Raw genomic sequence first — 72089 nt, forward strand, 5'->3', positions numbered from 1 at the left:
CATCAAACTTGTTTGATACATACCATTTGTCTAATTAGCATTCGCAAAGGCCGAAATTCGCAGAATTTTGATCTTTGCGAATGCTAATTAGCTTGATACATATGGCCCCAAGTGAGGCCTGTCTTGCAACATGGTGCATCTTTTGCATCACTGCTGCATCGGTTTCATGTGGTACGTTTTTTTTACACCATGACATGTCTGCCTAAAAGCATCAATTTGTAATTTTGTCGCCTCATAGCAAATCTTTTGCACCGCCGCTGCATCATAAAAGTGACGCACAGTGGCGCAAAAGAGGCATACACCTATCATAAATCTGTCCCTAGCATTTTAAATGATTAATCCAGGATGACGATAAGGTGTGGCCTATCCAGAGGTTTGTTTAAGGTGAGGCCTACTCAGGATTGCAGATTAAAGTTACGCTTGATGAAGAATACAGAAGAGATAATACATGTAAAGGCCTACCAATGAAGTAAGTGATTTGCACTTTATTTCGCCAGTCATCATAAATGTATCCCTAAGCTTCTTATCTTGTTACAGATGAACCACCATATGTACCATCAAACTATTTTGCATTTCCTAAATAGCGAATTTTAAGGAATAAATAGCAATTCTTTACCATTCCTAATTTGCAATGAGCAATTTGCTAATTGCAAGTTACCCATTCATTTCCATGGGCTAGGAGCCTCATAGGAATGAAGGTGCAATTTGCGATTAGCAATTTGCTCATCACAAATTAGGAATTTTTTCAAGGGTGCAGGGGTGTCTCAAGAACACCCTGCTGCACCCCTGTAAAAGAAATTTGGGGGCATATGGCACACATACATGCCCTAAGGGCATGTGTTGGCGTCATATGGGACCTTTTGTTTTTTTGAAAAAAAGCTTTTTGAAAAGAATTCACAAATTACCACCAATTTACCACAATAGTTTCCAAATCCTTAATGTCATTTTTTACATATTTTTTGTTTGATACATTGCATTTAAGTAATCGCAAAATTTGCAAATCCTTCAGTGCAATCGCAAAATAAGGAATAGCAAATTGTGCTATTCCTTATTTTGCATCAAACTTGTTTGATACATACCATTTGTCTAATTAGCATTCGCAAAGGCCGAAATTCGCAGAATTTTGATCTTTGCGAATGCTAATTAGCTTGATACATATGGCCCCAAGTGAGGCCTGTCTTGCAACATGGTGCATCTTTGGCATCACTGCTGCATCGGTTTCATGTGGTACGTTTTTTTTACACCATGACATGTCTGCCTAAAAGCATTGATTTGTAATTTTGTCGCCTCATAGCAAATCTTTTGCACCGCCGCTGCATCATAAAAGTGACGCACAGTGGCGCAAAAGAGGCATACACCTATCATAAATCTGTCCCTAGCATTTTAAATGATTAATCCAGGATGACGATAAGGTGTGGCCTATCCAGAGGTTTGTTTAAGGTGAGGCCTACTCAGGATTGCAGATTAAAGTTACGCTTGATGAAGAATACAGAAGAGATAATACATGTAAAGGCCTACCAATGAAGTAAGTGATTTGCACTTTATTTCGCCAGTCATCATAAATGTATCCCTAAGCTTCTTATCTTGTTACAGATGAACCACCATATGTACCATCAAACTATTTTGCATTTCCTAAATAGCGAATTTTAAGGAATAAATAGCAATTCTTTACCATTCCTAATTTGCAATGAGCAATTTGCTAATTGCAAATTACCCATTCATTTCCATGGGCTAGGAGCCTCATAGGAATGAAGGTGCAATTTGCGATTAGCAATTAGCTCATCACAAAATAGGAATTTTTTCAAGGGTGCAGGGGTATCTCAAGAACACCCTGCTGCACCCCTGAAAAAGAAATTTGGGGGCACATGGTGCACATACATGCCCTAATGGCATGTATGGGCGTCATATGGCACCTTTTGTTTTTTGGAAAAAAATGCTTTTTGAAAAGAATTCGCAAATTACCACCAACTAGAAGTTGGTGGTAGTTTCCAAATCCTTAATGTCATTTTTTACATATTTTTTGTTTGATACATTGCATTTAAGGAATCGCAAAATTTGCAAATCCTTCAGTGCAATCGCAAAATAAGGAATAGCAAATTTTGAATTAAGGACATTTTAAGTCATTTCCACATGTGCAGTGTTTTCAAATTATGATTTGAAAATCGTTTTTGGGGAAAAATAATGGTTTGCAAATTTATGACAAGGACATAATGGTGTATGCTTCTCTATAAGGCATTTCAGTGTCTCTGATGTCATTTTCCCCATATTACATTATAAGACCTTTCCCCATGGAGCACATTCCTTGTAAATATGCTCCCACCTGTGCATGGTGAATTTAGATTTTGACTGTTTGAGTCACATAGCCATGTTAAAAGTGACCCAAAAAAATTGCAAACGCTTTAAAAAAACACATTCATGTGTCTTAAGGACATTTTAAGTCATTTCCCCATGGACAGTGTTTTGTAAGTGGCGCAAAAGAGGCATACACCTATCATAAATCTGTCCCTAGCATTTTAAATGATTAATTCAGGATGACGATAAGATGTGGCCTATCCAGAGGTTTGTTTAAGGTGAGGCCTACTCAGGATTGCAGATTAAAGTTACGCTTGATGAAGAATACAGAGGACATAATACATGTAAAGCTCTACCAATGAAGTAAGTGATGTCCACTTCATTGCGCCAGTCATCATAAATCTATCCCTAAGCTTCTTATCTTGTTAGACATCAACCGCCATATGTATCATATAACTATTTTGCATTTCCAAAATAGCGAATTTTAAGGAATAAATAGCGATTCTTTACCATTCCAAATTTGCAATGAGCAAATTGCTAATTGCAAATTACCCATTCATTTCCATGCGCCAGGATGCCCATATGAAAGAAGGTGCAATTTGCAATTAGCAATTAGCTCATCGCAAATTAGGAATTTTTCCAAAGGTGTAGGGGTGTCTCAATAACACCCTGCTGCACCCCTGAAAAAGAAATTTGGGGGCATATGGCGCACATAAATTTTAACAACATTCCTTTACCTCAAAAACGATTTTCAATTCATAATTTGAAAACACTGCCCACAGGGAAATTACTTAAAATGTCCTTAAGACACATGAAAGTGTTTTTTTATTGCCTTTCCAGCATGGTTGGGTCACTTTTAACATGGCTATGTAACACAAACATTTAAAATCTAAATCATTTAAAATCTAAATTTGCCATGCACAGGTGGGAGCATATTTACAAGCAATTTGCGCCACAGAGAAAGGTCTTACATTAAAATGGGAAAAATAACATCAGGGACAGTCAATTGCCTTATAAAGAAGCATACACCATTATGTCCTTGTCATAAATTTAAAAACAATTCCTTTTCCCCAAAAACGATTTTCAAATCATAATTTCAAAACACTGCACATGGGAAAATTACTTAAAATGTCCTTAAGACACATAAAAGCGTTTTTTAATTGCCTTTGCAGCATGTTTGTATCACTTTTAACATGGCTATGTAACACAAACATTAAAAATCTAAATTTTCCTTGCACAGGTGGGAGCATATTTACAAGCAATTTGCGCCACATAATTCATAATTTTCTCCTTAAAGCACACTATTCTCTATCTAAATTAAAGAAATATTTTCTCACCTTAGCAAATACTTTGAGTTTGAAAACAGTCTCAGAAACACACCAATTTGTCTTCAGCAGAGCAAAAGGTATGCACTCCAGAGTCTGCAGCTATCAAAAGCACAGAAATGCTGTAATTCTTCACACATATCTCTCATGTCACCCAATCAAAACTCTTCCCTCACTTTTTTTCAAATGAAAACCCTTCCCCCCTCTGCCCTTTCTGCCTTTTCTGCATGGCAACCACCTCTTGGAAGACTTCTGGTGTTTGCAAGTTCACACAACAATGTTGCAATTGAACTCTGAACTCTCAGTGCACCTGCATATCCAGTGCATTCTTTCATTTAATGATTTTTTATTGACCATTCAAAATACATCTTTCAAATAACTCATCCGTGCACCCTAACTTTCTGTTTTCAGCAATCAAAATCCACCAATCACTGTTACTGCTTCATGAACACAGAAACTCCACAGTTTTTTTCATTTTAAACTCTCATTTTTTCAACTGCCATTTCATTGCCACACTTCATCTGACTGCAGGAGAACCTTCTCTCACCATGTTTTCTGTCTCGATTGTTGGACATAGTTATATTCACTGGGCTCAAAGGTACACTGAAAACAGGAATTTACCTAACCTCAATTTACAAGATGTGGAAATTAAGTGGTTTGGCCACAGAGGATTAAAATGTCACCAATTGATACCATTGGTGAAAACCTTTATGCATTTGCCCAAACCTGACCTGTTAATTGTGCACTGTGGAGGTAATGACTTGGGCACTTTGACTGGTGTAGGTCTGGAAATGCTTTTAAAGGACACCTTTGAGCAATTGATGGCACTTTTTCCTCAGACTGCCTTGGTATATTCAAATATATGCCAAAGACAGAAATGGAGGTGGTCAAACCAATTTTGTCCACAAATTGAGAAGTCGAGGAAGCATGTAAACAAATCTGTTTCAGCTTACATGAGAGACCATGGAATGGGCTCCCTGTACAACAATAACTTGCGTTACTACATGCAAGATATCTACAGAGGAGATGGAGTTCACTTCTCAGATGAGGGCAACAGAATTTTCACTCTGAATTTAAGAATGTGCATTGGTACCTACTTATAAGTACCTAAATGTACCATAAACCCAAAAGCTCTTCTCAGAGCTACCCTACATCTGATCACTCACAATTATTATTTTACTCTAACATTTTTCACTAATTTTCAACAAAGTACGCTCCCTGGGGCGCTACCCGGTACGCTAACCGGGAGCTAACCTCGCGAAATTTTTTAAAAAAATGTGTTTTTTTCGCACATATGGGCCTCCTCAGCCACCCTCACAAAACCTAGGGGGTCAAGATAAGTCTACCGTGCCCCCTTCTACCCATTCTGAACATTATTTGCCCTCCATCTTGTATCTTAATTCGACCGAAACACAAAATGGTGGACTCCCGTTACGCTTAAGGTTCGCGAACCGGGGCGCTCAACGGTTCGCGTACCGGGTCGCTCCCTGGGAAGCGCACCATCAAAAAAGGTGGGAAAGTAGTTCACAGAAAAGCCACTGGAGACAATTTCACCAAATATAGACTAGCTCATACTACATACCAATCCCTACCATTTTCACAAATTTGATTGGAATTCCATTTAGCCATTTAGCCTGTAGACCTCTCTAAATACCGTGAGGTAAATTACTTCACAAAACACATCTGAAGTGTTGGAATTGACAACCAATTAAAATGTTACTTTCATTTTCTACTTTTTTTACCTGACATTTGATTGGTTATATACCTGAATATATATAAAGGAAGAGAAGAAAACACAGCCATTTTGACTACTACTTCTTGCTGTACATTTCAATAGGATTTTCACTAATTCCTTCAACTTCTATCTAAAGGTAAGTTTTTATTTTTAAAACTGAAGTATATTGTGCACTATAAATTAATATGGTAAACTTTTTCTGATAGTTATATACTATCCCTCTGTAGTAGTTATAGATTTAGATGGACTTCTCTGTTATAGTTATGGATGGAGTTAGGCTTCTCTTGTATAATTATGAATTTACTTACGTTAAATCACATACACTTTTTTATATTCCTACTTCCACTCTGATACTATACACTGCCCAAAATTAATCCCAACAGTGCCCTATCTCTACTAATATATATTTTTTTAATCTAAATTTCAGGCAAAATGGAAGGCGAACAGAAAGTTGAATTTCAAATTGTCCTGCAAGAGAGCAGCCAAGAAATCAATGATGAAAATGATATTGAATTTTTCGATGAAACTTTAGACAAAGAACTACTGCAATGTGTACAAGCAGTAGATAACCTCCTTGAAAATGAGGACATTTTACACCCTCAGAGACTACAATGTATATTCAATGATAATTATGAAATTTCTGACAATGAAATGTTAGAAAGTTTAATAAATTATGAAACACAATCACAATAAAAAAAAATGCTTAAAAAATAAAGAAAATAAAAAATAATCAACAAAACCAACAATCAATTAACATACAGCATTTGAAAAGTCTATCATTCATTTTTCATTGCAGTACGCTGCCCAGAACGCTTCCCGGTTCGCGGACCGGGCGCTCCCCACGCAAAAAAAACAAAAATTTTTTTTTGTTTTTTTTGCCCCGCGGGGCCCTTTTAAAACCTCCACATTAAACCTAGGGGGTCAGGGAGGATCTAGTATGCCCCCTTATGGTTATTTCCCCCTTTGTTTTGGCCTCCTCTTGTCTCTCAATCCTACCGAGAGACAAGATGGCGGCCGCTCCGGACTGTTTAGAATGTTGACAGACACCGGAGAGCCAATCAGCTTAGCTACGCGAAGTTCCGGTACGCTTAAGGTCCGCGGACCGGAGCGCTGCCCGGAGCGCGCTTACAGATATATATCTTTTTTTAAACGTTAATTTCTCAAAATCCACTGGAGCACATATATTGAGACCTAGAAAAGGCACATCGGGCTACCAGTCCCTACAATTTTCCCAAGTTTCATGCAAATCCATTCAGCCGTTCGGGCTAAAAGTGAGGCCAACCGCCCTATGGAAAACTCAATGTTAAAAACACGTTTTGGGACCCCCCTTTTTTCTCGGCCCCCCCTGGACGAACCCCCCCCCAAATTTCCAGGGGCTGCTCAGAAACAAAATGTTCCATTTTCCAGAAAATTTCAGCCAATTCCGTCCACAAACGCCAAAGTTATTAGACATAGAATTTTCAAAAATCCCATAGGGAAAAAATCCTAACTATATATACCTACTGGCGACCGCCAGTAGGTAATATATATATATATATATATTATATATATTATATATATTATATATATTATATATATTATATATATTATATATATTACCTACTGGCAGTCGCCAGTAGGTATATATAGTTAGGATTTTTTCTCTATGGGATTTTTGAAAATTCTATGTCTAATAACTTTGGCGTTTGTGGACGGAATTGGCTGAAATTTTCAGGAAAATGGAACATTTTGTTTCTGAGCAGCCCCTGAAAATTTGGGGGGGGTTCGTCAAGGGGGGGCCGAGAAAAAAGGGGGTCCCAAAACGCGTTTTTCCCATGTTGATTTCCATAGGGCGGTTGGACTCACTGTTAGCTCGAACGGCTGAATGGATTTGCACGAAACTTGGCAAAATTGTAGGGACTGGTAGCCCGATGTGCCTTTGCTAGGTCTCAATATATGTGCTCCAGTGGATTTTGAGAAATTAACGTTCAAAAAAAGATATATATCTGTGACAGCGCTCCGGGCAGTTCTCCGCTTCGCGTACTTTTCGCGTTACGGAGCTTTGCGAAGCGAAGCTGATTGGTTCTCCGGCGTCTGTAAACATTCCAAACAGTCCGTAGCAGCCGCCATCTTGTCTCTCGGTAGGATCGAGAGACAAGAGGAGGCCAAAGCGAAGGGGCAAATGACCATAAGGGGGCATAGTAGATCCTCCCTGACCCCCTAGGTTTGATGTGGAGGTTTTAAAAGGGCCCCGCGGGGCAAAAAAAAAAAAATCGAACGGGTGAATGGATTTGCATGAAACTTGGCAAAATTGTAGGGACCGGTAGCCCGATGTGCCTTTGCTGGGTCTCAATATATGTGCTGCAGTGGATTTTGAGAAATTAACGTTCAAAAAAAGATATATATCTGTGACAGCGTCCCGGGTAGCGCTCCGTTTCGCGTACTTTTCGCGTTACGGAGCTTTGCGAAGCGAAGCAGATTGGCTCTCCGGTGTCTGTAAACATTCCAAACAGTACGGAGCGGCCGCCATCTTGTCTCTCGGTAGGATCGAGAGACAAGAGGAGGCCAAAGCGAAGGGGCAAATGACCATAAGGGGGCATAGTAGATCCTCCCTGACCCCATAGGTTTGATGTGGAGGCTTTAAAAGGGCTCCGCGGGGCAAACAAAAAAAAAATTGGTTTTTTTGGTGGGGTGCGCCCGGTTAGCGTAACGGGAAGCGGACTGGGGAGCGTACTACAAGGAAACAAGAATGATTGAATTTTAACTTATTGTATGTTTATAGACTTTTTTTAATTTTTTTTTCTGCTGAGTGACGTCTCGGCCTATCTCCACGGGATGCAGTCCCTACCATCTCGGCGTTTAAGCCCAGGGGGACCGGTAGTGTGAGAGAGATAACGTCTGTTAACGTTCGATTCGAAGGAAATCAGGAAGTGTTGAAAAACATTGTCTGCGCCATCTTGCCTTTTTTCAAATGCCACACTTTTGTCGTGCACGGCAGCCATTTTAGATGCCTTGACCAGGCCCACTCTCTGCACGCTGTCGATCCTTAGCATGGCTCCCCACCCTCGCAAGCATCTCCCCCAGGCACTGGTCACCCCCGCTCTCTGTCTTATGCATGGGCAATAAACCTCCCCCCATCTGCGCTGCTCTTCCCTGAGAATCACACTCTGTGCCCGCCCGACACCTCCCTTTCGCCCTATTCACTACCGCACCCTCTGACACTCCTCTTCCTCTGTGTCCGATTGTCCAGGCCGGTCCCAGGCTATCAGGTAGCCCTGCAGATGTACTTTATGGCCCCAGCTGTAAAGAATCACCCCTCTTCAAAGGAGTTACAGTAGATCAAGGCACCCACCCGATGAGATCCGTCACACCACACGCGTTCCTACTATCTGAAAACCATCCTGTATTGTGATTGGGGAGGGGACCGAGCCTGAAGCGGAAGATTCCAGGGATGCCTCTTTGTACATCAAAGTTTTTACAATTATGTGTCACATTAAAAATATATAGCACTCCAACAAAGTAGTAGGATTATAAAACTTTAATAACTTATAAATATAAACAACGCAACAAAAATAGTAAAAACATTTAAACATTTTTAGGAAAAAAGAAGGAACAATGGTCAGTAGTGGTCGGTTGTGCGAATAGTCCCAAGGCAGCACAACGTCCTGAGTTCTGGACGGCACCCAGGTGATGTTGCCTCGGTGCCGCACTGGTTTTGGGTATCCTACAATGCTGCTCCGAATAACGGTGTGGGGCGTCCCGGGGGGTGGCTCGTCAGTAGCGGTCTGTTGTGCGAATAGTCCCAAGGCAGCAGAACGCGCTGAGATGTGGATGGCACCCAGGTGATGTCAAGTAAGTTGCCGCACTGGTTTTGGTATCCCACAATGCTGCTCCGAATAACGGTGTGGGGCGCCCCGGGGGGGGGGGTGAGGCGGCGTGAACGGGCCTCCGCAGGTGGAGGCTCGTCTGCTGTAGTGGGGCGCCCCTTTACCGTTTCAGTTGCGATTCCGCCCGCTTTTGGTACACTGTGTCAAAATCCGCCATTCAGCTGAGTTGCGCCCACTCTTGCGGTGCAGCGATAGGCGGCTGCCACAGGAGTCTCAAAATGGCGGCAGGCTCTTTCCTTTTTGGGCCTGGTCCACTGAAATGGCCCTGGGACACCTTGGAAATCGGACGCTTGTCTGCTAGGTCTTGGACCCCATTCTCGAAAGCGTCCCCTCAGCCTTGAGGATTCTACAAAAGTCTTGGGGGCCCCCGACTCTTGCAGGCTTCCGGTGGGGAGCGGCTGCCATGATTGCTCGCGGAATGACCACTACGGAGCCACGAGATGGTGGTGCTCTCATGCTGACGCCAGCTTCAGTCTGAAACATCCAGAAACAAGGTGGGGCTTTCATCGTTTGGGAAAAAAAAAAGTTTTCATCCAATGAAAAGTGTTATTTTTAGGTCATATGATCAAGCCTTCCATCATTAGGAAACCAAAAGTAAAATGAACCAATGAAAAGTTTTATAAACAAGTCACATGACCTGTTATGCGGCATAGGGTATAAAAAGCGTAGAAAATCCGTTGGCACGTGAGGCGGCGTCAGTTGCGGACCGATGTGCGAATAGGCCGAAGGCAGCACAACGCGCCAAGATCCGGATGGCACCGAGGTGGTGTCTAGCAAGTTGCCGCACTGGTGTGGCCATCCTACAATGCTGAAAGTCGGCGTGGGGCGCCCCGTTGGCCTGTGAGTTCGCGTCAGTAGCGGACCGATGTGCGAATAGGCCGAAGGCAGCACAACGCGCCAAGATCCGGATGGCACCGAGGTGGTGTCTAGCAAGTTGCCGCACTGGTGTGGCCATCCTACAATGCTGAAAGTCAGCGTGGGGCGCCTCGTTGGCCTGTGAGATGGCGTCAGTAGCGGACCAATGTGCGAATAGGCCGAAGGCAGCACAACGCGCCAAGATCCGGATGGCACCGAGGTGGTGTCTAGCAAGTTGCAGCACTGGTGTGGCCATCCTACAATGCTGAAAGTCGGCGTGGGGCGCCCCGTTGGCCTGTGAGTTCGCGTCAGTAGCGGACCGATGTGCGAATAGGCCGAAGGCAGCACAACGCGCCAAGATCCGGATGGCACCGAGGTGGTGTCTAGCAAGTTGCCGCACTGGTGTGGCCATCCTACAATGCTGAAAGTCGGCGTGGGGCGCCCCGTTGGCCTGTGAGATGGCGTCAGTAGCGGACCGATGTGCGAATAGGCCGAAGGCAGCACAACGCGCCAAGATCCGGATGGCACCGAGGTGGTGTCTAGCAAGTTGCCGCACTGGTGTGGCCATCCTACAATGCTGAAAGTCGGCGTGGGGCGCCCCGTTGGCCTGTGAGATGGCGTCAGTAGCGGACCGATGTGCGAATAGGGCCAAAGGCAGCGCAACGCGCCAAGATCCGGATGGCAACGAGGTGGTGTCTAGCAAGTTGCCGCACTGGTGTGGCCATCCTACAATGCTGCGCCGAAAGTCGGCGTGGGGCGCTCCGTTGGCCTGTGAGTACGCGTCAGTCAGTGGGGGTTGTTTGAGGATCTGACTGCATTGGAAAGCAATGTGATGCTGTGCGTCGCCCCCAAGATGAAGGTTCCTCGGCTGCAGTGGGGCGCCCCTTGGTGTTTCACTCGCTATGCAGCTGAGTTGCGTGCGCACTTGCGGCGAATAGGCCGAAGGCAGCACAACAATATTTTCTGAATAGAAGACACCACAAGGCGCTGAGATTCGGTTGGCACTGAGGTGGTGTCTATCAAGTTGCCGCACTGGTGTGGCCATCCTACAATCCTGCTCCGAATAACGGCGTGGGGTGCCCGAAGGGGGGGGGGAGGCGGCGTGAACGGGCCTTCCCAGGTGGAGGCTCGTCTGCTGTAGTGGGGCGCCCCTTTACCGTTTCAGTTGCCATTCAGCTGAGTTTCGGCCGCTCTTGATGCTACAGCGACAGGCGGCTGCAACAGGACTCTCAAAATGGCGGCCTGTTCTTTGGATTTGGGCCTGGTCCACTAAAATGGCCCTGGGACACCTTAGAACTCGGACGCTCGAATTTTTTTTCCTTTCCTCTACATGCAAAAAAGGTAAATGCCCGGTACGTTACCTGCCTCATCTGCCACGATGTACTCTCCAGAGAAACCGAAAAAAAATATAGTTATGGTAACTATACCATGCATCGTCATATGGAGAGGTGGCACCGATTAATTATAGTGCTGCACAAAAGAGAGATTTGGAGGAGAACCCCCGACCTGCCAGTACATTCACCAAAGAAGTGACACTGACAGCATCAGAGGCAAGGGAAACGGTCCCAAATATTTAGAAGAACTTTGGAAAGATTAAAATGACATGTTTAGATTGTGGCAAATTAATTTCATGTGGACAGATGAGTGTTACTCTAATAAATACAGCATATGAACATCATCATAGTCGATGGTTGGTAGAGACATTTTGACTATATCCTGGACCTGCCCGTCCTCGCCCAAAATGGCGCCGGAATAAATGGGACTCGTAACTCCTTGTTGTGTACTGGTTGCTGAACCTTGAAATCACGAGATACGTATGCAGTTTTGAAGCACATGGCGGGCGGGGACGAGAATTGATTGAATATTTCGACATCCCTATTGATATTAAGTTCTGATGTGTTATTGATTACTGTACTATTGAAAGTTCGAATTAACGTCACCCATGGTACTTGCCCGCAAATGTATATCTAGATAATTTTATTGTAACTGGCTCTGTCGTATTTTAATTATAAAATGTACGTCCACCGATTCCGCAACTGTTAGACACCTTAGTTCTTGCCACCTAATGGCCCGCCCGTTACGTTCCTCTACAGTGTAAATGTCTACTCATCATATATGATTACAGTTTGCTCCGTGGCCGGCCCACGTGGTTATAGGCCCGTATTTGTATACTGACATTTTCACAATAAAGGTTTTTAAAAGAAAACATGGTAGTAGTATTTACATTGGTAAAGTTTTTAATAATAGTCACTGTTTTAGAATCAGTAAAAGGCAAGTGAAATAAAGCAGTCCAATTACATGAAGGGTAAAAGGTATAATACGCAGGAACGCAGTAAAGATAAATGGTCAAGGGCTGTTGTGTTTCTACTTCTGCAACATAAAGTGATCGATAAGAATCTGATATTCAGGCGTATCGGCGACTAAGACAGCAGGCCGAGCCTCTTTTGCTCAACGGCTCCGTCATGGGACGAAGAAACGCCCTTTTTCTCGAAAAAGGAATATATTTTACCCGCAGGACAGTTGTAAATTTTCCGGGAAAGTACATTAGCCTGGAACATTATAACATATGTTTAAGAAAAAATAATGTTCGAAAGTAATAAAAAGCGTAATTTTTAGGTCATATGACCAAGCCTTTCATCATTAGAATAAGAAAAGTAAAATGAACCAATGAAAAGTTTTATTAACAAGTCACATGACCTGTTATGCTTACGTTACGCGCTGCGCGCCGCGCCCCAGATCGCTTCCGGGAAGCTGCGCTTCGCGCACCGGAGCACTTCCGGATGCGCTAACGCGGCGCGTCATATGGCGCATTACGCGACAACGCAGGTCCAGAATATAGTCAAAATGTCTCCACCAACCAGCGGTCGGAACACAACCCCTTTCAGCAGGCTAAATAGTTCTGTTAAATGACAACAGAAGGGACGGGCAACAAGAACCATCAGTCAAAGAGGGGAGGGCAAGTTCTTCTCTACCGGGTCACGTTGGGGCGCTACCGGAACTGATCGAATTGGTAGTCTACAGTGTTTCTGGATGTTTCAGACTGAAGCTGGCGTTAGCATGAGAGCACCACCATTTCGTAGCTCCGTCGTGGCCATTCCACGAGCAATCATGCTAGCCACTCCCCACCAGAAGCCTGCGGGAGTCGGGGGCCCCCAAGACTTTTGTAGAATCTTCAAGGCTGAGGGGACGCTTTCGAGAATGGAGCCCAAGCTCTAGCAGACAAGCGTCCGAGTTCCAAGGTGTTGCAGGCCCATTTTAGTGGACCACGCCCAAATCTGAAGAGCCGGCCGCCATTTTGAGAGTCCTGTGGCAGCCGCCTATCGCTGCACCGCAAGAGCGGGAACAACTCAAGTACATGGTGAGCGAGACGCTGTAGTCAAAAGAGCAGGCGGTAAACAGCTGAATAGCGGAAGAGGCACAGTGTAGCAAAAGCGGGCGGAATGGCAACTGAAACGGTAAAGGGGCGCCCCACTACAGCGTGTCTTTAGGTGAAACGGATTGTGGGACAAGGTCAAGAATGGAAGAGTCACCAAAAGGCAAAAAGTTCCGCTTGACCCCGGGAGCCGGCCACCTATGTCGGGGGCGATCTCAGGCCACACCAGGGCAACACGACTTGCGGAGGGGGCCGGAGCCAAGTGCCCCCTCCGAGTCCGCGCCATGACACCATCCCTCGGGGGCCTCCGTCAAGCGGTTCAGGGTGGCACCGCATCACATTGTTTTCAAATGCAGTCACGTCCTCAAACAGCCCCCACTTACATTGAGAATAGTGAAGCTGTAGCAAGTGCAAATAGGCTTCAGACAGTGTTACAAGCACTCCTCAAAACTTTGAATTATCAGAGTGCATGAGTTTCATGTTCGATCGATTGAGCTAGCCGGATCGGGCAACAAAAAGTATAAAATAGTTATGTAAATAGTTATTTAATAAAATGTTTTAACCTGTTACTTTGCTGGTGTGTTGTATATATTTATAATATTTGCATAGAGTTTATCGTTATTTTGGGCGGGGTGGGTGGCGGAGCCGAGCTGTCTTGCAGCCATCATGGTGTGGAGCTCAGTTCATCTCACTAGTTTCGTATTTCTCATGAGGGGTTGTTCCTAATGTTTCTATTTTAGCGAGGTCAAAAAGAGATCCCATTAGTGGCCTACTGATTTTGCTCGATTCCTTTTGTTTTTTAACACGATTTTTCACTATCTGCAAAGACTAAACAGAGTATTGCGACTCTGTGCTTGTTTGTAAATAGAGAATGAACCAAAGAGAAACAATTCTAAAACAGTAAATGCTTGGATAACAATCAATCAAATGGAGAGAGAAGCAGGCACGACGGATTACAACGGGGGCAAAGGCCTGCGTTAACTACCCTTCACTATCTGCAAAGAGAGAGTACTCCTAATAGAAATGAGGGGGAGGGGGGGCAGCATTCAAAGCAGATCAGTGTGCATAAACACGAAAATGTTTTTACTTACCACGTACTTGACATTCGACAGCTTATGATATTTGCTATTAAAAAACCATTGAAATTCACTGGAAAAAACCATAGGTTATAGACCATATATAGTTAGGAATTAGCATTTACAAAACCTTGAAAATTCACTGAAAAAACCATAGGTTATAGACCATATATAGTTTGGGATTAGCATTTAAAAAACCTTATTTTACTCACACAAAACCATTGAAATTCCATATATAGTTAGTTGCACTAACTATATATCGCGCACCCGCAATCCACTGCCGATGATGTCACATATTACATCATTCATGACATGGTCAGTGACATCACTGATGACATCACTGATGACATCTCAAATGACATCACTGATGACATCACTGATGACATCTCAAATGACATCACTGATAACATCTCAAATGACATCACTGATGACATCTCAAATGACATCACTGATGACATCTCATTTGACATCAATGACCACATCACTGATGATATCATTCATGTGACAATACAATGCATCTCCTCACACTTTAATATAACCTCTGTTACACCCAGTGTTAAATACAGAGTATAATTTTTGAAACCATTGACACACCAATACTAGTTACTACATACGCACTCAGTGATTCCTATGTTTACACACACATTCACTCATTTACCCATACAATCCTTCATACATACAATCACTCATCTTTACAACACTATCATATGCACTCATACACCTATACAGACTCTCACACTCTGTCACTCATCCATGGAGTTACTCACACACCTAGTCAGTCCTGTAAAGAATCAATCACACTTCCATTTTCTAATCTATACAGTTAAACATAGAGCACCTTACATTTTGAAACATATACTAACACATTCTTACTCTCTTATACAATCATTGATACAAGTACACATTGATCTGCACAGAGTCACACACCTCCCAGCCAGCCACACACACACTCAGTCTCCCATACAAATACTTGGGCAATCAATCAATAACCCATATAGTTACTCATATAGCTACTGATCAACACATGCAGCAGTTTACAGAACAACAGACATAATGATGCACAAATTAAGACAGTTTAGTCACTAACCCGTGCACTCAGTGAGACACATTTAATCACTCACTCATACAGTCAGTCACGCAGCTACTAAATCCTTCATCCAGACACTTCTACATCTACTCATTTTTCAATATGTAAAACATATTTAAACTTTACAGAAACACACAGTCACTGGATGATGTCATCAGTGATGTCATTTGAGATGTCATCAGTGATGTCATCAGTGATGTCACTGACCATGTCATGAATGATGTAATATGGGACATCATCAGCAGTGGATTGCGGGTGCGCGATATATAGTTAGTGCAACTAACTATATATGGAATTTCAATGGTTTTGTGTGAGTAAAATAGGGTTTTTTAAATGCTAATCCCTAACTATATATGGTCTATAACCTATGTTTTTTTCAGTGAATTTTCAAGGTTTTGTAAATGCTAATTCCTAACTATATATGGTCTTTAACCTATGGTTTTTTCAGTGAATATTATATATATATATATATATATATATATATATATATATATATATATATATATATATATATATATATATATATATATATATATATATATATATATATTCACTGAAAAAACCATAGGTTTCCCACCAGCTATAGTTAGCTGGAAGTTTTACTCGCATAAAACCATTGAAATTCCCACGTTATAGTTAGTTGGACTCACTATAACTTGCGCGTGCAGTGCACTGCTGATGACGTCACATATTACATCACTCATGACATGGTCAGTGACATCACTCATGACATCACTGATGACACCATCCTTGTGACAGAGTGACAGACCTCCTTTCACTGTAATGTAACCCTGGAAACACATATTCAAAAATAGAAACTAAAATTTTCAAAAAATGGAGATACCCATACCAGTTACAACAACCAATTCAGTAATTCCACCATCTATATACACATCCACTCATTCACCAACAGTTCTATGTAGTCACTCATACATATACTCACTCATCATATGTAGTGATACACCTATACATCCTGTTACACACCGACAGTCATCCAAAAGATACTGTCACACATACTCACACATGCAAATAAACTATTAAACATCCATTTATTTGCATATACAGTTATACACACACTACCACTTTACTTTTGAGGAAACTTACACATACTTACTCTTTTAAACAATCACTTATAGAAACACATACTAATTTAAACAAGAACTCTTACCATCCCTCACTCTCACATATACTCACTTATATACATCAATATTCACATATACTAGATTAAAACATATGTAGTTACTGATAAAAACACTAGTGAGACCGTCATTCACTCACTAACACACACATATACACACTCATCCACCCATACAGTCCTGCAAATATGCTGTCTTCAAAACACATACAAAGAGAGAGTCAGTCATTCATGCATCTATGTGCTAAGTAATACCCCCACCAAACCATAGAAACACTCATACTGATACTAAGAAAAACATCTAATAACCCATATACATACACATGTAGCTACTCACCAACCCATGCAGCCACTTATACACAAAGTGAAACACTAATACATATATTTAAATATTTAAACATTACTCACTAATATTTATTTTTCAGAAAGACACACATTCACTGGATGGTGTCATCAGTGATGTCATGAGTGATGTCACTGACCATGTCATGAGTGATGTAATATGTGACGTCATCAGCAGTGCATTGCACGCGCAAGTTATAGTGAGTCCAACTAACTATAACGTGGGAATTTCAATGGTTTTATGCGAGTAAAACTTCCAGCTAACTATAACTGGTGTGAAACCTATGGTTTTTTCAGTGAATTTAATAGGTTTTTTAAATGCTAATTCCTAACTATAACTGGTGTGAAACCTATGGTTTTTTCAGTGAATTTCATAGGTTTTTTAATAGCAAATCTCTATAGGTATGAAATGTGATATTGAATTGAATTTTATATTGTATAATTATGTAATAGTTTAAAAAAAAAAAAAAATGTGTCCGGAGCGCTCCCGGGGCGCATACCGGTGCGCTCACCGGTAAGCGCAGTGTTATGGCGCGCCCCGGGGCGCGTACCGGTGAGCGTCCCGTTAGCGCTATTGCCGCGAACGAAAACAACATTGTAACGTATCGCGTAGCCGCGTCTGCGTGATACGCACGGCGTAAGCACACCCGGAAGCACCCACGCGCATACGAACGCGCTACGTAAGCGCCCCGAGGTGCGCAGCGTAAGCGCGTCGGGTCATGTGACCTGAAAATAACACTTTTCATTGGTTGCTAACATTTAAGAATGAAATCCCCACACATTTCCTTCACTTCTTCTTTCACTTTTGTGACTGAAAGACCTGCCTGTTTTGCTGTCGGTTCTTTGTTGGATATCTTGGATTATCATGGCTGCCAGACCATCCAGCAGTGAAGATGACTCCAATGAATTCATCGATGAAGAGCCTCCTCAGCCAAAATACAAAGAACATTTTATTTGGAATTTTTTTTCCATACCTGATCACCAGAAGAAGGTAAATGCTCCAAAAGTGGAGTGCAGGATCTGTCACACTCCTGTCACGGGGTAACCCCAATAAAAAATATTCTTTTGGGAACTCCACAATGATTCGCCATGTGGAGAGAAGGCACCCCCAGAATTTTGCCCGGGAAAGTGTCAGGGCTCTGGCACGAAAGGTTCCCAGTGATGGGGCCTCTACATCAACCGGAGGACGAACACCATTGGTGAGGGGGAGATCACAAGAGCAGGTTCCGAACATTCAGCCTGCATTTAACAAAGGCACCCTTAAATGCAGATACTGTGATCAGCTACTTTCCTGTGGGGAGCAAAGTGTTTTCCTCATGGTTCGAGCATTGGAGAACCATCACTGCCGTTACCAGCCCTAATTTTGTATTTTTTTTTTGCTCCTGTTGAGCAGTTTCCATTCCCTGTTTTTGTTGTAGTTCTAAAAAAAGAAAAAAGAAGAAAAACAAAAGTTCTTTTCAGAACTACCTCCAATTCTCATCAAAGAGCTATATTCTTAAAAAAATGAAAAAGAGTAAGTGAAGTGGAGTGCATTGATAAATGAAAGGAAAATGAGTAAGAAAGAACAGAAAAGTATGAGAGGAGAAAGGAAGTGAAGTAGGGGGACTGAAAGAAGGTGAGTGTTGGGAACGAAAGTAAGGAGAAGGAGAGTGAACATGGGGAATGTGGTTATTCAAACAAAATGTAGAAAAGGAACGGGGGTGTGGAAGGGTACGAAAAGATGCATTGCTGGAGTTGCATCATTTTTGTGACACTCTCCAGCAATGCATCACTTTTGCGCTTACAGATACGTCTGAAATACTGACGTATCTAAAAGTACTTGCGACATAATACGTCATATATTTAATATGACGCATGAGTAGAAGACTGAAGGCCTCATTTATGAGGCCATGCGTCACTTTTACGCCACCGGTGCGTCACTTTTTGTGACGCACCAGTGCTGTTAAAAATGCACCTTATTCAGTCATATTTACAAAGTGACGCATCTAGGTAGATGCGTCACTTTATAAACCCCTGCGCCACATTATACCTACGTCAGGTGTAATGTATGCAAAAGGGACGTATTGACGCAAGAAAGGGTCGTACAGGTGACGCAGTAAAATCTATGAGATATCACTACGTCACTTTTATGACGCTGTTGCGTCCAAATCTTGCGCCTGTTTCACAGCAGGCGTAAGACTGATGTAGGCCCTTTCACATGGGGCCTGGCCCATCTGAAAGGATGCATTGCTGGAGTTGCATCATTTTTGTGACACTCTCCAGCAATGCATCACTTTTGCACTTACAGATACGTCTGAAATACTGACGTATCTAAAAGTACTTGCGACATAATACGTCATATATTTAATATGACGCATGAGTAGAAGACTGAAGGCCTCATTCATGAGGCCATGCGTCACTTTTACGCCACCGGTGCGACACTTTTTGTGACGCACCAGTGCTGTTAAAAATGCACCTTATTGAGTCATATTTACAAAGTGAGGCATCTAGGTAGATGCGTCACTTTGTAAACCCCTGCGCCACATTATACCTACGTCAGGTGTAATGTATGCAAAAGGAGTGTATTGGCGCAAGAAAGGGTCGTAGAGGTGACACAGTGAATGAACCGGGTTTTCCCCATGCTACACTCCCCGGTACGCTCCCCGGTGCACGTACCAGGCGCTCCCCCAGCGAAAATCGGATTTTTTTTGTTTTGCCCCGCGGAGATTTTTATGGCCCCCACATCAAACCTAGGGGGTCAGGGGGGGTCTACTCTGCCCCCTTTTGGTCATTTGCCCCTTTGTTTTTTGCCACCTCTTGTGTCTTGATCCTACCGAGACACAAGAAGGCGGCGGCTCCGGACTGTTTGGAATGTTTACAGACACCCGAGAGCCAACCAGCTTTCCGCTCGCGAACTCGCGTGGCGCGCTGGTACGCGCCCTGTACGCGTACCGGGGCGCGCCTATAGATATATATATTTTTTTGAACCTAAATTACTCAAAATCCACTGGAGCACATATCTTGAGACATAGCAAAGGCACATCGGGCTACCAGTCCCTACAATTGTGCCACGTTTGGTGGAAATCCATTCAGCCGTTCGAGCTAAAAGTGAGTTTGACCGCCCTATGGAAATTAACATGGGGAAAACACGTTTTGGGACCCCCGTTTTACCTCGGCCCCCGATTGACGAATCCCCCCCAAACTTTCAGGGAAGGAGCGGAGAGCCACGAGGCAAAGTTGAGGAAACATTCATGCAGATTCCTCAACCGGCGCCAAAGTTATTCCCAATAGAATGTTGCGATTTCCCTATGGAAAACAATCCTAACTATAACTACCTACTGGCGACCGCCAGTAGGTAATATATATATATATATATATATATGAACAAACAATCCTGCTCCCAGAGAGAAGGCACGCACACGAAAGCTGCTGGAATAAGGCATCTTTATTTTCCTGGGTCTCCCTCGACCCCGAGCTCAAGAGACGCGTTTCGGCTTCGCAGGAGCCTTTGTCAATCAAATTGGCACCCAAACAGAATTAGTATATATAGCCCTCCCCCTACAGGCACGAGATAGACATAAACAAAATACTGTTGCGAGGATAGACTGCACCGAAGTGGATTAGATGTAAAGTTTAACCCTATTCTTATTGTTAAACATTTGGGCAATGTCACTGGTACCATTTAAACAAATCTGATATTTGCCAAATTTGCATAGTGCAAAAAATGAATGGATTTCTGCAATTCCTAATTTATACGTAACCAGCAATGTAATGGCCCTCTCCCTTCCAGTGTGCATGTAAACGCTCAGAAATGGACACATTCATGACCACCTGCCTGAACGGGAACATTGGGATGCATTGGTCCGCCAATAGCTCAGAAATATGTGCCTGAATACACAAATAAAATTATACATTAAAATAAACGCTGCAAAGTATCACTGCTTTTCTATAACACGGTTCTCCCCAAATCTGGCAAATTCAAACGGGCCGGGTCAAAGGTTGCTTTCAGTTCGAACTGTCTCTGTTGCTGCAGACACCATATTGTTAGATGCCAGCTGTTGCTGAGAGTTCGATTTGTCTCTTGAGTTTAAAAAAAGCAATACCGTTCAATGCCCAGTTATCCTCATATCGTCCAAGGAAACAGTGTGGAATAATGTTGGTAAGCGACAACACGCAGGCAAATAAACACATATTGTGGTTTTCCAACATCAATTAAAGCCAGCAGGTGCGCGCCCATGTCCCCACAAAACTACAACTCCCATAAGGCAGCTTGTCGGACCGATGAATACCGGAAGTCCATGGGCAGTGACTCTTAACTAAGTCCATCTCCTCATGGCCAAAGTCGAAATAAACAAAAGAATTAGTGAATGAATGAAGCCATCAGAAAGGAGGGTTTCGAAATCATGTTGGATGCTGAGCATAAAATGTAAATTCCATCAAGCACAAACCCAGGATCGAAGGAGACCAATAAACAAAAACTGAATATGCCACACAGCTCTCACCGCTTCCGCATTGGCATCCACGGCGCCCAGTCACCAGAGGGCACCAGACTTCTGGGTAAGGCATTTCTAGCTGGGGAAATGCACACCCCATGCTGGCAGTCGCGAAAACCGCCCCGCTACGGGATCCTGGTCTCCCCACTGCTGTCATCCTTAGTCCTCTTCCTGGTATCCACTCTGGGGGCTCCACCTTTAGTATTACCATACTCCTCCAAACAATTGCGGTCAGAAGGAAGAGCCACAGCCGACTGGTATATATTTAATACAGAACATCCTGAAAGAAGATTGGCTTAGTCTCTTCTAAGCCATGGTCAATCCACAAAATACCCAATTTCACAATTTGGGACTGGTGCATCTGGAAGATCAATGTGAGGCTTTGTTCTAATCTTGCTTACCACAAGACAGACATGGGGTCTTCGCTGGTGGGAATCAAAGATACAGGTTTTAGGGTGTAGTCACATGAAATGAGAGGCATTCAACAATAGAATTTTGTATTGGAATGATCTTGGAGTGGAAAGGTGTTGCGTCTTGGTAATGAGGAGAAGAGCAGCATGAGGAGTGGGGAACAACCATCAGGTTGAAACTCTGTGCAGTATTTCTAAATGCTTCAACAAGATGGGCAGCAGTAGCTCCAGAATAGAGGTATTTAGAAAGTCCTATTGATGCAAGCAACACAACTCGACTCAGGACCTTGCATTACAACCGTCGCAGCTCCTGATTGGAACCAACGCTGCAAGAATCAACTTGATGCAGGACTTTGTAGCATAGCAATGTCCCTGATCTCAACTAATGCTGAGCAATGCAAACCCTCATAGCAAGGACATAAGGTACAACTTGCAGTGTGACAAACTTGTTCCTTGTGTCTGGCCCATGCTCCATCGTGGTTGACCTAAACTTGTGACTTCGCTCTGGTCCAGCCCCTCCAAATAACCACCGTTTGTGCTTTCTGCTTTTAGGGTAAGCACTTTCAAATTGAATATCTCCAATTCTACTGATTGGATTTTATTTGTCGGATTTGTATTGTATTGTGTTTTAATTTTACTACTGTTTCTCTTCTTTGTAGATACTTTACACATTGCCTCTAAGTTAAGCCTGGCTGCTTTGTGCCAAGCTACCAGAAGGTTAAGCACGGATTACTTTAGTAACTTTTGTAGTTCAACTTGACAAGGATTGTGATTGTAGCCTGAGTGAGGCTTCCACCCCCCTCAACCAATAGCACAATTTCTTACAGGTGTACTCAAGTATCCATTACCTGCTTTGCCCAGTCATTCCCAAGAAAGATTTTGCCTGGGAGATGGACAATGGTTGGGTAACTTACGGATGGTTGAATAATAAGTGGTGCTTTCCGGAAGAGACAACATGATCAAAATACCATGTACGGTAAAAGTATAATTTCAGTTTCTCCTTTGTAGCCTTAAACCCCTTCTTACCCAAATCATTGAGGAGGTAGATAACATTACCCTGCATTGGTCTAGAGTAACAGAGGCAAGAAAAAGGCCATACTAGTTCTGAGTTAGAATAAAGCCCACGGGAAGTTGCAAGGTATCCAACTTTTGCTTTAAGGCTTAAAAGATCAACAGGTACTCCATGAAGCCTGTGGGAGTCTCTGCCGGACAGGAATGGCAGCAAGATTGGGGCCCACGTGGAAATTAAGGCTAACCACATGTTTTTGGTGCACATGTACTGAACACATTGGTATTTCTGCCTCCTTGATAGAACGTATGGCCATTGTTGTGTAGTTACCACAACATAAACTAAGGGTTTGGTGTCCAGACTGATTCCAGACACCCCCCAAAGGATATGTTAGTCTGTAGACCTGTTAGCTCACAGTGCCACTATAAGCCCCACAACCTTACCAATGAGCAAATAGTTTCAGCATGGAAGCTTCTCCTTTGCTTTGCCCAATGAAGATATGGTACTTATATACCCTAAAGGTACCCTCAGGTGTTCTACCTAGATGTGTCATGGTACTGTGGGCCTGTTGACCAAGGATGACGATAGTGGTGACTTTTGTACGACGATATTATGCATTAGATGGTTATCCTTCTGTGATACTAAAAATCCTCATACATAATAAATGAAGCTAGTTTTCGAAGAAAACCACACAACATTTATTCGGCACCTAACTAGGTAAAAGGTCAGCACCAGAGCAGTTAAGTAGAGCAATGAAGGACAAATGCAGGTAAAACGTGCAACTACCTAGGCCTATATTGGGGTACATTGGGGCTCATAACAGCATATTGTATTTGCTAACAATTGGCAGGAAAACACCTTGTTTAATGAGATCTGTCATGACCAGTTGAGTCCCTGCCTTGGCTTCAGGCTTTAAAGGATACCTTTAATTGAATTGTCATTATGGAATTCTTAGATTAAATGAATACCAAGCCGTCTGCCCTTGTAAACCATAATGTGGAGGGCACTTGAGAAGGCTACTGAGATAATTTTTTAGACATTTGAGGGTTATCAATAACAGGCTGACAATCTGCCTCACTCAAGGGGCATGACCTTAGCTCTCTCTGTTCTGAGGTACTATCAATTCAACTCCACCAAGTGCACAGAAAACATTGCAGTTTAGTTTACATCGTATAGCTCAACTCAATAGATTACTGTGTGAGGTAGCAGTTAAAAGGAAAGGATGCTTGTCTGGGGTAGGCTGTAGGAGTATAGAAACAGGGTCATAAATATGGTCTGAAACATGCACATTTAAAATATTGGCTTTGGGCCCGATTACGATGCAGGCTGGAACAGCCCCGAACATTGGTCCTCCAGCCCGCATCATAATAGGCTGGTCAGATTTCTTTCCGACCAAGCCATTTAGATGGGCTTGGTTGGAAGGGTATCCAAATAGGTTTTTCCGAATGGCTTCCGACAGGCTCGGAGAGCCCGTCCACCATTCGGGAATACTACAGTAATCCTTCGGCCAAGCGATTAAAATGGCATTTTCCCACTGCCTTTCTGTGCCTGTCTTTCTGACACGGAAAGGCTTTGGGAAACTGTCTTTGGGGCCCCAGCAGGGCCCTCATGGGTGCAAGGCCACCGAATGGCAGCCTAGGGGGCACCTATGGTACCCCCTGTTGATCCCTGCACCCGGTGGCAGGCACCTTGATGTTCCTGCCACGGTGTGCAGGGATGAACTGCACCCCTGCTCTTTGCTATGAGAGCATGCATTCCATTTGAAATGCATACTCTCATAGCAAAGTATAGCATTGCGACCGAACAGGCTTTGGTCACATCCTAATTCCTGGGCTGGAACCGATGACTGGAGGTAATTTGTTCCAGTTCCAGAACGATGCTGGATGGACTCTGGTCCATCCAGAATCGCAATTGGCCCCTTTGTCTATGGATAAGCCCTAAAGACATAAAGAAGGCAGTTCAGAGGCTTTCAGGGCAGAGCGGCTTGTGCCACTCTCAATGAAACAAGTGCTTGGTTTACAGTTTATTATTCAATCAATATAGCGACCTTTCTAATCAGCAGAGATCAGTACAGTTAGTACCTCTTGGCCTATCCTAATATTCAAAATAAGAGTGGCCTGATTAAATTCAGATGGGTTGATAATGTAAGGCATATTTGTAACAAACATTAAGATAATCCTTTTCCAGTGCTCCAATTGCCCACGGGGAAATCAGGACCCTCGGTCACCTGGGGCTTCTCCTCTGACGGTGCCATTTCCTCTCCCCACGTGTCCTCCACCCCAGGGTGGGGAATCCCCATCCGCTTCCCTTCACACTCTGTTTCACAGTTTGTAATTTCAAAGACATCAGTTTAGCTTTATCTCTGTCTTTATTTAATTCTTGTGGGGTGATGCAGTGGTTTGTGATGGTCATTAATTCAGCCAGCCTTTACATTTGCCATTCAGTACAAATAGTCATTATTTGACTTGCCCTTCCGTAGTGATCTCTGCATAAAAGCAGCAACTAAAGTTTCCTGAGCCATTGCGGTTGGACAGGTGGTTCCCAAATATATGTCAAACATCTCTAAGTCTGGTCAGCTAATCTGGTGATTCTTCTCTTTTGCTTGCAATTCAAAATCTTAGTCCAGTCTGCTTTTACTAGGAACACACCAGCAACTGCCTTCAACAACACATTGTTTGTCGTGTTATGAGCCCCATCATTTGCAGGTTGCTGTTTCAGCCAATCTGACTTTTCAACCAACTGATCTCTCACTTCACTGGGCACCACCAGACTTAACAATTGTTTCACATCCACCCAATGTGGTCTATAAACCTCAAACACACTTTGCAATTTCTCACAAAATTGGGAAGCATTATCTTTAATTTTGAGCAACTAGTTCTTAATGCTAATTAAAACAGAAGGGCTCTGAGGCACATGGACAATGACTGTACCACCGGCAGTGAAGTACTTTCTTAAACAAAGGAGGGTGTTTTGACCGGCAAAGTGGAGTCTTCATTGTCTGTGTAACTAGAGTGAAGGGAGGCCTTTGTCTCTGAATTATTTAGTTAGCCGGTCCATCTGTGGTCTTTCTTATACTGTCTCGGGTAACAGTGGGACTGCATTCAGGGGTATCTCTACATTCATCTGGGGCTGAACGCGCTCTTTGAATAGACTGCTTCACAGTAATGGAGCCTGTGTTTTTTCTGGCTATTTGTCCGCCTCTGACTAGTGCTCTACTTTCAGTCGCTCACATCACAGCACTTGATGTACATTGCTATTTTCTAGACACAGCTTGCTCTGTTCCTTGGATTACACACACACACGCACTTGTCCTATAGGATTCCTCCCACTCTATGCCATACATGTTATGACAAAGTAAAATTACTATGGCTTGTTACCCATATTATTGTTGTTCACCTTCACAAACATCACATGTTCTTTCTTCAGAACTCACCAAGGCTAAGATGGTTACAAACCTTATGACTGGTGGGAAAATAGGCTACTTCACTTCTTTTTAGAGTAGTTTGTATTTTATGTGGTACAAAAAATCCGTGCTAAGGGTCTCTTATTGTTTTTCGACAGCAGCACTTAAAAGCAATTTTCATACCAGCTCACACTATAGATTGTAGAATTTATGCTATGCCATTGCCACCTGCCTCAGTTTAATGTGATGACAGTATATCAAGTATGTGTTTGTGACATGAAATTCATGACGCTTGTTGGAATGGCAGAGTTATGTTTGAAAAGCATGAGTAGCCGCGCATAGTGGGTTGGATGCTTATTAGGGTGACACAGAGAAAGCTAAAGCGGGCATATTTTGAGGCCCTACCATTCATCATATTTTGGTTGTCTCATTCACCCTTGAGCTTTGTGTGAGACATTACCCTTGGGCTACCATCTATGGGCTTATTCAGTCATCTTTACACACAACTTCAATGTGCTATAATTTTGTTACCCTGTGTTATACAATGCACATTTTAGACTAACTGTTCTAGTAAGTGTGTTCTATTCCTGCTGTAATGTGTCTACTTTATTTGATTTGGAAACCTTTTGGCATTGTGAATATTTTTGTTTACATTGTATACTGTTTGTATATGTATGTCTACTGTAACATGATGAGCACAAACTGTTGTCTTTGTATTGAATTGTGTTGGTTTAAACAAAAATTTTACTAAATTGACAAAATCCTTTTGTGAGTACCTGTTTTGTGTTTTTTTTCCTTATTCAATTTGCATTCTTTGTTGAATTTCTTTCTATAACCATTGTGGGTTATCATTACTTAACGGTCTCAGGTTCTGGATCAATGGGGCGTAGCCATCATTGCTGTTTGGGCATCAACACTCCGAGTGGACATATACAAATAGAAATGCAGAAAGAGACCAAGCTCGCAGCGCCAGATAGGGCACAAAATAAACGCCTGGGGCGCAGATCCAGAGATGTAGTGTTAAAAAAAAAACAGACGGTCCATAGAAAGAAAAGAGGCACGCTGAGACAGATGTGGTATTGGAAACAGTAGCACACAGATATCTATTTATGGCTGGAGGACAACCCATTCCCACATAAATGGAAAAAACAAGCACCAGCCTTTCAATATTTGGAATGCCAGCATTTTGCTTGTTTACTTACACTGGCTTTGTTGCAATTGCTGGCCTTTTTATCTTGCTAAATAATTATATTTTTATGTGCATCAGCTGTTGTTTATATTATTATGTTGTTCATATTATTTACGAGTTTCTCTAATTGCTAGCGCGATGAGATGTCGGGCCACTCTGATTGAAACTGATTTTGAACAACTGTGAAATGAAATTCTCAAAATGCATGAACCAGTAAAATTGATTTTTTTTGTCGTGTAACTCAATGGATGCCACCAATGCCACTCACTCTAGCACAGGCGTATATTAACATACATGTGCGCCCCCTGCACACATTTTCTCTCTCGCACATTCTCTCTTTTCTCTCTCCTTGCCTCCCTGGCTTCCTCTTTCACATGTCAGTTCATGCATTTGGGGACAGCTTAAGTTATTCCGTCATTTAAAATACCATTCTGCTGATAAGGACAGAAACATTCCCATTAAGTAAAAAAAATATTCCCTTCAGGAGACAGGCTAAACTCAGAGCATTTGTATTAAAAAAGTTCGATTCTCCAGGGCGACCAGAGCAGGATGAGAAAAACATTGCTTTTGTCTCTTAAAGGCATATACAATCACCCAGTGCCAAGAGCGTGGAAAAGATGGCATCTACTTACACACTTCATCTTAAGAAAGTGTCCAGATTACTATTATAGAAATAGATGGTTCACATGACTCACTCTGCAGTGAATCAGAGGGGCCGGAAAATGGTTCAAAGACTACTAAATTTTCAAGGACAAGGTGAGTAAGAGCTCCAACAGAAATCTTTATAATAATTCTTTATGACACGTGTGCTCTATTACTATCGAATTCACATTCATTTGAAGCACCATTGTGAATATATATATATATATATATATATATATATATATATATATATTTGCATATATTTATTCAGCACGCACAACAAAATTAATTTTATTTATTTATATGTTTACCTACCTCTAATTGGCCGTATTCCGTAGTTTACTACCCCCCACCCTGCCCCTTCCACGCCCCACTTCTCCCCCCACGGACCGCTACTGTAATATAAATATGTGTGTGTGTGTATATATGTATATGTTCTCTGAAAAAACCATAGGTTGTAGGCATGTTATAGTTAGGAATTAGCATTTAAAAAACCTTAGAAATTCACAAAAAAAACCATAGGTTTCAGGGACGTTATAGACGCTATAGGTATAGTATAGCAATGCACTGCTGATGATGTCACATATTACATCACTCGTGACATGGTCAGTGACATCACTGATGACATCACTGATGACATCTCAAATGACATCACTGGTTACATCACTCATGACATCATCCAGTGAATGTGTGTTTCTGTAAAGGTTAAATATGTTTTATATATATATGCCAAGGTGTATTGAAGAATGAATGCATTTACAAGTGCCTAAAGGAATTACTTTGTATGCGCGTGACTGACTATTTAAGTGAGTGATTGAACGTGTCTTATCGAATGCATGGGTTAGTGACTAAACTGTGTAAAAGTCTGTATTAGTCTCTCTGTTGGTGTGTAAGCAACTGCATGGATTGGTGGATAGCTTCATGAGTGTCTATCTAGGTTATTGATTTGTAGTCTGAGTATCTCTACGGGTCCATGAGTGTCTTTGTGGGTGGGTGCGTGGGGGGGTGTATGAGTCTGTGCATAGATGTCTGAGTGGGTGATTCAGTGGTTGTATGGATTAAAAAGTGCATCTGCAAAGGGGTGTAATGGTTAGTTAGTGTGTCTATGGGTGTGTTGGTGAGTGAATAAATGTCTCAGTGGTATATATGTGAGTAACTACATATGTTTTAAGGCAGTAGATGTCAGTGTTGGAGTATATTAATGACTATACATGGGAGTAAGTTATTTTAAGAGTGGGTGTATAAATACGTGTCTGCTTCTATCAGTGATTGTATAAGACAATAAATATGTGTTAGTATCTGTATAAATAAGTGAAGTGGTATGTCTAAAAATAGCGAAGTTGGTATGTGTAACTATACATGACTAAATGGGTATGTGATTGATTCTTTGCATGACTGACTAGGTGTGTGAGTAACTCTATGGATGAGTGTCGGAGTGTGACTGTATGTATAGATATATGAGTGCATATTATAGTCCTGTATTGATAAGCAACTACAAGTATAAGTGACTGGATGTGTGTGTAGACCTACGAAATAGTGAGTGCTAGGTAGTATATGGCATTATTCTGTGTATGGTTTCAAAAATAGTAGTCAGCATTTTAGAATGGGTGTATCAAAGTTAACATTAGAGCATCAGTATGTGCATCAGATTGTCATGTGCATGATGTCATCAGTGATGTCATCAGTGATGTCATTTTAGATGTCATCAGTGATGTCACTGACCATGTCATGAGTGATGTAATATGTGACATCATCAGCAGTGCATTGCGGGCGCGCAAGTTATAGTTAGCTCAACTAACTCTAACAGGCACATTTCTGTGGTTTTATATGAGTCAAATGTTCAACTAACTATAACATCCTTGTAACCAATGTTTTTTTAGTGAATTTCTAAGTTTTTTTAATGCTAATTCCTTACTATAACGTGCCTAAAATCTATGTTTTTTTCAGTGAATTTCTAATGTTTTTTAAATTTAATTTCATATTTTAATGTTTCTAAAACCTATATTTTTTCAAATATTTTTTTTAATATTTTGCAACTCTATTATACGTCTTTTTTTTAACTTTGAACATTTTGTAATGTTTTATATCTTCCCAAAAAAATGTTATATTTTTATTTTCTCAGAGAAAACTGCACTCCCATACCGGTAGCATACTCAAATCCATGACCACGCGAACCCTATCCGCCATATTGATAAACTCGTAAATGATGTGCATATTGTATCCGACGACTTTGTGGCACCGCATCCTGCGTAACATCATATATGCATGAAGTTGCCTCCGCTGCTACTTTGGTATCCGACGAGTACACAGTACCAAGCCACTCATTACATCATGTACGTAAGGGGTCGCGCCCGCTGCGCGTTGCGTATGCGACAAGTACACACTGCCGGGCCCTGTGTTACGTCACAGACATATGGGGTCCCGCCAGGTACGGCATTCCCTCATTTTTTTGGGCCTAAAAGTATATCAAAATAAGTTTAAACAGTAGACGAGAGCAAGCGATATTCTAAAATATTTCAAACATTTATATATTTCAAACTGTAATAAACTTATATTATGATAAATATATTTTGTCAAAATCGCGTCGGGTGCGGCCTCCTTGCGCGCTCGGTGCGCGATTGCCATGTGACCTTAAAAAAAAGCACTTGATTGCTTCATAACATTTCCCATTGTAACAGTTGGACGACCCCACCCATTTTACTCAGTCTCTCTACAGGATTTGATGAGAGACACCTCATCTGCTTAGAGAGATTTTTTGAAAAGGTTTTTTTGCTATGTACACATATCTTATACTACACATAACATGCAATGATCATTTCGATCAATATTCATGGTCTGTACATTAGCCTTCCACGTGTGATTGTCATGCATCTCAAACGTTCCATCAAAAAACAAATATGTGTTACACAATGCCACTGGTGTGTGTGAGTGTGCACATTATTGTGCTCCCTTTCGGCCTGGGTATTCGTGGCTCCAAGAAGTATCAGGAGCCATGGGCAGAGTGCACATCCTAGATCAAATGTGACAAACAGTAAACAGCAATGTGTAGATTTCTTTTGCTGTAGGCTCTGTTGACAGGCTTTACCAATATACTAGTGTGTTATATGTGGGACTTTCAGATTCACATTTGACACGTAATCCTTGATTTTAATGAGTCTTATCACTGTGTATGACATAGCCTCACTACTGATCATCCCTCCATCCGACCACAATCAAATGTGTACACTTCGTGACAGCAACATTTTCAATAATACCACATGCCAATGACATGCATGTCTGCGCATATCCACATCCTTGACAATGACATGTAATGTTCGCCATGCAATCTTTTCAAACACCGGAGAGGGGTTGGCCTAACGGCTAAGGCGCTCGACCTCGGACCTGGTGATCTGAGTTCGAGTCACGGTAACGATGCCAAAAACCCCCTGTGATTCTGGGCAAATCACTTAATCTCCCCGTGCCTAAAAAAAAATTTAAAAAAATGAAAGTGCGTCCTCATGTAACGTAACTGGTGCTATGTAAAGCGCTCTGATAACTGATTCGGTTTGGTTCTAGTTCGCGCTATATAAAACTCTGCAAAAAAAAAACGGTAGTTTCTGCACTCCCTACACATGCTACACTAATGTAAATTGCACACTCTGCGAGGTCAAAACTACAAAAGAAACACACATAAGTACGCTCACTGGCCACACAGGAACTGAACAACACCCAGGTCCCCGGAATATTTATTCCCACCCCTACGCTGGCCGGGTGCACGCAAGCCCAGCCCACTTTGCGTACGTATAAATAGGATAACCACGATGAAGAATGTCCCTCTTCTTCCACACTGCCTCAGGTGATATGGCCGCATCCACCTCGCATATGACAATGCTCAATAATAAAAGGATCCATGAGGTGTACACTATCCTGGCAATCAACACTGGCTCTAAATTGTGAGCCCTACTGCCCGTTGTCTACAAAAGGGATCCATGAGGTGTTCACCATCCTGCAATCATAACTCCAGCTGAATTGTGAGCACTACTGCCCGTAGTGTTTGCTCACACAACAATGACAGCAGGTAAGCAGAGCGGCCTGGGTACATAAGTCCTCCAATTGAGTGCGGTGCGGCGGGACAGGTGGGGTGCATCACCCTGGCTGCGCAGGTGCGAACAAACGATGTTGCCATGCGGAATGATGTGATCTCTGACCTGATTCAGTTTCATCTCTGTCTCATTTTAAAAGCCTGCTGGACTGTACTTCAGGCCTGAGTCAGCGGGCAGCGCTGCCCTACAGAGAACTGTTGAGCGCAGTGCTGCAGGAGGGGTGGGTTGCATCACCCTGAGTGTGCACGTGCGAAAAAGCGATGTTGTTGTGCGTTATGATGTGATATCTGACCTCATTCAGTCACATTTGTCTTTTAAGGACCAGCTGCACCATACTGTAGGCCTGAGCCAGCGGGCAGCACTGCTCTACAGACACGTGGCTTCGGTTTTTAGGGCACTGTAGTGAGTTTGTTACTAAGTGTACATGCACACAGCCTTCCGCCACTGCATTACACGCGCACATTATGCTTCTAGCATGCACTCTGTTCCTTTCCATATGAACCTTCGAATAACGTATTACTATTATTTAACCTTGTGAATTCTCGAGCACTCCAATTCCTCTTTGAACCACGATTACCACTAACAGTTGGTAGATCGTACTTAAAAAACAAAAGATGCACTCAATCCCTGTTCTTTATCATGCTTGAAATAAACCTTCATGTACCTCCAGACATTTCCACCATTACATTATTTCTCCCTTTTCAGACATTTAATTGGTTGGCGCAAGAGAGCGGAGTGGGTGCTGACCCCACAATGATGTCCTGGGCATTCTGACACCTTCCATCGTGGTATCAAGACACCGTCCCCGACCGCTGACCTGGTCTCCTACCGTACAAACGTACCCCAGACTCGGAGCTTGCACCAACACGTCGTGGGACACACCGGTGGTGGCAGGTGTAGCTAATAATGTAGGACTATATTATCAAAGAACGGCGATAACATCATCCCGCTTTAGCGGCAGGAAACTGCAGCTAAAGAGGCAATAATGGGCTTGATAATATGCCCTTGTGAATACCTATAGAAGCCCAGTATCACACCAGAACCTGGGCTTCTATGGGAATTCACAAGGGCATATTATCAACCCCTTATTGCCACTTTAGGGACAGTTTCCTGCTGCTAAAGCGGCGATAATGTTATCGCCGTTCCTTCATAATATGGCCCCTAATCTCTGACCTCATGTGTTTCATTTTGAGGACTTGCTGAACCACACTCTTTCTTGCAGACACCAGCATCTTAGACAAATGGGTGACAGGAGGTTAAACACTAAGGGCTGGATGCAGTAGGCTGACACTCTGTCTCCTCCCTCTCTTCTTTTGACTCTCCCTCTCCTTCTCCCTTCCACCCACTCCCTCTCCCTCCCATTCTCACTATCGTCCTTTCATTCATACTACCATTCTTTACCTCTTCCACATAGCACACATACTTAAGTTTCATTTTTGTCTTGCAGGTTTCCTACGCTGCTTCCACTGGAGTCCAACCCATGCTTTTTTATTATAATGTTTGTTCTATTATACTTACGTTTCTATTTATTTGTGCTTTAATAAAGGTTACTTTTTTCAAAAAAAATGACTGAGTGTATAGGTCTTCTTTTTCTGACAACCTTGTCTATTATTTATTGTGAAAATCATCCTATTATAGGAGAATTTAAGGGCAAACCTTTCTAATATTACAGTGCACCTACTAAACATAATCTAACTGAATATTACAGTGCACCTACTAAACATAATCTAGCTGACTATTAGACAAATGAAGCCTGGGTAATGGTGTATCACTTTATAACACCATACGTACTGGCCGTGTGAGTACAGAACAAATAAGGCACTGCCTAGGAACACCGAGGCTTCAGGGACTGCCGAGGCCCACCCTGCATATTTAAATAAAGCACCGGAGTATAGCGATCCCCGGACTTCAGTTGGCCTAGAACCCCCTGAACAATTAATAAACAATACCCGGAAAGGTGGCGGTCCCCTAGGCTGCAAAATGTATCTGTGCCCTTCCACGCTTAATTTACATGTGACATTAAGAGCCCCAGTCCTACAGAGACCCTGCAATATAATAATTGCATTGGCCACGGAACATTACCCACCAGGGGCCTCATTTAAATGAATGGGTGAGACATAACTTTTTTTTGTTTGTTTCTTTTTTCTATCCATTTTTACGCATCCCCTCTATTAAAGTGATACAAGATTTTCCTCCTCTCACTTCAAGTAGTCAAACAAGATTTTTCTATCACAGGGTGGAAGCCATGCATAAGCCCTCTAATAGCAAACACAAATGTCCCACAAATGCACACCCCGGAACATTGTATGAGCTGCGCCTGACAGATCGCTCTCCCTAGGACCATGATGCATTTGTTAGTATAAACACATACTAACACTACTTACACATGTAGTACAGCGACCAGAATGTAGTGAAGAAGCAGAGGAAGCTCAAAATCGAAAAATATAAATCCTACCAGAAGTTGGATGACATAGTTCAATGAAACGACGACCGTGGCATGAGTAGAAACAGCTAAACGAAGAAAATGGGTCTTCATCACAACGTAAGCAATTTAAAATATTGGTGAGAGGTGCTTTCTTTTTATCTTCTCTCGCTCATCGCCAAATTTACCTAGTGAAAAGGCAGACAGGAGTGGATTCAATAAGTAGATTTATTACAGAAAAACAAGACACCTGAAACAGCCACCAACAGGAGCAGACAGCAAGGCAACCGTCTTCTCCAGCGCTATGTAGAAACTCTACAAGGTTCCCCTCACGACAGTCATACATTCTAACATTACATACTTAGATTCTAGTAGAATTACATAATAACATTCTACTATGACTTACATTGGAATACTACACAGAGCCCATGACTTTACAGCAATGAGCTCATGGATCATCCACGAGTCTTGAGACCGGTAGGGGTAAGTATTTCGCTTTCCACTCCCTATATTGTATAAACGCAAACTAACACTACTTCCACAGTTATGCTACAGCGCCCAGAGCACATCACTTTACAGCAATGAGCTCAGAATTTAGGCTCACTGTTTAATCCCTGAGTCTTCACACCAGTAGGGGTGAGTAGTTAGCTTCCCACTCCCTATATACTATAAATGCATACTAACACTTCTTACACACTTATACTACAGCGGCTAGTATCTTACCGCGCCCAGAGCCCATCACTTTACAGGAATAAGCTTGGTTTAATCCCCGAGTCCTCACACCGGTAGGCGTGAGTACTTCGCTTCCCACTTCCGGTATAGTATAAGCACACGGTACCGGTCAGTAGTTCACTTCCCACTTCCTGTATGGTATAAACGCCTACTAACACTACTTGCACACGTTTACTACAGCGCCCAGAACCCATCCTTTTACAGCAATCACCTCGGTTTCATCCCCAAGTCTTCATACCGGTAGGCATAACTACTTTGCTTCCCGCTTCCGGTATACTATCAACACACAGTAGCGGTCAGTAGTTCGCTTCCCACTCCCTGTATGCTATACACGCCTACTAACACTACTTGTACACATATGCTACAAATACAAGACCACATTACTTAACAGCAATAACCTCATGGTTTAGGCTCTCAGTTTCATACCCGAGTGTAGCACCATATCATATCAGCACCATGTCACTCTGAGCAACACCGTACTTTTAGACCGGTAACAGTGACTACTTCGCTTCGCACTCCCCCACAAAGCTTACAGTGCTCCTACCCTCCTTTCCCACTTTTTTGCCCTTTTTTCCCTTACTCGCTTCAACGGAATCACAAAATGGCAGCCAACACTTCCTAGTTGCAACACCATCACTGCCAATAAGCAGCAAGCTCCTGTTTGTAACACCTCAGCCAATCAAATGGCAGAATTCCCAAATATCGATATCTGTAAATTTCAATATTTCTCAAAAACTACGGAACTGGTTTACACCAAATAAACAAAAGCGTGCTTTCTAGACCAAGATTCCTCTCCCTGCCAAATTTGGGGTAATTCCGTTCACCTGTTCGACCTGTAGCCTTGTCTAAAGGTTCCTACAGAAATTAACATGGAGAAAGCACGTTTTAGGACCCCCTTTTTTCTCCGCCCCCCTTGACGAATCACCCCCAAACTTTCCACATAGGATTTGATATCAACAAAAAATTAGTTTTGAAAATTTTGCAAAGATTCATCAATCGGCACTAAAGTTATTGGGAATAGAATGTTGCCATTTTCCTATGGTAACTAGGTCCTAACTATAACTACCTACTGGCGACCGCCAGTAGGTAATGTATATGTATATATATATATATATATATATTAAAACAGGGTTTCATCCCGGAGGAAAAAACAGTTGGTCACACCTGGAAGCCTCGTTTCAGTAGCTTTTAATGAGGTTCAAACAAGCAGCTTGTGGCTTATGTCCGACATGTTTCGTTCCGCATGGAACTTTTTCAAGGTAAGCCTTTGCTCATGCGTCACACCACAGTCCGATTTTCAATGTCATTTTATTTGCCTCCAGTGGCATTCATTTGCGGAATCACTTCCTGTAAAAAATGCATTGTGGTACTTGTGGTCGTGCTCTGGTTACAGACCCTTCATTACATCGTCCGAGTTCTTCACAAATTGTTTTATTTGGTTTCGTGTCTCCCTCAGTGTTGTTTGTTGTCAGTTAATTGTTTTTTGACACGAGAGGTCGGACAGTGATTTGAAGAGCCTGTAGTTTATTTGAAGTGGGCGTTTACGCATGGAATGCTGGTAGTTGTGGTTCGTGGTAAATGTTAACCCCAGTGGGTCGCATGCCTCGCCCAAAATGTTTCAAAATAATATCCCAAGTGGGCTGCTCTGAAGCTGTCCGGAATATCACCCTGTCCATACAGCCTCCATGAACATTTTGGGCGAGGCATGCGACCCACTGGGGTTAACATTTACCACGAACCACAACTACCAGCATTCCATGCGTAAACGCCCACTGAGGCGGAACATTGAAATATACGCAGGTGGAACGTGTGCTGCCTTTCCCTTGTGCCAGTGATCAAGAGCGCTGCTGCGCTCGAAACGCGTTTGGCTTTTGAAATGTTTGCAAAGGAGCAGATGGCGTGATTATCCTGTACTCCATGAATAAAGGATTCAACTCACCGTGGTGTGGCTTCATCTTGGAGGCAACTTCGTTTTTTCTGTGTTTAGCGGCGTGCCCCGCCGCGATGTAGCCCCACTGCTTACAAGGCGGGCCTGCAGTGACAGTGATTCAGACGCTGTGGGGACGGTGAGTCCGCTTCATGGAGGCTGTATGGACAGGGTGATATTCCGGACAGCTTCAGAGCAGCCCACTTGGGATATTATTCTGAAACATTTTGGGCGAGGCATGCGACCCACTGGGGTTAACATTTATCACGAACCACAACTACCAGCATTCCATGCGTAGACGCCCACTGGGGCGGGACATTGAAATATACGCAGGTGGAACGTGTGCTGCCTTTCCCTTGTGCCAGTGATCAAGAGCGCTGCTGCGCTCGAAACGCGTTTGGCTTTTGAAATGTTTGCAAAGGAGCAGATGGCGTGATTATCCTGTACTCCATCAATAAAGGATTCAACTCACCGTGGTGTGGCTTCATCTTGGAGGCAACTTCGTTTTTTCTGTGTTTAGCGGCGTGCCCCGCCGCGATGTAGCCCCACTGCTTACAAGGCGGGCCTGCAGTGACAGTGATTCAGACGCTGTGGGGACGGTGAGTCCGCTTCATGGAGGCTGTATGGACAGGGTGATATTCCGGACAGCTTCAGAGCAGCCCACTTGGGATATTATTTTGAAACATTTTGGGCGAGGCATGCGACCCACTGGGGTTAACATTTATCACGAACCACAACTACCAGCATTCCATGCGTAGACGCCCACTGGGGCGGGACATTGAAATATACGCAGGTGGAACGTGTGCTGCCTTTCCCTTGTGCCAGTGATCAAGAGCACTGCTGCGCTCGAAACGCGTTTGGCTTTTGAAATGTTTGCAAAGGAGCAGATGGCGTGATTATCCTGTACTCCATGAATAAAGGATTCAACTCACCGTGGTGTGGCTTCATCTTGGAGGCAACTTCGTTTTTATATATATATATATATATATATATATATATATATATATATATATATATATATATATATATAAATAAATATATATATACCTTCCAATGTTCTTTTATCCTTCAGGTATTAGCCCACATATGCATATATGCCACCATTTTTGGGCAATGTACAAAAATGAATAATTACATTTGTGTTGTTTATAGATTAGAGATTTAGAGTAGCTACTAAACTAAACACCTTTTGTGGGTTGAAAATGCCTTTCGACTGGCAAAATGGGTTTTGCGACTTATTTCAAATATCAATTAAAAAGAGGCATTATTCGGCCATGCCCGCCTAAAACAGATGCACAATAACATATATCAATGATTTGCAACCATAGTTGTTCCCACTACCCATTGTTAAGATACTGACACCCAAGTTAATGTTCTATTAAGGCCTAGTCAGAATTTAGATTATGCCGGAGTAATTTTGGTAATTCCGCGTTACACTTTGACACAGAATTACCAATAACTATGCACATAGTCCTGCTCCCTTCATTTCAGAATTGTTTTGGGGAAAAATACCTTACACGAAATCCCATTATTGAGCATGAGCGGCTGTTTGCTTTCTTCATTCATGTACTGCTGCATTTATATCAGTTTCTTTGGAAGTGACGATGCATTTTGCGCTAAGAAAATAGTGCTAAATGTCGGCATCAAGTTAGGGGAAAGTCCTATCCCAAGAACACATCTAGTGAGCGCAAACAGCCCTTCACGCTTTGGGGCATATTACCAAGAAATGGCCATAACAATTAGTAACCTAGGTTAGCGCTAGTTTTCCTATTGCCATCGATCCTTGCAAGTTATCAGCTTGTTAGTGAAGTATTAGCAACGTTTTTTTAACAGGCGATAGCTTCAGGTATCAGCGGTGAAAACGGCCGCTAACATTAGCGTGATAGGGTTAATGAAACCGTCAATAGCGGCTGGAATCCAGCGATAAGCCCTTAGCGATACAAAAAAAGTCACATTAACCCGCAAGTTTGGTCGACCTTCAATATAAAAGATGCACAAAAAAAGGAAAAATGCAGATTTGAGCAGCCAGGGCATAGTGCAGCACACAACAACAACCCCCTCAAGCCACCTACATCCCGGTCGACCAGGATGAGATCCTCCGTAGGAGCTGTGTCTGGTGCCTGGATCCCTTGCTGGACCTGTGTCTGGTTCCTGGATCCCTCGCTGGACCTGCATCTGGTTCCTAGATCCCTTGCTGGACCTATGTCTGGTTCCTGGATCCCTCGCTGGACCTGTGTCTGGTTCCTGAATCCCTCGCTGGACCAGCGTCTGGTGCCTGGATCCCTTGCTAGACCTGTGTCTGGTTCATGGATCCCTCACTGGACCTGCGTCTGGTTCCTGGATCCCTTGCTGGACCTGCGTCTGATTCCTGGATCCCTTGCTGGACCTGTGTCTGCTTCCTGGATTCCTCGCTGGACCTGCGTCTGTGGCCTGGAGTGGGATGTGGAGTAGCTGTGGAGTCGATGAGCAGTGGCGGGAGACAATAATGTGCAATGATCGCCCGTACCTGGTTGTGACGTCTGTCAGGATGCATGGAGACACGTTGCTGACCTGTGTGAAAAGCCCGCCTTGCGCACCTTGGTGCAGTCAATGGTAGAGGTGATCCTACGCACCAACATAGTGAGGTCCGCTTTGCATACTATAATCAAACACTACACCGGGGTGCACAGAGGGGATTACCAACTGTGGGTGCCGTCTCCCTGCATCACAGGACGGATGATGTTGGGCTGGCCGGAAGCGCTGGAGGGTGAGGCCCCTGTGCCAGAACTTGTGTGGGCTTAGCGCTGCAATTACACGCCTAAGGGAGCCCTGCTGCATCAACTGCATCAGGTGGTCCACCAGTGGACTACACGGTGACTGATGTACCCAGCCCAGTGAAAGCACACCTGGCTCAGGCTCCTGCTGGCTGAGTCACAGGTGTGGAGAGTGCAGTGGATTGCGCCATGGGATCAATGTCCAGGTAAGGAGAAGGTGGGATGCGTAGCGCAGGAGGTCCAGGAGCAGACGCCCATGACTATCACATGTAGATGACGCACCCCCAGTGGCGCCTCTACCGCTATGTTGGAAAAGCGTTGCCCTTCGACCTCAAGCAGTGTAGAAGAGGAACATTCATCACATGATGATAACTCAATCAATCAATCACTCAGGGGAATTGTAAGCGTGCTACTCACCCAAGAGGGTATCAAGGCACTGGGGTGGGGGATGCAGATCTGCTAGCTGAAGAGCCAGGTCTTAAGAGTCTTCCTGAAGGAGTTCAGGGAGGGGGCCGCTGATGTCTGCCGGTAGCTTGTTCCAGATATTGGTTGCAATGTGGGAGAAGGATCTTCCGTCTGCTCTGGCCCTGTGGATGTACGGGGTATTGGACAGTGCAAGTTTGGAAGATCGGATGTCTCATTTGTGTAAGTTTAAGTTGCTTCTGTTGTTGAGGTATTTGGTTACATTGTTGTGTAGGCATTTGTAGGCATGAGAGATGATTTTGAAGGTGACTCTTTTCACCACAGGGAGACAGTGGAGTCTACATAGCTGTTGGCTGGTGTGTTAGTGCTGGGGGATGCCAAGGACGAGTCTGGTGGTGGTGTATTGTAATGTCGGTACTTTGCAGAGTAGGGACTTGTAAATGGCGGCATAGAGTGTGTTTCTATAGTCCAGTTTGCTGGTGATGAGTGCATGGGTGACAGTCTTCCTTGACTCTGGGAGTATCCATTTGAAGGTCTTGAGGAGGATGCGGAGGGTGATGAAGCAGCTGGAGGTGACGGTTGAGACCTTTCTGTTCATGGTGAGAGATGGGTCGAGAACAATGCTGAGGTTTCTTGCGTGGTCCAAGGGGGGTAGGTGGGCTTCTAAGGGCGAAGGCCAATAGGTGTTGTCCAATGCTGAAGGTGTGGTTCCAAGGACAATGACTTCTGTCTTCTCAGCGTTGAGATTTAGGAAGCTGTTGATCATCCAGACAGCGATGTCCTGCATTCCTTTCTGGAAGTTGAGTCTGGCAGTGGCGGGGTCTTTGGTGAGGGATAGGATGAGCTGGGTGTCATCAGCATAGGATACAATGTTAAGGCCGTTTTTTTGAACAATGGCGTTGAGGGTGCCATGTAGAAGTTGAAGAGGGTCAGGCTCAGAGATGAACCGTCTGGGTGTCAAAATTTAGTACCTGATGTCTAGATTCCATGGGAGCCTAACGACTGAGGATGACTGTGATGATAATTTCCCAACTCCTGAAAAATATAAACAGAAGTTTACTACAGTTCTAACGTACCCAGAATAATTCTATTGTGTTATCCTAACTAATAGTTACCTGAACGTGTGTGGATTTTAGCCTCTCTGTACTCCTGGTTATATATGCGTAGAAGACTGAAATCTACTGTCCATATACAATAGAGTTCCTTCTACTAATTGGAGAAATATGATTAACCAGTAGTCATAGAAGTTGGTCTTTTATTTCAGATGCTGATGCAGATACTCCAACTGGCGCAGTCTATTAGTTTAACATGCAGTACCAAAAACTTCCTTTTGGTGGAGCTAGCTGTCCATGAAATTTCTCTATGCTGCTGCTTAAGGTGAGATGAAATACTTGGGATGAACGTAGATTGTAAGAAATAAAGTGCCAGAAACTGTTGCCTCAGTCATAAACGTCAAGCTCCAAAGAGAACAGATTACACTGAAAGTAAATGGTGGTTTGATACCTTTCATTATCGACAGTGATGCAACGATAAACATTATGCCGAGGAGAAACACAATAAACTATCTTCATTGCTGCAACTTACACAAATGAAAGACAAAGTGCATACATGGGCTGCATCAAAGCCCTTAAAAAGTCTAGGTTCATTTGTAACTACAAAGAAACACAAGAATGAGAAGGTTCAAGCACCCGTCCATGTGCTTCAAGGCATAGCGTCAAGTGCCTGTCTACTCAGTTTCAGCACAGCCACTGATATGGGACTGATTTCTGTGAATTACAACATGAATGCTCACCTCAAAATAGTAAGTCAGTTCTCTTCCTTATCTCATGGCTTGGGAAAGCTTAAGATTAAGAATTTAAAGTTACATATTAATGAAGATGTCTATCCTGTTGCTCAAAGACATAGACAAATTGGTTTTCAATGGGAAGATGCTGTTCAAATAGAACTTGAAGTGTTACTTAAGCATGATAATATTGAGCTATCTCCTGGTCCATGCAATGGGTTTCTCCCATTGGATAGTCAAGGTGCTGTATGCATATGTGTTGACAGGTGCCAGGCAAACAAGGCCATTAAACGAGAAGGATATCCAGGCCCATACATTGCTGACATGATAATGCAATTGAATGGTGCAAAGATCTTCTCCCGCCTTGATTTAATAAAATGTTATCATCAGTTAGAACTTGAAAAGGATTGCAAGTATATTACAACCTTTTCTACACATGTTGGTCTGTTTCAATACAAAGGACTACATTTTTGAATGTCATATGCTGAAGACCTGGTTCAAGACATCACTCGTCATGTCATACCGCCTGTCATGAATGCGTTCAATTACAGCAATGACATATTGGTTTACAGAGCTGCACAAAAATAACACAATAAAGCTTTTGCACAAGTACATAATTTACTTGCTGAAACAGGTTTGACTTCAAAGACAGACAAGTGTGAGTTACATAAGACAAAGCTAAAATTATTTGGCCATACCTTTTCTGATGGGGGTATGGCACCAGATGGTGCCAAAGTACAAGCGCTGTCAAATGCTGATCCCCCAAAAGATGTTTATATGGTGTGTTCATTTCTTGGTATCACCAGTTACTGTTCCATATACATACAAGACTTTGCCACTGTAAGAGCTCCATTGAGAGACTTGACAAAAAAGAATGTTACATTTCATTGGTCTGATGAATGTGAAAAAAGTTTTAAGGAAATCAAGCAAATCATTAAGAATGCTATTGAAATTGCATATTTCAATCTGAAGCATTATTCTGAGGTTGTTGTTGACGCTAGCCAAGTTGGGTTAGGTGCTATCCTTGCACAACACAGCGGACACCCAAATGCTTGAAGACAGACTCGGGTAAATGAAAGCAGAACTTTGTCCCAAACAGAACATGCTTACTCACAACCCAAAAACAAAAAGCTTAGCCGTGGTATAAGCTTGTCAACATTTCCATGTATTTCTGTATGAAAATCTCTGATCATCAAGCTTTAATGAATATATTTGGCAATCGAAAGACCAAAATACCTACTCACATTGAACGATCGGGACTACAGTTACAAGAATATAATTATACCATTGTGTATCATACAGGAAAGTATCAGAACCCTGCTGACTACTTTTCCAGAGTGCCTATACAAGGTCACAGTACTCCTTCAAAGATGAATGAGGCCTCTATCAACTTCATTGTAAAATCAAACACACCATTTGCCATTTTGTTAGTCTAGATTATCACTGCCACAAGCCATGAAGGTGACATGTTAAAGTTGAAGGATACAATCAGTCATGGAACCAACGCACTCGACCCCTCACCAGTGAGGGTAAATATCAAAAAACTAAAATGTCTAGGATTAACTATCCACAACTCAGGAAGGAGTTGTACAATGAAATCTGAATTCTGATTCCAGAGAGTCTGTGACAGAAAATAATTGTGGCCCATGAAGGACATTGTGGAATTGTTGCTACAAAACGAGCTCTCCGAGACCCAGTATGGTTTCCATATCTTTACAACAGGGTTAAAAAGGAATTAAAGGCCTGTCTATTTTTTTTTCATCTATGAAACTGCTTTTCTACAAAAGCTACTCACCACACCTTGAACATGTCAGAACTCGCCAAAGCATGCATGGAAGAGAATAGCCATTGACTTTGTCGGTCTACTTGACAATGGACATCACTAGCCACTGATTATGGACGAATATTTATGATTTTCATTAATTTAAGATCTTTCATCTACTACTGATGAATGAGTAATTGAAAGACAAGATGGGATCTTTGCAACATAGCGTGTTCCAGTCATGGTAAAGTTTGACAATGGCCAGCCTTTCAACAGTGAAAAAGTTCAAAGATTTCTTGGAGCATTGGAATATAACATAGTTCCCTCTCTCTTTGTTAACACATACATTTGAATATAAAGCATCAGACGAGCACATCTATGTGGCCCCAGGCCAACTGCTCGTGGAGCCTTTTATGCATATGTAAAAGAAAGCAATGCAGGGTGCTACACTTGATAAACTCGATTTGAAAGCTGCATTAAATTCTTTGTTGAGAACTTATCACTAAACACTTGACGTCACCACAGGTGAAAGCCCTGCAACTTTGATGTTCCTGAGAGCAATAAAAACCAAGTTACCTCAATGGACCAATCAGAGAAAGAAAGATGAGATAGCAACTCATGAGAAGGACTTGGTGAACAAACAAAAGATGAGAGCATATGCTGACCAAAGACGATGTACAAATAACATTGTCTTTAAGAAAGGAGATCGCTTGCTCGCATGACAGATGTGGAGAAGCAAATCTGAAGCTCCATTTGACTGAGAACCTTTTCAAGTGGTGTCTACCAAGGAAACGTGGTGACTGCCCAGCACCCATGGAAGTCTATTACCATAGACTCTACTCATTTTAGGCACTTAACTAATTGTTTATCATATCTAACTGTTGGAGGAGAAACTGGGCATTAAACATCAGTGACTGCTGTTGCCTCTGCTCCATTGATACAGATACTGAAGATTGGTGATGAAAGTTCCCAGTTTCCAAGCACAAGATTATGTCGAATAATTAAAGCGCCAAAAAGATTTATTGAAGAGATTTAAATGCATATGTCTATCTAAATATATTTTGTAAAAAAATATCTTTTTTTATTTAACAAATAAGCAGATGTAGTGTCTTGTGAGTTAGAAATAATGGAACCCTTTTGGCTCCTGATGGACTCCATAGAACTGTGACGAAAGTCTTCGAGAGCAATGCATTGAAGGCTGGTTTGGAATGTTGAGTTCGCAGTTACACACAGACTATTAAAGACGTGTAATACTAAGATCTATGAGTGGCGTAGTAATTGGTGTGGTACCCTGACTGGGGTGGATGCTGCAATCGTCATATTGCTAAAGCATAGATTGTATGTATTTGTATATATATATACGGTTTAACATGTATGCAGCAGAATTAACATTATAAGGCTTACTCCTGAATACCAGACATACTATTGTACTATTCCTGGCTCCCCCCTAGAACTCAGGAGTAAGCAAGTACTACCTTATAAAATGTGGAAACTTTTTCCCAAGGTAATCATGGATTGCTGTGCTCAAATTGTGGCAGATAGAGGTTTTTATCACTGGTGCCCTTGTTCTGAACTTTACAATGAACCCAAATTGAGCAAACATGATACTCCTTTACAACTTAATCCTGAGGATAGTGAGGTTCCGTGGTTTTCGGGACCAGACTCCATTTTGTTTGAGTTGTTCGTGACGCCATTTTGTATTGCCCTCACGTAGGCCGTGGAGGTAACCGAACGAACAAAGTTGCATGGACTTCGTTGTTCATGTACGTATTAACTAGGCCTTTTCTGACTTGTGAGTGAACTGCAGGACGCTGACCCCGTCACCTGAAATTGACCCTTTTGCGAAGCCAATTTCTCTAGCTGATCGTTGTCTGAAATTGCCAATCAATGTTCAGGAGATTGTTAACTTTAGTTTCCTTGCACATATCTTATCGTATTCAGCATCTGAATTGTTTCTTTTCTTACGACTTTTCATTACATGGGTAGTGCTTTCAATTATGGGTTTGTCCGGCTTGTGGAAATTGAATTTGGGACATTCCTAATAATTAACTTGTGGATTGGTACAATCGAGCTTTTTGCAATGTGATAATGTGTGGGAAAATGTATTTCATTCGTCAGTATTTGTCGCAGTGGGTGTGCATTTATAATGGGTAAAATATGTATAAAAAGTGATGTTTTGCTCTACGAATTTGAGCAGTTTCCTGAGTTGTACACCGTGTTGTATTGCTGGGATAACTGTTACTAGCTGCAGCTAATAAATTTGATCTCTGACGCCACCTAGAAGTATTCCGTGTCTCTGTATACCAAGACCGGTGAATCCGAAGACTTTGGGCGTGCCCCTGGCGCCGCGGGGTTCTGAAAACCCGGTTTTTCAGTTGGCGCCTAACGTAGGGCGACTTCAGCGGTACCGGTCCAGGCCCGAGGAACGTGAGGAGCCACGTGAGGAAATTCTGGAGGAAGGCCGCCACTTCATTGACGCCTGCATGTCGACGTGGACCGAAGGTCTTTTCTGCGAGGCTTCCCGCTTTCCAACGGCTACGAAGGACTGCTGCCCTGACTGTCGCCCTGTCTTGGACCCTTGATTGATCCTTTGTAAAGCGAGACGATAGACGGTCTTCTGGTGGCGTGACAGATATTTTGGTTAAGTATAAGTGGGTCGCTCCCACGACTTTGTTTTGGTTCTAGGTTTTGATTCGGATATTGCAATAGCCGAAGCCGAGGGGCTCCTATATTTACGAGTATATCGATAGTTGATAAACCCTTGAAGTTTGAAGCTAGATTAGTGAGCTATAAGATGCCTGTTCTTAGCAAAATTAGGAAATGATTTAGTTGTGGTTGCAACAGGGATTCCCGATTGGAGGATTCATGTCCGATACCTCCGGTTTGAAATCCGACTTATGAGCTCTATTCAAAACACGGAGTGGGTCTTCACTTATAACGAAATATGGGTCCGCTATACAAGGAAAGATGATGTTTTACGATGGCCCCAATATGGTAGTTTCGAATTAAATATTTTAGATAATTTGGAAGTTGCGCTATTTAGGAAGAAAGCCCGGCCGGCGATGTTTGACTCTTTTCGCCTTTGGCGTAAGGAAGCCAAACAGCAAGAAATTAAGCAAGCAAAAAGAGATAGGAAAGATAAGAATATGTCAATACTACAAGCTGCTAGGCAGTTTAAGGAAGATGGAGAAGAGTGTGCGAGTGAAGTCTTAGATAGACAGCGTTGCATGGCTGTCGATAAATGTTATCCGGCCTTGCCACCTTCTCCTTCAAAAGCGATTGAAGATCCTGAAAAAGATCCTTTGATGTCTCATTTATTGAGATTGCCACCCCCTTATGTGCAGGGTGCTACTGTGCCTCCATTACCCCCGGTTGTTGCACCCTTGGTTGTTCAGCCCCCTGCTGTTGTCCAGCCAGTTACAGAATGGTCTCCCTCCTATGGTGCAACCCCCTCTAGGGTAGCCAGCTTTGTCATCAGCTTTGCCTCAAACTCCTTTGCCTTCCATTCCTGTATCTCCGACTCCTGCTACTTTTGTCCCTACGCCTCTCTTGCCTCAAAATACTCATTCTCCTGTCCTTATGTCTGCTTCTTCTTCTTCTGCTCGAAAACGAATGACCGAGACTGTTGCTAATCTTTTGTCTCCATTGTTTGGGTCACTGACTATGACCCCTGTTTCGGAGCGTAAGCAGAGTCGTAGTCAGCTTCCTAGTTCGGAAGAACGGACAGTGTTGGATCTATTGGCTCGAAGATAGGTTTTAAATGCTTCTAGGTATGATTTGCAAGCGGTTATGGATGTTTTCTTTCAGTGGGATCCGCCTAAGCAAAGGTATGTTTTTGATGTAATGTGTACTTTTCTTCGTCAGGAATGGGAAGATAATGAGTTGGGTCCGATTCCACAGGAAGTGCTTGATGTCCAGTTAGAATTTGCTAAAGGGACGATAGTGGAGTCTGATGTTGCAGACGCCATAGAGATGATACTTGCTTTCAGATCTAGGCTTCCACCTCAGACACTGTATGAAGCTGATTCCGCTGTTAGGAGGAATGTGAAGCAGAATCCTATGAGAGAGGTTCCTCCTGTATGGAGAGAGGAAGTTGTTGCTAATGCTAATCAGGGTATAGTGGCTGTACCGGCACATTTTCAGCGAGTGTGTTACATGTCCCTTGGAAGAGAGCAGAGGTATTGGCTCTTAAGCAGACCTTACCTGATCCTCGTAAAAATCTTGCTGGTTATTACAAGGAGTTGTCTCAGACAGTTGATGCGTGTATTATGAATTTAACTGACATAGATATGTTGAGGGGTAATGTAGTCCCTCAACCTTTGTGGGCGAAGATCCGCCATGAGGATCATGCGCCAGAGTTAGGAGATACGTTGGTTAATATTGCTGCTGCAGATGGTCGGAAGGTAGGAGGTGGCAAACCTGAATCCTTAGTTGCAGAATTAACTGGTAAGATTATTAATTTAATGAAAACTATGATGCCTCCTTTACGAGTGAATTGGGATAAGTTAGCAGGATGTAAACAGAAGAAAGACAAGAGTGTGTCTGATTTCTTTACTAGGTTTGAGGAAACGTTCATCGATCATAGTGGTCAGGACATGAGTACTGAAGGTGGTCAAAGGTTGTTCGTGGACAAATTTGTCTTTAATTTGCTTCCCGAGCTTTCTAATAAGTTAAAGGACTCTGAGAGTTCATGGGCTGTTTCTTCGCCGGCCCAGATATTGGCTACTGCACAATATTACGAGAATAGGGATAAAGGTGAGAAGGATAAAGCAGAGAAGAAAACTAGAGACCTAAAGACGAAAGTTCTTTTACAGCAAGCTTATCCGCCTCGTCCGAATCAGCCTCAGTTTCAGCAACCCCCACAGTTTCAGAGATTGTTACAGAAGCCTGAGTCTTTCGCTCCGCGATTCTTGCCAGGACCTAATCAGTGTATTTACTGCTGAGAGGAAGGTCATTTCGAGAATAGTTGTCCGATTTTGCTACAGCGTGTGAATGGTGTATCTGGTCAAAGATGTCGTGGTGGTTTCCAACAAGCTCCTAGGGGTAGGGGACGTGGTGTGTTTTCCCAGAGTGAGCGTTCCTTTCCCCCTCAGAATTCTGCAAATTATTTTGACAGACAGAATGTTCGGACTGTACAGTCTGCCCAGTACTATGCTGAGGATTATTGTGTTGAAAGTGAGAGTGTTGGTTATAATGATAGTTAGGACAGCCATGGACAAAGTGAGGGATTAGTGTCAGTTCCAGTAGACCAGAGTGGACCTTATGTTGAAGTGATTACATCAGGTGTGGCAGAACCTTTTCTTTTGCATACTGGTGCGACGAAGAGTTCGATTATGCACTCTAAAGTTCCTGGCGCACCTTTGTCTGGCTTGACCAATGTTTCAGTAGGATTTTCTGGCGCCTCAGTTCGTAATCCGGTTTCTAGTCCTTTGCCCCTTTATATTGGTCCTTGTGAATTGGAAGCTCCCCTCATTCCAACGACTGGTTGTGGTGGGAATCTGTTGGGTTTGGACTTGCTGACAAGATTGTATGCCACATTACATTGTTCTCCTTCGGGAGTACATCTTACATTGGGTAAGAAAGTGATTTCTCCGATGTATTTGTCTAAAGATTGTCTTCCACTGGAATTATTTTCTCTTCCTGATACACTTTGGGCTACAGATCCCAATGATGTTGGTCTTTTGCAGATTCCACCCTATGTTGTTACCCTTAAGTCGAATGCTAGGCTACCTCGTATTTCCCAATATAAAATATCTAGTGATGGTGAGAGAGCTCTTCTAGCGATTATCTATGATTTGGTTGAGAAGGGTGTAGTTGAAGAAACGAGAGTTAATGTGTGTAACAGTCCTGTTCTGCCTGTTCTTAAGCGTACTGATGCTTCTCAGCCACCTGTGTACCGGTTTGTGATCAATCTTCGAGAGGTTAACAAAATTGTCGTGCCACAGTTTCCTGTTGTCCCTGACATTACTGCTTTGTTGACTCTGATCCCTGCTTCGGCTGCTTGGTTTTCAGTTATCGACCTGAAGAACGCTTTCTTCAGTATTCCAATTGCTGAGGAAAGTAGGGATATCTTCGGCTTCTCTTTAGGAGGCCGAAGCTTCCGGTTTAAACGTGCTCCTCAAGGTTATTGTGAAAGTCCCTCCATCTATAGGCAGGCGTTGAAAACTCAGCTTGATGATTTTGTATTGCCTTCTGGTGCTACTCTTATCTAGTATGTTGATGATCTGCTGGTTGCTGCTGATGACGAAGAGATTTGTAAAGAGGCTACTCTTTCTTTGTTACATTTGCCTGACCTTCATCATAAAGTGTCACCATCAAAGTTAAAGTATTGCCGCCAAGAAGTAACCTACTTAGGTCATCTCTTGTCGAAGGAGGGAAGGCGATTGACCCCAGAATGAATTCAAGCGATTGACCAAATGAGTGTGCGTGCTTTTTTAGGTATCACTTTGTATTGTAGACAGTGGATTCCGAATTTTTCCCTGATAGCAAAGCCTCTGTTGGTTCTGACTCTTAAAGATACTCCGCATCCTCTCCCTTGGTCTGACGAATGTCAGAAAAGTTTTTCTGAATTGCGTGATGCATTGTGTTCTGCTCCGGTGTTGGGTACCCCGGACTACAGTAAGCCTTTTACATTGTATGTACACAAGAGAGAGGTTGTGCATTGTCAGTGTTGACGCAACAATTTGGAGACAAGCAGCGTCCATGTGCGTATTTTTCAGCTACGTTAGATCCGGTAGCTAGGGCGTTGCCGAGTTGTTTGAGAGCTACAGCAGCAGCGGCTGTTTCTATCTGACAGTCTGCTGGTTTGGTATTGGATAATACGCTGATTATGATGGTCCCACATGCAGTGGATACTTTATTGAATAGGACCAAGACACAGCACCTTACTAGTGCACGTTTGTCAGGTTATGAGTTGACACTTTTGGCTAGCCATGTGCACATCAAAAGGTGCAATGTGTTGAATCCAACTACATTGTTACCGATTTCTGTAGAGACAGATGTTCAGGAACAGCATGATTGTCTTCTCTGGACAGAGGAGGAAACGAAGGCTGGAGTTGATTTAAAAGATACTCCTCTTCCGAATGTTGATGGTACCCTATGGGTAGATGGTTCGTGTTTTAAGCTTCCAAATGGAGATACGACTTCAGCATATGCTGTCACAACTTTACATACAGTTGTTGAAACAGCACGTATAGCACAGAATTCACCGCAAGCAGCAGTGTTGATTGCATTAACTCGAGCATGTGTGTTGTCAGAAGGAAAGCAAGTGAATTCTTATACTGATAGCCAGTATGCGTTTGGTGTGGCCCACAGTTTTGGACGCTTGTGGAGAGAGAGAGGATTTCTTACTTTCCATGGTACGAAAATTCAGCATGGGCAATTAGTGAATGAGCTTCTTGAATCACTTACTCTCCCAAAGCAGATTGCAATTGTGAAGTGTAGTGCACATAAGAAGGTTTTGGATGATGTGGGCCGGGGAAATGCGTTTGCGGATGAAGTTGCGAAGGAAACGGCGAAAGATATGATGAGTCGAATGTATGTTGCAGGCCCAGCTAACTGGGTTATGGCAGGTGGAATGTGTGAAGACACAATAGAAAGTGTGAAGTCAATTCAGCCTGAAGCTACGGAAAAGGAAGTGAGTACGTGGATAGAAAGTACGGGTATGTTGGTTTCGACAGGTTGTTGTGTTGAGTTGTCAGAGCACCAGCGATGATTGTTGCCTGATGCGTATGTGCTCCCAGTGGTTACTATGGCTCATGGAATGGCTCACATTAGTTCGAAAGGAATATGCAAGTTGTTGGCTGCAGTATGGCAGAATGCTGGAATTCCGAAATGTGCTGAGAATGTGGTGAAGCATTGTATGGTTTGTCTGATGTATAATCCTGGAAAGGGAACTCCAACTCCAGCTGGTCATTTTGCTCCTCCAACGTATCCGTTTGAAGTGATACAGCTAGATTACATTCACATGGAGAGATGCAACAATCTGAAGTATGTCCTTGTGGTTGTTTGTGCCTTTTCCAGATGGATAGAGGCCTACCCCCTAAAGGATAATACTGCCTTGTCTACAGCCAAGGTTTTGCTCAAGGAGTACTTCCCTAGATATGGTTTGCCGAGAATTGTATGGAGCGACAATGGGAGTGAATTCGTGGGTCATATCATGAAGAAAGTGTGTGCGGGTTTGGGTATCAATCAGAAATTCCATGCTGCGAATCACCCCCAGTCTGCTGGACTTGTCGAGTGCTATAATGGCACTCTGAAATTGAAGTTAGCTAAGATACAAGCGAGCTCTGGTCTTACATGGCCAGATGCCTTGCCATTGGCCCTTTTGTCAACGAGGATGACAGTACATTCTCGTGTGGGACGTAGCCCATGTGAAATTGTTTTTGGTCGTCCGGCCAATGTTTGGGGTGTGCCGAGGCCTAAAAAGTATAGTGACATCGAGTACCCTATGTTGGTGGATTACTTACAGGACTTGACTGCTAAATTACGTGTTCTCCACCAACAGGTCTATGACAGTTTGCCGACAGTGACTGCGGATCCAGGCCACACAATTCAACCTGGAGATTATGTCCTCACAAAAAATTTTCAATGAACTAAGAACTTGGAGCCAAGGTGGACTGGACCGCGTCTAGTTTTGATAGTCACTCGAACTGCTGTTAGAGTAGCTGGTAAAAAGAATTGGGTACATGCTACCCATTGTAAAAAAGTTCAGTTGCCATTACCGTATGACAAGTGGGTGAGGTATAGCAGATTCTGAATGTGAGAGAATTCCTAGATTTGTACCTTTTAGTGACGCACATTTGGTATGGACTCAGTCAGAAAGTGCAGATGACGAACTTTTGCAAGCTGCTTTGCCATCACATCGAAAGTTGAATACAACGGATCCGGAAACACTTTTTCAAGAGCAAACTGTACCTGGCAAAGAGCGTTATAACCTGAGACCGAGAAGGGACAAATCAATGGACAAATAAAACTTGAATTTTTTGTTGTGAATTACACCTTTTCAGATCAAGAGACTTTTTTTTCCTTTTTCTTTTTCGAATCACCATCCGGACTCCACTGCAGGGTAGCGGTACAGCCTTAAGGGGTGAGCCGCGAATTGACGAAAGGTCTGTGGTTCATGGTCGTTAGTACGATCTTGACGCACACTTAAGTGAAGAAGGTAATAGCCGTGAGCAGCACGTTAGAGGATGGAGTCTTTTGAATCTGATAAGGGTGTTGAGAGAACTGATTCTAAAATGAGAATGTGTACATTGGTCCTTAGCAAATGTTTTTTGATATTGTGTTTTTTAATGCTTTTGAATATTATATTGGCTTGTGCGGGTTGGATTGTCTATGTTACACAACAGACGCTTGCATCTACGTTCCAACCTACTCTTTCTTTTTCTACTGTTTCTCCACATGAATTTCATACGTTGCCTGAACATGAACAAACACGGAGATCAGAATTTGTCAACAATTCATTTATACAGATGTTGCATCATCATCAGTTAGTAGTAAATACTATGAATTGCTGGGTATGTGGTCTTATGCCGCATACGACAGACAAGGGAATGCCATATTTAATTTTGCCTTTTTCGCCTAAAGGGTCAGTATGGGCACTCCAAGCAATGTTTATCTATGCGAATGAAGCATCTCCTGTACGTTCCGTCAAAGATAATGCGAGTAATAATGCCTTGATACAGGGAATAGTAGATAGGATCAGAAATATTGATGCGTATAATGCTATCCCTAAGGATGAGGTACGAGCATATATCGGTTGGAACAAGACTGGATATAGCATTAGCCTGACAGAGAAGGAGAGACGAAAAAGGTCTCCCCCTATTTGGATTGTACCCCACCGAGGTCATTTTTGTCTGCAAGGTAATGATCAGAATCCGAAAGCTAAGCTTGGTAAGAGTGTGTGTGTTCACACTTATGTCTATACATCCCAGAAATCTCCACCGTTCGTGCCAGCTAAAGGCACGTATTTTGTTTGTTACGACAGAGCATATACATGGTTGCCTCCTGATTTTTCAGGCACATGTTATGTGGCATTTTTACTTCCCCCTACATACACTGCTGTTTTCAATTACCATAAGACAAGATATGGTAGAGGTGTCATCGATGCGAGAGATACTGTTGCACAAGAAGTTGGAGACTTCTTTAAGGGTTTCGTGCCCTTTTGGGGTCCTATGGCTAATAGTAGGAATATTCGTCAGCTCACGAGAGTGGTTGAGGCCACTATATATGAAACTGCAGGTGCCCTTAGCAATATTACAGCTGAGCTTTAAGCGGATCGTCTTATGACATTACAAAATCGTATTATTTTAGATATTATACTTGCAGATAGAGGTGGAGTATGTAAATTGATCGGGTCTAGTTGATGTGTTTTCATACCAGATAATGCCCCGACAGTGTACCAAGCCATCTTGAAGTTACATAAGTTTGCTGAGTCTATACATGTAGACGAAGGGAACTGGTCATTGATGGAATAGTTTTGGGGACTGTTGTTCAGATGGGGATGGAAGATTCTGATGTTCCTTGGTATGGCTTTAGCTATCCTTTTCTCGTGTTGTTTATGCATCCAGTGTGGTCCCGCCATTTGTAGTCTTTGTGCTAGGATCTGTGTGAGAAGACCTATCCCGAGAGAAGTAAAGGATAATAAGATGATGCTACAGCAACACCTTGATGACCTGACGAGAATAGATATAGACCTGGATTCAGATTGACATGAGTTTAGGTTATTGCCTACGTAATGGTAAAAGAAGGGTCTGAGGTTCCGTGGTTTTCAGGACCAGGCTCCATTTTGTTTGATTTGTTTGTGACGCCATTTTGTGTTGCCCTAATGTAGGCCGTGGACCGAACTAACAAAGTTGCATGGGCTTCGTTGTTCATGTACGTATTAACTAGGCCTTTTCTAACTTGTGAGTGAACTGCAGGATGCTGACCCCGTCACCTGAAACTGACCCTTTTGCGAAGCCAATTTCTCTAGCTGATCGTTGTCTGAAATTGCCAATCAATGTTCAGGAGATCGTTAACTTTAGTTTCGTTGCACATATCTTATCCTATTCAGCATCTGAATTGTTTCTTTTCTTACGACTTTTCATTACATGGGTAGTGCTTTCAATTATGGGTTTGTCCGGCTTGTGGAAATTGAATTTGGGACATTCCTAATAATTAACTTGTGGGTTGGTACAATGTAAATCGAGCTTTTTGCAATGTGATAATGTGTGGGAAAATGTATTTCATTCTTCAGTATTTGTCGCAGTGGGTGTGCATTTATAATGGGTAAAATATGTATAAAAAGTGATGTTTTGCACTACGAATTTGAGCAGTTTCCTGAGTTGTACACTGTGTTGCATTGCTGGGATTACTGTTACTAGCTGCAGCTAATAAATTTGATCTCTGACGCCACCTAGAAGTATTCCGTGTCTCTGTATACCAAGACAGGTGAATCTGAAGACTTTGGGCGTGCCCCTGGCGCCGCTGGGTTCTGAAAACCCGGTTCTTCAATAGTGAAGTTAAGTGGTAAGTAGTCCAAGGCTTACTCAGGGAGGTGGTATGTGGTTATAGACTCAGAAATCAATAGAAAATGTTCTAGTAAGCAATAAAATAATGTCCAGTCAGTATTTTACTTTTGTATGCAACACTGCACAAACATCTTAAAGGGCATGCCGTATGTTACAGCATTATTGTGATCCTTTGTCACAGTTCAACTGGGGGAACAGCCCCCGCTTCTCCTGCTCAGATAGATCTCAATGAATAACTGTGCAAAAGTAGACATTACCCTCTGAGGAAACTCTTCAGGAGATTGACCTGGTGATGTGTTCAGTTTTACTCCATACCTAAAGCTGATAACGTTTAAGTTCCAGTGAAATACAGATTCTCCCTGATGTCTGGGGTTCAAAGTTTGCATCACTTGATGTTGGGTGCAGGCTGGGCCTGCAATTGTCGGTGGTCAGCAGGCCTCCACATTCATAGTGCTATGCTCCGTTACTGTTCTTCCTTGGTACGTTTTTTAAGAAAAGTACATCTATAATAAATTATAATTGCTTTTGTAAATTTGTCAATGTGTGTGTATAGGCATCTTCACTTTTTCTCTTTATTTACTTATTGTTTATTGTTTAACTGTTGATTTTGAATATCTCACCTGAACCCCTTGTTAGGTGTAATAATATATTGTCCCTGGTTCAGGGTTGTTGGACAGCCCCTGTAGTCTGTCAACGATTTAAGTACAACCGGTGGGTTGTGAGGGCTCTGCGCTTTGGTATTTTTCATACACATGATGGCAAATACTGAAGCTCCTACTTACTCGGAGGAGTACATTGCACGCATCAAGAGTGGTCCATCTTTTCTCGGTGCTGTAGCAGCAATACCTGCTTTGAATGAAGGACAAGCACTGTTAGATTAATTGGAACAGTGCCGAAAACAACATGTAAGAACCACCCTACATGCCCTTATGATGACGGAATATCTCAAGAAAGATGTCATCCCTATGGGTTTGCAGGTGCGTAATGTGCCTGTAATATTTACAAACGACCCCAAATTTCGCAAAGGATTTAGCCATATCGGTGTCACGTGTTCCCGCCATTGGCTGGTACACGGCATCGATACAGCTCTTGAACACAGCAAAAAGGAATTAGAGATTATAGCAGATTTGGAAAAGAGAATTGCAGAAGGAAATGTAGCTGCTGATGCTAAGGCATCATTGGAAAAAGTCACTAAAACCATAGCTGAATTTGAACATATTGAGAGGACAAAGAAAACCAACAAAATGCAGAAAGATATTGCTAATTTTGACCAAATCCGTTTTCTCCCTTATATCCAGGATGAGTTTTTTCTCAACCTAGGCAACAGTATTCAGATAACGACCTCACTTGGGGAAGGTTTAAGAGAAATATAGGCGTTACTTTTTCCGATTCATCTGCCAGTTCTGGTGATGATAGTGATGTAGGTGCCGGTTCTCGTCCTGGTCCCTCCAATCTCAACTACCCTCCGCCACCTCCTTTCTTAGAATCACGAGGGAGGGGGAGAGGCAGAGCCACAACTCGCGCACCTCTACCCAATCCACAGATACTATATTGGAATTTTCAATTAGGGGAGAGGCAGACAGGCAGGAAATTTTACCAGTGGGGCCCCCCCGCAATAGTTGACCTAGACAGCTCTGTTGCAAATACCATCCCTATTTTCAATATCTCTGAACATTTATTGCCCTCAGCTGAAGTCTCCTTATTGTCTAAGGGACTCAGTTTTGTTCCTACAGAGAAATCAAGCTTGTTTGATATTGAGCTAGAACTTTTACAGTTCTTTAGAAAACTACGTATCAAAGCATTTTTCCTTGGTAAGGATAACAAGATGACTGAAAGTTTTTCTGGATAAAGGCCTCCCTCAACCTTCAATCCTCCTACCAATCAGGTCCCTATTGAACTGTTGGCTTTCGAATCAATGGTTTTGAATGATGTGCTTGCTTTAAATAACATTTTTGAATACATCCCATACAACATCTCCTTAGCCGAACGACAAGCACTTACTACATTGAAAACAAATCAAGAGGTCATAATAAAGCTGGCCGATAAGGGCGGGGGGATAGTGGTGCAGTTCAAAACTGATTATAAGACTGAAATTAAACATCAACTGACTAATCCTAACCACTACCTCGTGTTGAGAACTAGCCCTTTGGCCGATATCCAACATATGATCCTCTCAGTGACTACAGCAGCCAAGACTGATGGGTTTATCACCCAGAAGGAATTCACATTTTTGAATGTTAAATCGCCACAAACGCCTGTGCTGTATACACTTCCAAAAGTGCATAAGAGTGCTCTTTCTCCTCCAGGCCGTCTCTGGATGTGGATCAGTCCTGGAGCAATTATGTAAGTATATTGTTATATTTATTAAGGATTTTGCCTGTGCCACTCGCAGCTATGTGTGCGATAGTGGGAGACATCATTTCCCAAGTTGAGGTCATGCAATTTTGCCCTGAGACTGAGTTGTTAGTGTGTATGGACCTTGAGTCCTTATACACAAACATTCCTCAGTTGTAGGGTATTGAAGTGATTCGCAAGGTTTTGGACACGCGGGTCGCTCCAGTGCCTGTACCCACTGACTTCATTATTGACCTTTTGCCTATTTCTTTGACAAAAATTTTTGGGGAGTTTGACGGACAATATTATTTACATATCAAGGGAACATCTATGGGGGCTTCTTATGCCTCCAATTTTGCTTTTTTGTTTGTTGATGATTTTGAAAAACGTTTTATTTTTGACAGTAATAACAACCCTTTCTTTGATAGCGTTCGCCATTGGCGACGCTATATTGACGACGTTTTTTTAATTTGGACTGGGACTAAGGACTCGTTAGACAGGTTTATGATGTGGCTAAATTTATGCTCTAATGATCTTAAATTCACATCCAACTCTAGTAACTGTCATGTTGACTTTTTGGATCTTACCATTTTTTCCCACGAAGGGAAGCTGTCCACAAAGTTATTCACTAAGCCACGGCCGCAATACTCTTTTGGAGTATTCAAGTAATCATCCACGCGGGTTGAGGGATGGGCTACCCTTTGGACAATATTTACGGATCAGAAGAAATTGGTTTTTTAAAGATGACTATTTTCGGGAGGCTGATATTTTGTCCAAAAAGTTGTTACAACGTGGCTATCCCCGTAAACTTGTCAAACGCTCTATGAAACGGGCATGGTATAATCATCGTGATACCTTGATGATCCCCAAAATCAAAACACCTATGACCCGCATTCCATGTGTGACTACGTTTGGGATTCGCAGTAACCAAATCTCTAGTATTATCAAAAAACACTGGCCGCTTGTTGTGGCCACTGGTATCACACAAGAGCTACCGTTGTTCTCCTTCAAGCGTATCAAAAATCTTCGTGACCATTTGGTGCGAGCAGCTCTACCTCGCGTTGAGAGTCCCACTACAACATCCATGTGGGGCCTTAACAAAACTGTTGGACACTACAAATGTGGCGGCTGCCTCATGTGTGTGTCCTGCCTGAACACCAAACAATTTTTGCATGGCAACATCAAGCATGATCTGCGCAGTTTGTCAAATTGCAATACGGCCAATGTCGTATATGCAATTTGGTGTCCGTGCGATCTGATTTATATCGGTCAAACGACACAGAAAATTGAGATTCGACTTGGACAACACAAGAGCCGTATACGTTGCCAAACCGAAAATGCACCCTTAGTGGCACACTATCAACAGTTCAACCACGCCCCCGAAGATATGCGCTGGCAGGTTATAGATGTAGTGAAAATGCCTGAAAGGCGAGGGAGCATTTCGAATATTTTGAATAGAACTGAATGTCGGTGGATGCTCCGCTCTACCTCGCGTTGAGAGTCCCACTACAACATCCATGTGGGGCCTTAACAAAACTGTTGGACACTACAAATGTGGCGGCTGCCTCATGTGTGTGTCCTGCCTGAACACCAAACAATTTTTGCATGGCAACATCAAGCATGATCTGCGCAGTTTGTCAAATTGCAATACGGCCAATGTCGTATATGCAATTTGGTGTCCGTGCGATCTGATTTATATCGGTCAAACGACACAGAAAATTGAGATTCGACTTGGACAACACAAGAGCCGTATACGTTGCCAAACCGAAAATGCACCCTTAGTGGCACACTATCAACAGTTCAACCACGCCCCCGAAGATATGCGCTGGCAGGTTATAGATGTAGTGAAAATGCCTGAAAGGCGAGGGAGCATTTCGAATATTTTGAATAGAACTGAATGTCGGTGGATGCTCCGCTGTAATAGCATCAACCATGGCCTCAACTCTATGGAAGAGTACCATTTGTTTATAACTAGCTGAGCTCTTTACTTGACATTTTGTTGAAATTCTGTATCTATTCTGTAATAATTGATAGCATACTCTACATGAAGAAAATTAACTTGTAATGTATCACCGAATAGGTTAATATGTCAGCACTACATGAAATGTTTGAAATGTGTATAACTACTTCTTTGATGTTATTCTTACTGTTGTATATGCTAAATTGGGATGCTCTGTGAGTATGCTACTATTGTGATCTTGTGTAACTAGACCTGTTCAAAGGAAAACATTTTTTATTGTAATTATGGTAATTACATATTGGTTTTTTTTCACTCATGAATTTCATTTTGTTATTTTCTCGGTGCTGGGTTTAATTTTTCACATTCCGTCTCTATCCCTAATACCTTTTCGGTGTATAGGGTATGTAGGTACAATTTATTGAGGTGGAAATAATTGTTGCCCCTTCTGCTTTTCTAATTTGACATTGGTAGAATTACCAATGTCCCTCGTGGCGAATGCAATTTTTATTGCTCCTTTGGGTATATACTGCTTGGCACACATTCCATCTTTATGGACCCTGTGTCCACGTTCTTTAGCACTTCACGGGATAGTTTTTTATTATTGGGCATTTTGCCTCTCCAAAAAGAATAGATTTTTTTTTATTTATTTTTTTGATACACGATATAGAAGTAAGATTTGTGAGTCTTTTTTCTTCTTTTTCCTTTTTCTTTTTGTATTTAGCAACTTTATTTGCTGCCACTTTGCGACATTAGTATGTCATGCAGGTCCATCTAAATTAACTTACTAGATCCGATAGGACTGCATTGAATTATGGACAGGTGCATTGTTTCACCAACGTCCTTTGAACTAAACCATTGAATTTTACAGTAATTTCCTGTCGATCGGCACTTATTCAAGATGGCGCTTTGAATCGTGCCATCGCCCGATTCAACATGTCCACCATGTGTGGTTTATTCGCATGGCCGTCCTCTATTTTAACAAGCCATGCCGCCATTTGAGGATTAGCACCTCGTTGGAAACTCGCGTTGTGTGTACATCCCCATATTATCATTTGGTAAGTGGCTTGTGCATAATTTTTTGCTCTTTTGGCTTATAGAGTACTTGATTAATGCGTTTTTTTTTTAACGTATTGCTGAACGTGTCTCCTTCATAGCGGATACGCTGAGAGCTTGGGCATATCTTAACGCTACACTTTTTTGTGTTACATTTGCACAAATGCTTTGTAATTTTAAACTTTCTTGCTACCTGCATTTAGTGGATCGACATTGAGGCTATTATAATTGGTATGACTAAGCACAACGAGTTGCTTTGCGTGCAAGGCAACCTTAGTGTGATACACAATGTATTTAGCTTATTACCGCTTTAGTTGTTGTGCACCCATTAATTTGGCTGAATGGGGGGCATAGTTACTTGCCACCTACTAGATCTACTTATTTAGAGATATCAGATGATATGTCTCGAGTTGGGCACTACGTCATGCTGAATTGTCTTCTGCTCACAACTAATGAGGGCACAGCAATTTCTACATCCCTCGTGCCACCTACATATATTTGAGGCCAGATTGTGGCTATTGTAATTTGCATGACCACGTTCAAATCTTTTGGCATGCAAGTTGGTTTCTATGTGATTATATACTCTTTTCTTGTTTTATAGCTGATTAATGGGGCAGATTGGTTGGCACAATTATAGGTCACCCACCACATCCATTTCCTTGGAGATACTGGCAGGCAGTATTCGTACGCCTTGACCTAAAATAGACGATTGCTCCATTTAATTTACTATTCGGAGTAAGTGTAGCATTTATAAATCAATTATTTTGAGTTCCGTTTCACTGCACTGGCGGTTTGTTATTAAATGCATATCTGCTTTATTTGCAGAAGTGGAAGCTTTATTCATATGCCATTTCAATCATGACTGGCTGGTTTTATATTAAGGTGATTATTATTATTTTTTTTCTGCGGTAGATGGAATCACGAGTGGTGTGGTGGCAGTTCTCTCTGTCTCCTTGTTCTAATTACTTTCACTTGGTGGTTTCCTTCCCCCAGTCTTTTCCTTTGAAGAAGCCTACTCCCTATATGTATTCTAATTTTATGAATATTTATCATACAGAAATTAAACACTCAAAACAACCCTTTGTCCTGAAGATGACCGCACATTTACCTAGCGGTTGAAACGTCGTCGACGTTTTTTGTGGCCATAATCTGTGAAAGGACACATAATTTGCTTTGCTGTTCCTTTTTTTATATATCATGTTTGTTTTTAGCCACTGGTTTGGCATGTGAATTGTTTGTTTTTGTTCTGCCAACATCCCCTTTTTTGAGCGTTACTGTTCTTCCTTGGAATGTTTTAAAAAAAAGTAAATCTATAATAAATTAAAATTGCTTTTGTAATTTGGCAATGTGTGTGTATAGGCTTCCTCACTTTTTCTCTTTATTTACTTATTGTTTATTGTTTAACTGTTGATTTTGAATTTCTCACCTGAACCCCTTGTTAGGTGTAATAATATATTGTCCCTGGTTCAGGGTTGTTGGACAGCCGCCGTAGTCTGTCAATGGGCTCCGTGCACAGCTGATTAGAGGGTATTGTCTGCCTGGCCCTGGCCCAACTGACATGATAGTGGTGTAGGATAGCTGCGAAGGTACTCACTTAGTCACGTGAGCGAGGGCAATATCAGTGAAAGCGGTGAAGTACCTCTGTGCAGATCTTGTTTTAGTGCAATCTTTATTGGGTGAAAAAACAAGCACCCCACTGAAACAAAGCTAGGGGTCAAGCCAGGTTGCAGCAATGATCTTCGGGCATCAATCAATATCCATTCCATTGAAAAATTATACCTTCATCCCTGACTTTACGTCAGTCAGATGGGGCTACCGAATGCAGTCATTTTTAATTAAATTTTTATTGAGTTCTCGACAAAGATTCAGCAACACCTTAGTTACGTAATGTCCAAAAGTTATACAATACAAAGCTGGATAAATATAATACAAATGTAATGTAAACATAAAATAACGAATACAAAAACATAATAAATGAATTTCAGACTTAAACATTACATTCCTGAAATCGGAATCCAGCAATTATTTCAATCAAAGTAAGATTTCCAAACTTTAGTAAATTTTTGTAGTGCTCCAATCCTTCGAGCAAACAAGTATTCACTTCTCCTAACTCTCTTAATTTTTTTAAAGCACTCACCAACGGTTGGAATTCTATCTGTTTTTCAAAATTCAAGAATTAATGATCTGGCAACAGCTACAGAAATATACAAAAGCTTTGCTAACGAAACAGCCAAATTAAGTTCCGGATCGACCCCAAGTAGAATTAAATTATTATAACATGTAATTGAAAAATGTAAATATTGAGAGAGCATAGCAAACATATCTTCCCAAAAAACCTTAATTTTAGGACAAAAAAGAATAATATGTGACCAGTTAGCAGGGTCCGATTGAGTGCATCTAAAACAACTAGACGACGTGCTACTGAACATTTTAGACATGACTGCTGGCGTATAATACAAAAGCCATTTACTAAAAAAATGCATACGCCTCCAATTAGCACCTCTAAGAACCGTAAAATTAAATCTATTCAGAGTTTTCCAAGCTATATCCGTTAATTGAAAGCTTTCATGTTTATTCAATTTTTTAATTACTTTAACACCTATATCCTCCTCCCTACTTTGTGTTAATTTTTTTCTCCATGCTCCCGCCCTTTTAAATACTGGGGACCAAAAGAGATCATTAGATAAATCAGAAATTTGACTTTTCTGTGAAATTTCTATGTCGACCAGTAACTTATATAGTGCCGTGTATGAGCCCATTAAAAGAAAATTTCCACGGATTACCATGGACATCTCATCAAGAGTCATCCATGCTCCGTTTCCCATGAAATTAGATAAGGTAGTAAACCCACATCTAGCCCAATTTCGTATAATTTCTGATCCTATTTTTATCCCCATTCCAACCATAGCATTTTTTAACCGCTTCAGCGCGGCGCGAATTTTCGCGCTGTGCTGAGCGTTCTAAGAAACGGGTGTGGTCGTGACGGAACGGTTCCGTCATGAGCACAGCTCAACCGTCGCTCATGACGGAACCGTTCCGTCATGAGCATTGAAGGGGTTAATAGGGTTATAGGGTTCAGAAAAAAAAGTGAATAACTCTTTAGCATAACCTCTCGTTTTTTGAAAAGCCAGCTCAAAGCCTTATATCGAACCAATTTAGGAGATTTAAAAATTGAGAGTGGAGAAGGAATATCCGTTACTTTACAGATTAAATAAAAAAAAAGTTTATAAACAAATTCTCTCTAAGTGCTGGATATTTGAATCTAGAAAGATACTGTGCGAAAAATGCATAATAGTAGTCTCTCAAGTTAGGTAGCCCCAGACCTCATTGTTCCTTATCTACATATAACATTTTCATAGCTAATCGAGGAGTTTTTTTTGCCCAAATAAATGCAGAAAAGAGAGATTCAACTTTTGGGAAAAAAAGCTAGGAAGGGAGCAAGAAATGGTAGAGAACAAAAAATTTAAACAGGGGAAGTATTGACATTTTAATCAATGCCACTCGGCCAAGAATAGATAGAGGCAATGCATTCCATTGAAAAAACATATCACGCACTTTCCGTATTAAGGGTTCATAATTCAGCCTATACAGATCCTGTACTGAAGATGAAAAATATACCCCTAAATATCTCTTGGGTCTGTTATTGATACATCTCTGAATGTCTGGGTGCAAAACCGGGTTCTTATTACCGCAGACTATGATTTCCGTTTTTCTTTTATTTATACGATACCCCCCCAAGGCCTCAAAATGGGTAAAAATGAAGAAAACATGTACTTGTGATTGCATCTCAGGTTTCAGTAAAAGCATAATGTCATCTGCATATAGTTTGATTTTATCCATGCCTTCTATGGGCGGAGAAATATACTTACTGTTTCTTATCGCAGTTGCCAATGGCTCAATGAAAAGGCAAAGAGGATAGGGGAAAGGGGACAGCCTTGCCTAGTACCTCTTTGGACTAAAGTTGTTCCCACCATAGACTTATTAATCAAAATATAGGCTTTTGCACCCTGATATACATTTTTAATCAAGGTAATAACTCGGGAGGGGATACCAAAGCGAAGTAAAATCAAGAAAAGAGTGTCCCAAACTACTAAATCAAAGGCTTTTTCCGCGTCTAAAAGAAGAACTAAAGCCGGCACTTTACGTGTTTCAAAATAATCTAAAGCTTCCACTAAATAATGTGTGTTAGTGATCAATTGACGTCCTGAAATAAAACCATTTTGATCTGCATGAATTAAATGTGATGCAACATAATTGAAACAAATAGAAAGTAATTTAGTAATGATTTTATAATCTGAATTGATTAATGTTATAGGCCTATAGGAATTTGGATTGTTTGCTTCTTTCCCTTTTTTCAAAAAGCTAACTACTGTACCATCGTTGAAAGACTTCGGAATCGCACCCCCCACCAGCATTGAATTGAATAACAAAAGTAATATCTCTGAAAGAGAACTAAAAAATGTAACAAAGAATTCGGCTGGAAACCCATCTGGGCCACAAGCCTTACCTCGTGGCAAGCTTTTAACTACCAACTCTAATTCATTAATTAGAAATAACAACTCCATTGCGTCTTGATCACTATCTGAGAGGTAAGGAATGGGATATTTGTCTAGGAACTCATTTAACTTATCTTGATCCGTATTCTGAGTGAAGGAGTATATATTCTCGTAATGAGACAAAATGATTGCCCCTATTTCTCCTTCATCTAGGGTATCTACTCCAGTAGTGGGAGATTTTAAAGATCGAATTACGTTAGCTGTCGCTTGTTCTTTGGCTTGCCATGCCAAAAATTTGCCCGTAAAGACTGTGTTCGTAAATTTTTTGAGTTTGCCTGCAAAAGATTTCCTCGCTTCTTGCAAAGTAATGTGCGCTCAGCTCCCGTTTCGCAGCACTTAGTAGATTCTGTACCCCAACGGAGGGATTATGGTACCTTTGATAAACTAACGTCTGGATTTTTTGTTGAAGCTGATTCTTATTGTCTCGAAATATAGTTGCTTCCCTTGCGTCCCTACTAATAGCTACCCCACGGATAAATGCTTTTAGAGAGTCCCATACAATATGAATGGGGGCTGTCCCCATATTTCGCTCTAAATATTCCTTGATTTCAGATTGAAGAGAGGTAACCCAGGCTTCATCATACAAATAGGATTTGTTAAAAACCCATTGTTTTACCACATTCACCTTATCATCCAACATGATTTCAAAAGCCAGCATTGCATGGTCGGAAAAGCCATTATGTAGAATTTGATAGTGCCGATTTTTAAGTTTTGAGGAGACAAGAAAAAAGTCAATGCGAGAAAATGACTTATGCCTCCCCGACCAGCAAGTATATTCCCTTTTACAAGGATTTTCTAAACGCCAGCAATCTGTCAAGTCAAAAGAACAAATATTATTCAAAATCGGCTGAAATGACTTGGGTTTTAACAGTTTTTTCCCCCCCAGGGTTGAATCTAACTTTGGCTTCATCAGGATATTAAAATCCCCTCAAATCACCAGATCTCCACCCACCATTAGTAGGGACTGAAACATTCCATCATAAACTTCTGGACTGTCATTAATAGGAGCATAAAAACTTACAAAAGTTATGGGTACTGATCTATTCTTAAATTTACATGTGGCCCAACACCAGCGACCTCCGGGATCTACTTCTGTTTGAGTCACCTCCACCTCCCATTTCTTACTAATAAAGAGTGCCACACCACGCTTTGACTCAGAAAAAAAAAGAAAATACCCGGTACCTGGCCCATCCTCTAAACATAGAAAAGTTTTCAGCTTTAGAGATTGCAATATGAGTTTCTTGTAAAAGTATGACTGCAGGATTCTCAGTCAAAATCCAGGCCTCTATTGCCCGCATTTTCTTCTTGTTATTAAGGCCATTAACATTAAAAGAAATGATTTTCAAACCAAACTTAGACATACCTCACTAATGTAATTGGATCCAGTGACATTATTGCCCTCCATAGTTCCCCAGACTTCTTAGAGTGCTTGATTGGGCGAAGGAAGCCATACTTTTTTTGCAAACAAGGGAAATTGCTTAGCCGATGGAAGTAAAGGTGGCGGTGGCGACGGCAAAAGTGGATGAGGCAACACAGGAGTATTAGATGGATCTTCCAAACATAATTCATTCCGCTTATCCTCTGTGCTAAGCTGAATTAAATTCTCAACCAGTACATCCTCAACCTCAGAGCTTTCTGAAGAGTGTACGGAATCATTTCCTTTCAAAGAGCCTCCCTCTGTTAACTTTGCTGCTGCTTCCTTTGCTTTTTGACGAGCATTGAGTAATTTTCCCATTGTGCCCAAACTTAGAGAAAAGCACCACTTTTTATTACAGCCTTGACACACTATATGTAGGGCTTAGGGCTTAGGGCTTAGACTGAGTTATGCAAAACAAGAGAAAGGAAAAGAGGGAAGTACAAGGCTGCAGTGCGCTGTTGCAAGCTGCTAGTTTGCACTCTACTATCAAACTCAGGCAGCTCCTTTTATCCTAGGCTGCTCCAAAATGTTGTCTCTTAATTGTCTCTGGGCTACCTCTGTGCCAGAAGGAACAGCCAAGAAGCGGAGTAAAGATAGATTTTTAGAAGTGTTTACACTTACACTTAAAGCGTTTACACTTAAAAGAGCCAGGACTCCAAAGTCCATTGTCCACTGTCCGCTCGTCCCCACGTTACTCCAGGAACCACAGCGTCATAAAGCATAGAGAGTTTTAGAATTCGCTTGAAGAAAATGTAAACAGCCCGTATGCCACTGCTGCCTCACCTCATCTCGCCGCACCGCGCCTGTTAAATTGATTCACCATTTTGTTCTCCTTTTAAACAAACCGCTATTCTGCACTAGAGCCCAAACCTCCGTGCAGTCCAGTCTGCTGTCCCCATCTTCACCACGTTCATCGAAGCATTTTCTTTCTGCCAAGCCGGCAGAGATGCAGCTCCATAGAAAACCTGCAATTATCCGCTGGGAAAAGCACAACCTGAAAACGCCAGCAACAGCTAGCTAGCAACAGCGAACGCCATCGTCCACCTCGTGGGGGGGAGGAGCAAGCAGCACGGACCTCAGGTGCTACGTGGAGGCGTGGATCTCCACCGTAGCGTCACCCGTCCCGCTCATGGCTCTTTCGCTGTTGTTGACCTAGGGGCTACCGAATGCAGTCATGAGTTACTCTTCATCCCTCCCTTCTAAGAGCTAGCTTCTATATGTGGGTGAACTAGCAGATGCATTGCCATTCCTCAGTAAGGCTACAGAGGCAATTCCATAGATAAATGTCCACACCAGGAAATTCCAGGACACTCAGACCTCACCTGGAAGCTTTGTAGGTGTAGGTGCTTCCAAGTAGCTGCAGAACCCTCAGTGCAAAGTCTCACAGCCCCTTAACTATCCACCTCTTCCGAACAGTGTCTTTTTCATTCCAGTTTGCCTAGAATGCCCTTCTAAGTTGGCGGTCAGCTTCTTCGCTCAAAGTGACTTCTCCTTGAAGGCCGTATAACTCCCAAGTATTTGGTCTCTAACATGGAAAAGGGACGTTAGCTCTGAAAAGCCCAACCTTAGAGCAAAAAAGTGTTTATAGGTCGTCCCTTATGTGGGGCTCAGAATTTTCACTGAGAAATCTTGCCACACTTGCTAAATTGTCTTTATACTGAGGTTCCAATAATTGTTTCTGTATTTCAATAGTCAGCACATAGAACATTCTTGCCTTTTTCTTAGTCTTCTCAGAATGGTCCTGAAAGGGTCATTGCCTTCAGGCTTCACCAGGAATATCAGAGTAATCGGGTAATGTCCCCAGGGAAGGCACCACAGAGGAAGAGACTAGCCCATTTAACTATCGTTTAACTTGTGTGTGATGACCTATAAGGTGAAAAATGAGGCAGGAAAGGGCAGGCAAATTTCCCAAAGCTTCAAATGAGCACTTTCTTTCCTCTCCTCCACCCACTTTAGTCTGACCCCCTACAAAGGTTCTCTGCAATGCCCTTGAAAGCCATCTTATTTACTATTTCATGTTTTCTACACACAGAACTAACAAATGTACATGTCAACCATGCTCCACATGGACAGAGCAAAGGACTTGGTTGCAGGAGACTGTGTACCAATAGTGCTGTGAAATTAGTACTGAAGCTGCAATTACTAAAAGGCCTAAAATAGCTGAAATGAATTTGAGGTTTCCGATTGTCAAGAGCTGGTCCTCTAGGTGGCGCTTGGAGTGTCTTCTAGGTTCAAAGATATGGCCTTCTATCCCGGAGTCAATCCCAGATGGCAGATTGTAGCTGAGGTCTAGTGATGTTCCACAAAATAAATCCAGCAAGATGTGAAAAACTGGAAACAACAAAAATCCTTCCAGCTGACTGGGTCAAACAGTAAAGTGACGAAAAGGGCAGCACCAGGAACTGGGAAAGGCGAAGAGACCATAGAGTCCGGTGAGCGAATAATGGTGCAGATACAATTGTGACGCAACTGGACTCAAAATGGACTCCTCTTACATAGTGCAAAGTGTAGTGATCAGGTCCACACAGAAGATGATGAAGAGATGTTTATTAGTAGTCAAGTAGTCAAGATGGTAATAACACCCCACCAGGAACATCTAGCATGATGCTCAGCCCAATGCCAACTGAACTCCTCAGTCCACAGAGCCCCAACATTCTACAATGCATCATAGCTGCAACATTCCATAAGCTGAGGTAGAGAGGGAAATAACATGTAATGCATTAACAGGATACCAGAATACTACATTTTCCCCTTTTGTCCGAAATGAAAACAAACAGAGAAAGAACACAGAGCAGAAAGAACCTCGGTAAGAAAGAACTAAAGAAAGAAAGAAACAAACAGAAGAATAAAACCCATCCTCCTTTAGAATAGAAACATGAAAAAGTCAGGAAGACAAAAAGAAGCAAGCAAACTTACAAGAACCTATCCACTCTCCCTTCAATAACAGAAGAAAGATAAGAAAACAGCAGACAGGAAAATCAAGCTCGAAAGTACTAACGGCTAACCGACAGACATACCCATTGGCCAGACAGGCATGCAAGACGGAAAGACAACGGTACAATAACTAAAATTACTATTAAAGCCCAACTCTCAGAGAAATATGATAAAGAACCACAACTCGAGAGTGTGAACAATATAAAACAATGAGAAAATAGATAAGATTGCAACATCAAAAGAAGTCAATATTACCTAACTTCCCACCAAAAAGATAAAAATATGCATATAGATAAAAATTTTACCAAGTGGAAGAACTCTCCCACATTAGGGAACTATAAATGGGATTATGACCCATCACTTAACCATACAAAAAGTTAACCATTTAGAAACGTAAGAACAATGGGACTAGTTTAAGAATAAGGATATTGGGACTCTAACCCAAATCCTGCCTCTAAAGTAAGAGACGGTGAAAGTCAAACTAAGGTGAATGGAACTAAAACCCAAACCTTGCGTCTCAAACAAAAGACAATAACAAAGGAAATTGGGACTTAAACCCAAATCCTGCCCCAAGAAGAAGTAGCATGTAAGATAGAGTATATGGGACTAAAACCCATTACAGGAAACATAGGTGAGACTAGTACCCCCTTAACACTGAGTATATGGGACTAATACACCCAATACCAGACACGTAGGTGGGACTGGAACCCCCTAACTACATACAAGTGAGTCACACGGAAAATAGGTTTGAAACCCAGTAAAACACCAACTATAAAAATAGGATATGGGACTTAAAACCCACCCCTAAGGATTATGGGACTGAAAACCCACTCCTACAAAAAAATTGCATGCCAGTTCAAAAATTAGCAAACTACACTTAAAGCGTAAATATTTTCCCAAGACTGTGAAGTAAAACATTTAGCCTATTTTAAAGTTTGTATTAATAACATGAGAATGGTGTGCCTGAAAAAAAAAGAGATATTAAAATGTAACATTCTTCAATAAATGAGAAAACATTACATAAATGTAGTAAGATGCACCATTGCCAAATTGAAACGGTAGATGGCAGTGTAACTTTTTTTTTTTAAATTGTGAACTAATCGTGTTGCAACATCAGCCTTAAAAAAAACGTTTTACTCTATAAAAATACTGAAGACTAAAACAGCAGACTGAAAGACTCTTCGATGAAAAATACATTTTGTAAAGTGGCACATTGCAGAACGTAGACTGTAAAAGTAGTACTGTAAAATAGAAATACGTGCTTATAATAATGTGACAGTAATATGGCAACACCATCCAGTACAATGAACAGAAGTTTCCACAAAATCGAAAGTTCTTATTGCAACCTTGAGAAGAAATGATCCGATTATCCTCTCACGAACGTTTGACCATGACGATAAAGAAAAATTCTTCATGTTGCTGTTTTTGCTTATCCTGGAAATCGACATCGTGACGAGTTGTATACTCGTACCGGGCAGCAAACAGTGAAGCGTAGTCATGGGAACAAGAACGATATAATGAAAAGCAAAAAAAAATATTGGCTGCGTCACGTCGCGTTGTGAAAGTTCACGTTGTGCAGTGAAACGGAATGACGAATACAGGACTCTTCACATAGCGCGGTGATGCTGAATGACGCACACAGGATTCTTCGACACACTGCAATGACGCCGAAAACACCGCGCTTTTCCACTGAGTCACACAGAGATTCCACCACGTCATCAGATTTGAAAGTGGCATGGTGAAGACCGGATCAGCGCGTAGGAAGACACATAGACCTACAGTTAAACGGTAACTCCATGACAGACTCACGGTAGGAAAGCACAAATCTGGCTTCATCTTCTTCCTCTGTAACTGTCTATAAATGCTTCGTTCATGCCAGCATCTCAGTTACTAGATTGTGTTTTGGCAGCATGTATATCCACACAATAACTGTGATTTCCTCGCTGAAGACAACAGCTGGGACCCGAACATTGAAAGTATCCAGATTTTTAAAGCAATTTTTTTTTTAATTCCTAGTGCACACATTGGAAATGTCATAGACTGGTGTTAGGTAAACAGTTCTCTCCGTGATAAAATATACATGCTAGATACGTTCTGAGTAGCAATACTTAAGCAGAAACTGACTCGTGTCTCCAGGTGTCAAGTATATAGTTTTTACCTCTTACAGGTTCATCAATGACCAGAAAGCAACTTAAAACGAGCTGCGCAGCTTTCTTGCATAAACAGT

The sequence above is a fragment of the Lissotriton helveticus genome, chromosome 4_1 (genome assembly GCF_964261635.1).
Source record: "Lissotriton helveticus chromosome 4_1, aLisHel1.1, whole genome shotgun sequence".
Classification (NCBI taxonomy): Eukaryota; Metazoa; Chordata; class Amphibia; order Caudata; family Salamandridae; genus Lissotriton; species Lissotriton helveticus.